General features: G+C 54.1%; 3 protein-coding genes across 4 annotated transcripts in view; all 3 read left to right on the forward strand.

The window, feature by feature from the left end:
* TMEM128 (transmembrane protein 128) overlaps nucleotides 1-4900 on the forward strand; it is a 10214-nt gene extending 5314 nt beyond the window's left edge. The window contains exons 3-5 of one of the 2 annotated variants that reach the window (XM_054581936.1): nucleotides 1-63; nucleotides 2955-3063; nucleotides 3172-4900. The exon at nucleotides 1-63 is cut by the window's left edge and continues 96 nt beyond it. In XM_054581936.1, coding sequence (XP_054437911.1) covers nucleotides 1-63; nucleotides 2955-3054 — 163 coding nt within the window. In that variant the 3' untranslated portion in view covers nucleotides 3055-3063; nucleotides 3172-4900. The remainder of the gene's footprint in view (nucleotides 64-2954; nucleotides 3064-3171) is intronic. The other variant, XM_054581935.1, reaches the window with a different exon arrangement.
* A 7417-nt stretch (nucleotides 4901-12317) lies between these two features.
* Nucleotides 12318-37887, forward strand: OTOP1 (otopetrin 1). The gene is made up of 6 exons (XM_054582233.1): nucleotides 12318-12711; nucleotides 21321-21457; nucleotides 23432-23490; nucleotides 29265-29395; nucleotides 31888-32819; nucleotides 37717-37887. Exons 1-6 carry the CDS (start codon nucleotides 12318-12320, stop codon nucleotides 37885-37887), a joined length of 1824 nt encoding a protein of 607 aa, XP_054438208.1.
* Nucleotides 37888-50327: 12440 nt separating this feature from the next.
* On the forward strand, nucleotides 50328-51743 carry DRD5 (dopamine receptor D5). The gene has a single exon (XM_054582236.1). It carries the CDS (start codon nucleotides 50328-50330, stop codon nucleotides 51741-51743), a length of 1416 nt encoding a protein of 471 aa, XP_054438211.1.
* The last annotated feature ends 9205 nt before the right edge of the window (nucleotides 51744-60948 follow it).

Raw genomic sequence — 60948 nt, forward strand, 5'->3', positions numbered from 1 at the left:
CGACGTCAAGTACCCAGCCTTGATACCCATTACAACTGCCACCTTTATTGTGGCGGGGGTTTGGTAAGTTAGCTTTGAAATGACTGATAGGAGTAAAAATTTTCCTGATCAGGACTGTTGTACATCTTACAAATTTCAGAGGAGAAAAAGGAATAACAGGAAAATAGTCTCCCTGTCATTTCTAGTCTCCAGTTCCCTTTCCAGCAGTATCTTTCTTTATGTATTTATTTAAAACACAAATGCTGACAAGCTATATACTCCCCGACTCTGCAGTTTTCTTTTTAAATCATTTTCACTGTGAGGCATAATACATACAGAAAGTAGAAAAGACGAAATCGCGCAGCTGAGCGAATCAGGGAGGGAGCGCTGCGGGGAGCCCCGCCCAGGACCAGAAGGGGACCAGCTGCGCCGGCCAAGCCCTCCCTCGCCTCCTGCGGTCGCCACACGCCACGCACGCCACGCACGCCACATGCCACATGCCACACACCACATGCTGGCCTGCCCGGGAATGTGTCTGGTCTTTACGCTCACCGCTTCCTTTTGCATCTCTTCAATACTCCATTTTTGTTTTGTCTGTTTTTGAACTTTATAAAAATGTATTCTTACATATTCTTTACGTTTGCTTTTTCTGATACGTTATGTATGATTTTTCCATCTTGTGCATGACAATTACTTACCACGGTTTAAAAGTCCAGCCTCTAGCCGAATCCCAGGTTATTTTTCCTACTGTTGACAGCACTTGGATTGTTTCCAGCCTGGCGGTGGCGTTAATGATGTTATCAAGAACATTGTAGGATATGTCTCATGCATCGCTGCACGTTCCTGTTCTATACACACGCATGCGCGCGCGTATATACTTACCTCTAGGAGTGAAATTTTTGGCTCACAGGATGTGCATACCTCCAGCTTCTGCAAATAATGCCAGACTGTTTTACGAGATTTTTTTTTTTTTTTTTTTTTTTGGTAATGAGCCCTGAATAGTTTGTAGTTCTTCCGTATCGGCGCGCGTAGGGGTACCTCACTGTTTTTAGTAGTTACATAGTTATCACCACATGGACATCCCATGGTTTATTTAACCAGCTCCCCGTTGTTGGGCTTACGGTTGTTTTTATTCTTTCACTGCTGTAATTTAAAAATACCAAAATCAGTATCCCCCTTTATTAATAGGCACTCAGTGAAATATTTATAAAAGTACACTTGCTCACTGAAGAAAAAATCTGTTAATTACAGGAAACACAAAGGAAATAAATCCCATGATCCTGCCAGTCAGGGAGAAAAGCTACTGTATGTACAGAAAGTTCTCACTTAACATCGTCCTTAGGTTCTGCGACTTTATGTGAAACAATATGTAACGGAACCAGTTTTTCCACAGGCTAGTAGATATAAACAAGAGTTAGATTCCTAATGAAATGATGTTATTCAAGGAACTGCCGTTGATTGTGGATAGCCCTGTAGGTTTTTTCCTTTCTTGATATTAAATGAATTTAGATTTTGGAAAAATATACTTTTGTACCTATTCATTTTAAATCTATTTTTTAAATTATTTTCCATTGTTGAAGTTTAAGGGTATTTAACATATTACATTGCGACATGGCTGTTACTAACTCTTCAGTAATATAGGTAAATAGGTGTGTTAATTTACATTTTCTTGTAAGGCTCCTATCACCCTCAGAAAAGTTATTTTTCAGAACAGCATAATTATAGTTATTTTAAAGTTCTACTTACTAAAACCTTGTATATTAAAATCAGTTACTCTCTGAAGGATTGAATTAACTATAGTTTTCCCTCTTTAACTTCTGCTTCTCTAAGTTCAGTCCGCAAAAATCAGTTGCACCTAGAAAGTGTTTTATTCTTCCCTTGGTAATGGGAATAGTGTTTTTCTCAGTGGAACATTAAATAGAAAGTAATAAATGGTTATTTTTTTCATTCTGTTTCTAACCGTAAAAGCTTTTAACCATCTTTTTACCATAGTCATTCAATAGTGTGCGAGATCGTGAGAGCCAGCTGCGGCCGCTTGGGTGCATGTCCCACTGGAGACACTAGCGCTCAGAGACTTAAGTTCCTATGGGGCCATGCCAGCTTTCAGCAGAGGACCTTTAGTGATTCCAGTTCCAAGTACTCTTAGCAGAGGTTGTGACATTTCCAATATTTCCTAAATCACATCTCTGAGGGGAAAAAAAAACATATAATGTTGCTGGCTGAGTGAACTTTCCCAAACTGAGGAAAAAAGTGAGTTCTTTAAATCTGGATTCTATAGTAGAATATGCATGGGGGGGGGGGATTTTTTTAATTCAGAAGGGAAGGGAGAGAGAAAGAGAAAGAAATAGCAATATGTGGTTGCCTCTTGTGTCCCCCACTGGGGACCTGGTCCGCAACCCAGGTATGTGCCCTGACTGGGAATTGAACCAGTGACTCTTTGGTTCACAGGCCAGCGCCCAATCTACTGAGCCAGGGCCAAAAACAGGTTTTGAACTTGTCAGTTTTGATGCCTTTTAGTGCTTCTGCCATTTTTTATTTCACCTCTTCCACACCAGTAAAATGTTTCCCTTTGAGGACTTTTTTCATCTGGGAAGCAAAAAAGAAAAAAAACTCGCTTAGGGCGAGCCCAGGTGAATAGGGAGGGTAGGGCACGGGAGTTAGGTCAGAAACTGCTGATTACTCAGTGCGGTGTAGAGAGGTGCGCTCATAAATCCCCATCAGGAAACGGGCAAACCTGTTGAAAGAGTCTTCAAAAAAAAATTCACCGAAGCCGAATGCAGCAGCCTCTCACAACAGTGCCAGCTGGCACATTGATACAGATGGGTTCCTAGAACACTCACGTAGCGGGGGAAGCGTGTACTACAAGGGGCCCACCCTCCAGAAAATAATTCGGGGTTTTTTTTTTGGTCTGCCCTCGTATTTGTGTAAAATATACCTAGAGTTGTCAACCATGTGTTTTTGTCTTTTTCTTTCAGCTTCAACATTGCTTTATGGCCTGTGTGGTCATTTTTCACTCCGCTGCTGTTGTTTACCCAGTTTATGGGAGTTGTAATGTTCATCTCCCTCCTGGGATGATTCCTAACGGTAAGCTCTCCAGGATGGTGTTGCTAATACTAACCCCACCCGAGACACGCCTTCCAGGGCAATTTTCAGGCGATGCAACAGTAATGGACGGCTTGTTGCTCATTTCAGTTGTGTTCACCCGGCAGCTGTTCACCCACTGAACTCAGGTGAAAGGGCCTGAGCCCCCTCCCTTCCGTCTGCTTTAGTCCTGACTAGCCCTGAGAGAGGGCGCCCTGCCCTGCAGAGACCTTGTGGAGACAGCACGTGCACCGTCTGATGTAAACGAGTTCATGCAGTAGGCCATTTTTTTTTAATTGACATCCACTTACATACAAGTGAATGTTGGCTAGATTGTTCTTAAGGATTGGAAATTTGGAGAAAATGAACAATGTTACCCATTTGGGGGGGAAAAATTCTGTCATTTTCTAACTATTCTGGCTCCCCCATAAAAATCTGCTGGCTGACACGTGACCTTTCCCTCGGGTTATTCATGGAGTCCCGGCCTCCCCACAGACGCCTGCGGCGCCCCCAGGGCCCGCTGCCCGACTCGGCGGTCTGTGTGTGGGCGCCACGTAGCTCATCTGTTAATGGCGTGTGGATCGAGAGCGCTCACCGTATGTGCTTAGGGACACGGTGAAAAACAGAGATAGTCTCTCCCTTCGTGCCACTAGCAACAGAACTTGGAGGAAGTTACTTCATATGTTAAGTCACAGGATGAAAACTGCGTCCAGAGCAGTAAAAATTAATACAATAAGAAAATTACTGGGGCTAAGGAAACCTGACCTTTCAGCTAACGGACAGCACGCTCTCCCTCTGGAGTCTTTAAGGAAAGTCACTGCAGCCACAAAAGAGGAAACGGACGTCACCTGGGTGTTCCCAGGCTGAAAAGAATCGCTGGCCCGTCCACGGCTGTGCTGATGTGCGGAGCCCCTCCACACAAGGGCCTGCGAGGGGTCCCGGGGACCCGGGGCGCCCTTTACCCCGGCGGCTGTGTGCCACCGCAGGAGCAGGCCCTCAGCGGCCGTGTCTCCTGCTTCCCCCGCTCTCCTGGCTGGACGTCTTTGCTCAGTGTTGAGTTTCCACATGCGCTGGGGAGCTTCCGGCTTACTGCCCACGTGAATTTGTGGTTAGTGAGGGCGAGCCAGCCAGTGCCGTAGGCTTGTACGCTGAGCCCTGCGTTCTGACATTGCATCCGACGGCACAGTGCGAATTGTCTCACTCGGGGCGTAAATGCTGGCTCTCTTTTAGGTGCAACGGCAGGGAGGTGTAAAGTGGGGTGATCAAGCATCCAGCCGGCCGAAAGTGCATCCCAAACGTGAAAAGGCCACAGTGTGTTTTTGCATCTTGAAGTGAGTGGTTTTCTGGGAAAAATTGTCACTTCATCGAACTGTGATTGAAATCAGAGTAAATTGTTTCATTTGCACATTCTTAAAGTCAAGTGATTATTGAATTTTTCAGATTCAGCATAAGAATATTCTCTTCAAAATAGGAATGGCTGATTTGCAATGTTAATCTGTTTGAATCATTGGAGAAAGGACTGGTGTAAAAATTTAAACGAAGGCTCACGACAGGTGCATCATGTGCCCCCGATACCGTAGGTGGCTTGCTCACTCGTTGCAGGAGCAGCCGTTCGTTGCGGAGGATGACGACGTGTCCATGTGCCTTTGACCCAACTTCAGCAGTTCCCTTAGATCCCATTTTTATAATCTTTTCCTTGACACTTTTCCTTGACAGGTGGGAGGACCAGCAGAACGTATTGTATGCATTCCCTTCACTTTAGATTTTATCATGTAAATTACGGGGTTTTTAGCATGTCTAACATAGGAGCTTTTAATGATTTTTAGGTATGTATAATCTTCCCTGAACATTTAAATAAAATATTTTTATAACTTTCTTCTGGGTTTTGTTAACACAAACTCTGGAGTAGTTTCCGTGTTTAGCTATTTGCAATCCAGGTTAGTAGTAGTGATAAGGCCTCTGGTCAAAGAAGGCTCCTCCGCCCTTCAGAGGCCCCATGAGGACACTGTTCACACTTCCAAGGGCAGATGTGTTCCCCTGGAACCCAAGCACCGTAAGCCCGTGGCATAGAAAGTCCCTGGTGTTGATCTTTTCCCCGTACAGGGACTTGCAGAGATGACCTGATTCAGTCCCCACTTGTGTCCGACTCGGGTCACACCCTGTACCTCCAGCTCCGAAGTGGGGACAACATCTGTCTTGTAGGGTTGTGCGCAGGAGGGATGATGTTGATAAGGTGCTGTTACAGGCCTGGCAGACAGTGGGCGCCCACTCAGCACATGGTGATGGAGAGGGAAGGCGAGGCAGAGCGGACCCCGGAGCGGGAGAGGGCAGGCCCGCTCAGCAGGCAGGAGCCCGGCCTGTGTGTGCCTGGCGTGAGGGTGCGGGGAGAGTCACACTTAAAGCGAAGAGTGGGGGCGGGCAGGCGTCAGCCAGGGATGCGGGGCTCCAGTCCGAGGCCGAGGCTGCGGACCCTGCCAGGGAGCGTTCCAGAGCGCCGGTTCCGACCCACTGCAGGCGCAGGCTGGAGCCAAAGGTCAGTGCCCTGGTGCTAACGCCCACAAACTCTGTACCTGTCTGCCTGGATAGACTGTGCAGAGGCATAGTTACCTATCTTTGGATAGAGCCTGCAATGGAATAAACTATGCATCCATCTACCTGCCTATATCTATCTATCCATCTACCTCTATCTTTTCCTACAGAATAGATTCACTACTTGGATAGAAATCTAAGGCTGAGATTTTCTGATGAATACAGTTTGTTAGGATCCAGTTAGCCAAACGCCAATACTGCGGTCAACTAGGATGGTAAGATTTCCCTGTTCCTTAAAAAGAGACATTTTAATAAACTTGTCTAAACAGGATCATGCCTGGTCCTTATTTCTGTTAAATAACTAGTATACAAGTTATTTATGAGCCTTTTCCTATTATAACTATTAAATAAGTGTCAACCAATAATGCTATTGCTTCTAAACAAGCACCCCCTCTTAAGAATAATGAGTAACAGTTACTAGTAAATCAGGTGAAAATCTTCCCCACGAAAGGCAGGGAGACGGCAGAAGGTGTGTACTCTCAAAACCACCCCTGGCTTTGACAGTCCCAGGTGTCAAGACCAAGTCTCCAGCCCGGCCCGCACACCAGTTGCTCAGGCCTCCCACTCAGAGGGCAGGGCTGTTCTGGAAGAATTCTGCCGATTTGTGCGCACAGCCCGCGCAGGGTTGAGGCCTCTCCCGCTCTGGCGTCTGGGGTTCAGGCATCTCTGCAGAAGCTGGAACATTTAACTGTCAGGGCACATGACGGTGACGAAATCTAACCGTGCACTAGGACAAATACGCGGCTGGGGAGGCGGCGATCTTTCTAGGAGGCTCTCGCAGGATGTGAGGCCCCTGCTGGTTACTGTGCAACGAGGGCCCCTGGCTTCACTGAAGCAAAAGGAAGACGCATCGGAAAGAAATTGGGGGTGGGGGGGCCCTGGAGAGCCACACGTTCGGAAGGGGGACAGTGTGGGGAGGGGCCAGGGCTCTAGGCAACGGGGGCCCTTACCTGCCTCCTCAGCAGCCGCAGTGAGGATGGGTGCCTTCCCTCAAAATGATTTTCTCGAAAGACTGACTCAGCTCAGTATTCCTGAGGAGGGAAAGTTTGGTGGTTTCTAGGGACTGTTTACATGCAATCCCTGGAGGTAATTCAATGCAGTAGCAGTTAGTAGCGTTTGCGTAAACTAAGGAGTAACCATAAAGAAGCAGAATTGGAGGTTCTGGGTCAAGGGAAGGTGGGGAGTTGAAGAGAAGAGTAACTGGTTCCCAAAAGGGCTGTGAAAATCTCTCCGTCCCACTCACGTGCTTGGCAGTAACATTATTGAGTGGAAACGGCATGTAAGCCTTGAACTTGAGCAGGGTTGGGAGCCCCGAGTGAGCGGCTTGTGCAGGTGACGCAGGCTCCTGTGAGTCCTGCTCCTGCCGCGCCGTCTCCTCCACACCTGCGGACCCTGGGGGTTTCTCATGACCGAGGACAGAAAAGCGCAGGCTTCGTTCAGAGCTGGTTCTGCACCATGTGACGGCACCGACCACGGCATGCCCAGCCACGCGGACAGCGGCCGCGGGTGGCCCTGGGGGGGCGGCGGGGGCAAACCGTCCCCGGGGGTGCATGCCGGCTGCCCACTTGGGATTGGGAGGCGTCCCGGGTACTCACCTACACAAAGTCACGGGCGGCTGCTGACAGGCTCCCGGTGCGGCTGGACCGTCGGTGGCTTGGAAGGAAAAGAACCGGAAGATTGGTGACAAGGAGGTTTGGGAAAGAGGTACGTGGGGGGACCTCTCGGGACAGACTCCGGTGTGATGGGTGTCCCGTGTGGGCGCTCACCAGCAGCCTCGCCCGAAGAGCCGGAGGGCAGAAAGCCGAGTCCCGCGGGCGCCGTCAGCCTCGTTGCCCATCACCCCAGGGCTTGCTCGCGGGCCCACGTACAGGGTCACGGGGGCAGGGATGGCAGCTGTGGCGCGCTCAGCAACCGAGGAGGCCCGTCGCCAAGGCCGACCTGGTTAACGCTGGTACTGAGCGCAGGACCTGCTGTGAATATTTGAGAAGCAGGCCCCGAATATTCTGGCACCTCTGCCACTCAGAGGAGGACCGTTATCCCCTTCCCTAGAACCTGGGTGGGCTCCTGACGGCCCTCACCAGGCGAGCACGCAGGACGATGCCGCTGGCTTCTAGGGCGACGTCATAAAGGCCACGCGGCTTGCCGTGCCTGCTCTGTGGGTGGGCCCTCCCGGGGGCCGCTCCCCCGCAGGCCCAGGCGCGAGGCTGTGGGGGGCTCGGGGCATGTAAAGCGGGCCCACGGGAGCTCGGGGCGGCAGTCGGCTGAGCCCGGCCTGGGGGTTTGCTTTTGCCAGGCACCAGGACGTGAGTGGCGACACCAGGCGATGCCAGCCCTGGCCGTGGAGCCACCCCCAGCTGGGACTGCGACACAGTAAATGCCTGCTGTTGTGGCCGCCCCGGGGAACGCGCACACTGCCCAGCTTTTATTCTTAGACACACGGGGGTTGTGTAACCAGGACCAAAGGCAACCAGGGGGAAGATCTAATTGCCCCGGGGGTCCTGCTGCCCTTCAGGGCAACCGTGCCCGTGTCATCTGTGGCATTGACGCACCGCCCGCTGTCATCCTCCATGAAATGGGGGAGTGCCTGTCTTGGGGACAGCACGTCTCACTGTCATCCGGGTGGCACTGAGCTGTCACTGGAAAGCGGCTGCCTGGTCAGGGGTGTCCAGCCCCTGACCTGAGATGAGCCACGTGTCAGCCCTCACAGCGGGACGTGGGCAGAGTAAACACGCTCCTGCAGAGGGGGACAAGGGGCCTGGGTGCCATCGGAGGCCACCGTCTCTGCCCACGACTCAGCCGGGGGCACTCCTAAGAAACTGAGGGCCCTGTGGGGCTCAGACCTGTCACCAGTCTCAGTGGCAGGAGGCACAGTGGGTAAACGCACTGTCAGTCGGCCGCGGCACTGTCTGGAGCAGAGAATGAAGTCTCATGTCCACAACTTGCACTTCGTTGCTTATTGAAAGAGTGGAGGGAGCCTGGGGAGGGAGCCCGGGCGGGGGCCCACCCGACGTTCCGACAGGGGTCGCGTGTTATCTGTGCATCACAGTAGGTAAAGGTGAGGCTGGCTGGCAGGTTTCAGAGCTGTGGTGGCTTCCCACGTTTCTCATCCACGTAAGGTCCTGCTCTGGTGGGGAGGACCTGCCTCCCCCCACTGGGGGACTCCGGCTGGCAGGCCCTGCCGGTTTCGGCGCAGGGGCCCCCGTGTTGCTGTCGCCTCCAGCGGGGGGAGGGTCTGTAGGAGGTTTTCATGGGCGCCGTCCTGGAAGCGCCCACATCCCCTCTGCCTGCACCCCACTAACCAGAACTTAGTCACCTGGCCTCCGCCAGCTGCAGGGGGCCCTGGGCATCACAGTCCCCGGCTGCGGAGCCACTTTCCTGGGAGGACAGTTCTGCAGGTGTTTCTCCTAAGTTCCGCTCAGTGTCTGACACATGGTGGGTGCTCTGTAAATAACCAAGTGTCTTAGGTACATTGTATTTGGCAGGCACTTCCCAAAGTGCATCGTATGTATCCACTCACTCCATCCTCACAGAAACCTGTTCAAATGGTTACTATTAAAAGCTCCATTTTACAGATGACAATGTGGAGGCCCAGTGGGGATTAGTAACTTGTCCAGGGCCACACAGCAGTAAGGGGTGGAGGCGGGAATCAAACCCCCAGCCTGGCTTTAGAACGCACCCACCTAACCACTGGTTGACATTGCCGCCCCCTAGAAATCCACGTTGGCTCGAGCTGATTTCTGAAAAAGAGATACCGGGTGTGAATGTGCTTTGTAAATCTCTTGAGCAGGCTAAATGCAGAGGAGGTTTTGACGGGAGTCTGGGCGTTCAGGGAGCCCCTGCAGCATCTGCCGGACCTGGAGCGCCCCAACCCTTCCCTCCCAGGTTCCTGTGGCCTCGGGCACAAACTGTGAGCTTCCTCCTGCCCCCAGGTCTGACCCCATACCTGGAACGTGGGCAGTGCTCAGGACACGTTTCTCAGTGGATTTAAAACAAACAAACAAACAAACAACAACAAAAAACGCTGGATGCTAGACAGCAGAATGAATCAGACACAATTCTTGCCTTTAAGGAGCTAAGAATTGAGAAAACAGTTAAAAATTGATTATGGTAACAGAGGGATGGAGAGGTGGACAAGTCCATGGGGAACCACAGAATGACTAGGTGCCCGGGGCTGCCATAACAAAGGCCTCAAACCACAGAAAGGTGTGGTCTCACAGCTGTCGAGACGAGAAGTCCAAGGTCAAGCTGTCGGCCGGGTTGGCTCCTTCTGGGGACCGTGGGGGGGGGGGGGGGGGGCTCTGCTTCAGGCCTTGCTCCCATTCCTGGTGGCCTCAGATGTCCCCAGGTTACAGATGGCAGTCTTTCTGAGCCTGTCTTCAGATGCCCCCCCTTTTAAAGGACACAGTCATATTGGATCTGGTCCCACCCTAATGGCCTCCACCTGATCATTTGCAAAGACCTTATTTCCCAATAATGGCACACTCACTGGTACTGGGGGGGGGGGGGGGGTGGAGCACAGTTCACATTGAGCACCTACCACGTGCTGGTGACCACTGCTCTGTGTCCTGGACAGTACGGCAGCGGGCAGGGCCGGCTGCGCCCTCCTCACAGGGCTCTCGTCGCCGGCGGAGAGCCGGGCCACAGGCAGGCAGACGGCCCAGGAGAGGAGGGCGTGTGCTGACAAGGAGCACAAACCAGGCAGGGGGCTAAGCACAGCGGCGAGGACGCGCCCCTAGTCCCGCGCCTCCACTGACCCGACGGGGAGGTGAGGCCACATGCTCGCTCCCGCAGCAGCTGTCCCCCTGCGCGTTCCGTCACCAGCCCCCCGGTGGACGTGCTGAGTGCCCACCTGGCGTGGCTCGGGGGACCTCAAGGCGACGCGCGCGTTCCCTGGTCACCACCCGCCTGCCGCCCCCGTTGCTGCGCATGCACGAGCTACCTGCTCTCTCCGGAACACCCCCTCCTGGCCGCCCTGCCCCACAGCACCTGGCCAGCTCCTACTCCAGGCTACAGAGACACCGCGCCGGCGTTGCCTCCTCGGGGAAGTCCCCACCCTTCCTGGCAGACTCGTCTCCCCCAGCCTCTGGTCCAGGCAGCCCCGCTCACAGCGGTGGCCTGCTGATCTCACCGGCGCTCCGAGCTCCTAAGGCGGGCGGAGCCTCACACTCTGCTCCCCCAGCCTCCCAGGGAGGTCCCCCCACACACGGCCTGCTGAGTGTGTGTCCCCGAGTGTCAGTGCATCATCCAGGGCCCAGGGCCTAGAACCTGGCAAACAACTCAGAGTTGAAGAAGCGCTGACCGGACGCAGGAATGGATGAAGTGAAAAAATAACTGAGGCCAGGCAGGTCCCGGTGCCCGGCCCGGCCGCCCAGCACCTCTGGCCGTCAGCACTGGCTAGGCGGTTTGCTGGATCCACTGCAAACTGAAAACGTGGATTTCTGTCCTGTTCAAAAACTAAGAATTTCAGGACAGCAACCAAGGACCGTTAAGCCAGCGGAGAGGGCGTCTTCTGGGCGCCGAGGCCGGCCTTCCTGCCCAGGCGGCTGCCCACGAGGCTGCCTGCTCCTCCCTCCCGGCGCCCCCCTCCGACGCGCCCTCCGCCGGGCCAGCCCGTAGGACACTCTTGCAGAAACCTCCCAGGACCTCCCTCCCCTTAGCGGCGTCTTAGCGGGCACTCGGGCGGACGGGGTCTGCCTTGGGCGGGCTGGGGGTCCGTGGGAAGGGCTCTGGCGTCCGCGGTATCGCGGAGCGCCCCGGCACCCCCCTCCCCAGCGCCTCGCCTCCAGAAGCAGCTCCCATTCCCTCGAAGGAGGGAGAGAGGATCTCTGTTCCTGGGAAGTGGCTCTTGCCTTATCCGCACCGGGGCGTCTCCCAGCAGACACACAGGTACAGCAGACAGACAAACATAGACACACAAAGACACGCCCTTCCCCTATTCATATAGATCCAGGGGCAAGTGATGAGCCTCGAAACGGCCGGCCAGAGACCCGAGCAGAGAACGCAGACCGCGGAAATCAGCAGGGACAAGGGCAGACAGACTGACAGGCAGAGCCACGCACACGGCCACTTCCAGGCGCACCTGGGTCTCTGCGGGACGCAGCGCAGACGCTCGGGGACGCAGGGGAGACCTCACGCCCCCGCGGAGCGCGGGGTGCTCGGCTGGGCCACGGCCCCGCCCCCGCGCCCACTCCCGGGCCGGCTCAGAGCGACCCCGCGCCGCCCCCAGCCCGGGAGCCGACGGGAGGCACCCGTCGCTGCCCAGGGCTTCCGGGGATCCCGGGCCAGGCGCCCTGGGTCGGGAGCGGGAGGACGCGCGGGCGTCGGGCTGGCTGTAGTCCGAGGCCGCAGGCGCGGGGAGCGGCCCGAGTGGGTCGCGGGGGGCGTGGGAAGGCTGCCCGGGGCACCACAAGGCGAGGGGAAAGCGGGCAGTGCTTATGGGGAGCTCCGAGTAGCCGGGGCCAGGCCGGGTCAGCCGGGTGGGGGACGGTAGTAAGCGGACCGTGTGGGTCCCTTGACCGAGGGCAGACAGACAGGAGAGGGGAAAGCAGGGGTCGGAGGGCGATCCAGAGAGGGATTGGGAGGGGGCGTCGGGGCAAGGCCGAGGCAGGGGCAGCAGGTGCGGCGGGGCTGCAGCCACCGGGGCTAGACTCCCTGCGGGCCACGCAGCGATGCCCGAGGACCACGGGGCGCCTGCCTCTCCCGGGGCGGCGCGGAGCGCCCCGGACAGAGGGTCGTCGGCGCCCGCGCCCAGCCCGCAGCCCCAGATTCCGAACCCGGGGTCCCCGGTTCCCCGGCGGCGCGCCGTCCGCGCCAGCGTCCCGCAGAAGCTGGCCGAGGCGCTGAGCAGCCAGTACGGGCTGATCGTGTTCGTGGCGGGGCTGCTGCTCCTGCTGGCCTGGGCCGTGCACGCCTCGGGCGTGGGCAAGAGCGACCTGCTCTGCGTCCTGACGGCGCTCATGCTGTTGCAGCTGCTCTGGATGCTGTGGTACGTGGGCCGAAGCGCGGCACACCGCCGCCTCATCCGGCTCAAGGACACGCACGCCAGCGCGCGCTGGCTCCGCGGTGAGTCCCGAGGGGCCGGGCTGGGCGGGCGCGCGGGCCGCCGAGAGCGCCGGGCCGGCCTGCGCACCCACCCGCAGCTCCGTGCCCTCTAGGTCTCTCGGCTACATCCCTCCAGGCTCTCCCCTCCTGCCCTCGGTTCTCTCTCTTTCTTCCGTGACGGCAGGAGCCTCCGCTGTCCGGCTCCGGCCGCCGGTGTCGGAGCCGCGGGGACGCAGACCTGTCCACACCTGGCCTTGGCTCAGGGCCCTGCGGGGGTTGCGCCGACCTGCACGGAGGCCACATTCTCTGCCCCAGCACCCCGGGCCCTCTGAGATGTGGCCCCAGGTGGCCTCTTCCAAGTTACCCCCCTCCTTCTGTGCTCCAGTCTCAAAGGCTTTCCGTTCCTGTCAGTATTTTGTGTTTCGGTGACTTGGCATATTCTGTCCTAGCCCTGCTTTCCAAGACTGGGCTTGGCCCCTCCCCCCAATCTCTCCCCCATCCTCCTGGAGGATGGTGTTTTTGGCCAGGGTAGACACTGTTCTACTTGTTGATGCTTCTGTCCCCTCTACCAAGGGGATCTATGATGATGGCGCCTTAGGGCCTGGCTCAGAGTAGGTGCTCAGAACTTGCGGCTGAGACGAGTGAAGCGATGAATGAGCAAGGGAATGTTCGGGTGCGGTGGGGAGGCAGTCACACCTGCTAGGCCCTCACAACACAGTGATTGAGAAACAGTGTCCGGACAGGAGCCCACCTGACCCCCTACCCACCCCCTCAAGGAGCTTTCACCCTTGAGAGGGAGATGGCCGCGGTGCAGGTCAAGGGGAGGGGGCCGCGGGCGTCTGCACAGAAGGCCACTGTCTGGGAAACCTCCATGGGGGAGGCCGGGTACAGACACGTCACGCACCTGCCTGAATGCTCTTGTTTGGATCTGAATTTAAAATCTCGCTTTCAGAGCGTGGCTTTCAGGTTCGTGGCATGACCTTGAGCAAGCTCCTTAGCCTGCCCACCCGCTAGTTTCAGCGCGCGTGGACCGGGAATCACGCTTGGTAGGGCCCCTGGCGGCCGCCGGGTACAGGGGGTGCCCAGCAGGCCGCTGTCCTCCTTCCCACCCACCTTCCCGCCGATGTCTGCCCCCACGCCACCGGTGCCCCCCGCTCCCTCCCAGGGGCCATCCCGGCTCTCTGTGGAGAGCTCTCTTGGTCCTTGTCCGTGTCTGCCTTGTGTTATGGCTTGTTGGATGGGAGCCTTGTCACCCGGGTGGTATCTTAGATTTCTTAGGCTCAGGGCCTGTGTCTGGTTCATCTCAACTTTGGAAATCACTGGACACAACTCCAGGATGGCCCAGAGTTCTGTTCTGAAAAGGCTGTCTTAGGGAGGCTCATGTGAGTGGCGGACATCCCGTCCCATATCAAACACACGGAAAGGAAATGTTATTTTGAGGATAGTGACTTACATGGGCTGAAGAAATGTTACAAACACGGGCTTTTGACCGAAGCTTTCCGGAGTGGAAGGGCCTTTTCTCTGTCCCTCCCTCCCTTGCTGCGTCCTCCCTCCTCCTGTTCCTCTTCCCTTTTTCCCTTCTTCCTCCCTCCTCAGCCATTCCTTCCTCTCTCTGTCAGCCTTCCCCGGCCTAACCCCCGCTTCCTTCCTCTCTCCCGTGTTTCCTCACTCTCGCCCTCCTTCCTGTGAGGCCCCAAGCACAGGCGGGGGGGTACGTGGGTGAGTGGGCGGCCATTCCTGAGGGCTGGAAGCCGGGGGAGGAGCAGAGTGAGGATGCAGTGTCCAGGTTGCCATCTGCGATGTCTGCTAGACACCGAGCAGTGGTAGAATACATGCGGCAACAGAGAGAGGGCACATAGTAGGCGTTCGCTAAATGGCGGCTGTTTAAGACACCCAGGAGGTTGCCCCATAAGAACATATCCATTCACGTGAGACATGTGGATGATGGAAATGGTGCTGGTCGTGGAAGGCGTGACTTGATGTCTCAGCTCTGTCACCATCACCTTTCTGAGTCCCAGTTTCTTCATCAGTAAAATAAGAATCTCAGGGAGGGGCTGGGAGATGTCGTGTGAACACGGTTTGCAAAGCACTGTCCATCCCTCTAAATAAGCTGTGGCTCATCAAAGAAGCAAGGGGCCACTTATCCCCAAAGAATGCCAGGACGCCGCGGTGCTAAGGGAAGTGCCTCCACCCTGGCCGAGAGACCGAGGTTTTCCCGGGGATCCTGGCTGGAAAGACCAGTTTCACCCAACTGTGCCCTGGCTCCAGCGACAGTCTCAGAAGTCTGCGGCTCTGGGGGAGCCGCCCTGTGGGATCCTGGGCACTGCGGTGTTTGGAGAAAATGTTTCGGTCTTGGTGGGGGTTGTGAGGCTTTGCTTTGAGCAGGAACTATTCTGTTCCACCCACTGGGTGTGAGAAAGCGAAGACTTCTGTTGGCTGGACGCAAAGAGTCAGGAGGCTTTGGCCGGAAATAAATCGTAAAGATTGACTCAAGGGTCTTAGAGTTTGCAAACTTAGAACACAGGTAGGCGAAAATCCAGAGGTGTTCCAAAGGAGGAAGAAAGGGCCAGAGCTCTCAAAGTGAAAGTTGTATCCTTGAGGATAATCATCCCTGCACGGGGTGCCCGTGAATTGGCACAGGACGGCTGTCAGATGTCAGCAGGCGGGGGGTGGGGGGGTGGGTGCCAGGCGGTTTGGAGAACAGGTGGCGGGAGGTCTGGACGCATCCTGAGTCCTTCATGGGGGGCTTTCTGAAGGTTAAATGTATGTCCTGACGTCGACACACACTGGGCACTGGCCAGGGAGTTCAGTTGGTTGGAGTGTCGTCCTCATAGGCCGGGGTTGTGGGTTCGATCCCCGGTCAGGGCACATACAGGACTCAGCCAGTGAACACATAGATAAGTAAAACGATGCCCGGCAGACTGGTGTACATCTAGAAATTAATGCAACACTGGAAAGTCCAAAAGTTTAAGTTCTCACGCTATGTAAGACAAGAAAAAGAATTGTTTCTTCATACCTCAACGTTCGTATTAATATTTTAGCAGCTTGACTAAAATGACTCCATTTTCTATTTGCCCTATCTTCACTCTTTCCACACTTCCTTTGGAACAGAAAAATGTTGACCCGTTTTTAGAAGTGTGGTAGGCACGCTGGGTTATGAGCCCAGCGCCTTTACTTGCTAAAGGAAGGAAAAACAGCAGCCGGGGCACCTCCTGCCAGCCCGGCGTTTGTGGCGAAAGACACCCAGTACAGAGCTGCTCTATCCCATTGATGGCCAGGCCCTGCTTCTCCCTGCTTCCAGCATCTCAAACGACGGCAGTGGTTAAAGGTCGCTTTTTCTTTTTACTCATTTCTGTCCTGTCTCAAACCCACAGAAGTGTTATGAGCACAAAGTTATGGGAATGACAACAATAAGAACAACAGCTACATTCAGTGTGTGTGTTTGGAACGCCGCTACATTAGAAGCGTTGGCCCGGTCCTATGTCACAGCCATTCTTTTTTGTGTGAGGTCAGCTATTCGCACAGTGCTTTCTTCTTCAAAGGAGGCACACCCGTGTCTGCGGCACAGTGCCCTCTGTTCAGCGTGCAGCCCCGGCGTGGGCTGCGCAGGGCACTCTGCTCACTGCCGCTTAGGGCCGGAAGCGAGGGGGCAGAGTGCACTGCTTCTGTTGGTCAGCCCGCGGTGGTGGCCTCGTGAGCTGTGGCGACAGGGGCGGAGGACCCAGTGTCCGCCCCGTGTGCGAGGAGGCGAAGGTCGCTGCAGAGATGTGTCTCGTACACGTGGGAAGAGGTGGCAGAGACAGGGTGGAGGCACGGGCGGCGGACAAAGGCTGCGGGACACAGAGATGCTCCAGTCCCCGCGCTCAGGGAACCGCAGCCTGGCAGTGCGGCCAGGACGCCCGGGAAACCGCCCTGCAGGCTTCAGCACGGATCCGGCAAGCTCCTGATCTCGGGCCTGGGCTCCCCTCCTCGGAGCTGTGCTCATCTCAATGGGACAGCTCTCTCTGCCCCGCCCCCGCCTCCAGACACCCTTTGTTTCTTGTTCTGTCCCTGCTCAGCCGCAGCGAGCCCCACATCAGTGCGTCCCCACAGCGACCAGTTCTCACAAAATAGCTTCATTGAGATCTAGTCCGTACAGACTCTCTGATTCACCCATTAAAAGTGCACAACTCAATGGCTTTTCGTTTGTTCACAGATCTGGGCAACCGTGACCACAGCCAATTTCAGAACATTCCCGTCATTTCAGAAAGGGGCCCGGCACCCCTTAGCCGGCCCCCCCGATGCTGCTGCTCCCCACCAGCCCCAGGCAACCACGGCTCCACGTTTGTTCCCTGGAGTTGCCTCGCCTGGGCATTTCCTGTAAATGGAGTCATATAATATGCCGTCTTTGTGACTAGCATCATGTTTTCAGGCTCCTGGCAGTTCTTGAGGAGGGTGTCGTCACCCCCATTTCCCAGACCGGGAAGCTGAAAGGGCTTCAGAAGGCGGGTTGAGCCCCTCTTGCTGGCAACATTCGGACAGAGTGAGAAAGGGGCAGATGGCGTGATATTAGCATGTGACAGAGAAGGCACAGTCCCCTACTTTCACCTTGCTCTGTCTTCTCTGCCGCACAGAAGGCTCTTGGAACTGGCAGAGAGCAGCAGAGAAGGGAGCCGAGCCTGCGGCCCAGAGATAACTTTTGTGGTGGCCAAGCGGAAACCTGGGTCTGGTGGGCTGACCAGGCACTGCTCCGGCCCTGCACGAAAGAGAGGGCAAGAGGGCAAGGGCAGCCTGCGCCGTGGCTCTGACCATGCCCCCTCCCCCACCAGGCAGGGCTTGGAAGACACTGGCTTCCTGTTCTGGGGTCCTCCCACTTCCTCTCTAGTCCAATGAGACAAGACCTTTAGAAATCATTTGCATCCTTCCTTTTGCTCCTCTTATCCCCTAGTACCCATCCCTTTACCAAGAGACATTTGAAAGGTTTTGCATCTCTGCTTTCCACCCAGCCGGACCCCAGTGTACTCTGTATCACAAGTCTTTATAGAGCATGTAAATTACACATTTCCAGTTTATCTTCATCCGTTGGGATTTAATGTCTCCTACCTTGTTTTCTCTTCCATTCCTTTTTTATCTATCTACTGGACTATCCATCCATCCACTTTCCTCCCTCCCTCATTCCTTCCTTCCTGCTCTCCCTCCATTACCTATCCGTCTATCTCTACAGTCTTTTGCCAAGTTGGGTGCTCACTCTCGTCCCCTCTCCTCTTCATCCTCCCTCACTATGAGGACTGGTTGTTTGGTTAAAGCCCTCTGTCAGGGGAGTTATGTGGGTGAGATCCTTCTCCAATGCTCAGAGGGTCCTTTGCTGGCCGTCCGTCGTCCACCTCGATCCTCTTCCTTGCTCTGCCGTTCTTCACGCACTTAGCGCTTGCTGACTCTGCTCTGGTAATTTATTTCTTCATTTTCTGTCTTCCCCACCGGAATGTGAAACTCGCTGAAGGCAGATACTTTCTTTTACGGACTTTTTTAATCCCCAGCGCTCGTGCCAGTGCTTGGACCATAGTTGGTCCTCGACAAATAGTTGTTGAACGAATTATATGTTGCAGCTCGTCAAATATCTTTCCATCTTCTGCCCCGACAAGTAGGTGGCACCTGGGCTGGAAATGGGTCCTTGAGCGGCAGTCCTTTCCTTGCTGGGGACTGGCCACTCCTCCCCCGGCTTCTGGTTTCCCAGGCTGCCAACCACAAGTCCGCCACCAGCCCATCCCTCCCTGCTTTGCGCACACCCTGATTGCTGCAATGTGATACCTGCATACATTTGTTTCCCCACCCGTCTTGTTGGTTTCCCTTTGAGGCCCTGGCCAATGCCTCCTGCACAAAGGGGAGCCCCCAAAATACAGATCTGATGTATCAACATGTGGATGAATGAGTCCATGGATGGTGGGTGGATGAAGGAAGAAAGGACTTCAAGAGTATGAGAGGGCACCTGATGTATTCATCGCAACTCTTGAAATGTCATTAACAGAGATGTGGTCTCGGGGTGGGCTCCTGGACCAACAGCATCAGCCCCACCTGGCAACTTGTTAGAGACGCAAATTTGGGAGCCTCACCCCACGCTGGGGGTGGAGCCCAGCTCTCTCTGTTCTAATAAGCCCTGTGGCTGATTCTGCTGTGTGATCCAGTTTGAGAGCTGCTGCTGTGGACCGATCTCGTTCTATAGATGGGAAAACTGAGGGTGGGAGCAGGGAAGTGACTTGTCTGAGCTCCCTGGACTGGTGCCCAGGTCCCCGTAGCGCCATCCTGTCACCCTGCCACCGCAAGCACCTGCTCACATCTTGCTCTGTCTCTTTGCCATCAGCGGAAACCAGGCATTTGTTCAGCTATTTCAAAGCGCTGGGATTGAATCTCCACTCTTACAAAGTTTCTGCTTTCGCTGGGGGTTTTCCAGGACTAAAAAAAAAGTGACTTAGAGCTGTTTCTATAAGGCTTTGGGCAAAGGCCAGGAGCCAGGCGATCGCATTACCGCGCAGCAGCGGCTTCTCGCGCTGGGCTGTAACGTTATAGCTCGTGCAACGGCCCCGCCTTCGCTCTCTCGCGCCAGGAAGCACGTCACTCCCGGACCAGTTTCCTCCGGTTCGTGGGAAAGAACGCGTGAATGGTGGCCAGTGCTGGCCCAGAAGAGGGATTAGGAACTTCGACGTATCAAGTCTCCATTCTTGCTTATTTTTTTGTTTGTTACAAGTTTCTAGTTAATGTATTTTGTACATTCCTTTCTAGCCTTTTTCTTAGGTGCATATTTTTGGTTTGTGTTTACTTTTTGGCTAAAACCATGTGGATAGACCATCAAAGAAAGTCTCCTTTCCTCATGTCATGCATTATAGCCCTTCTCCACAACACTGAGATAGAGCCCTAAACTATGTTTAAAAAATAAACTTTCAGTTTTAGAACCTTTTTAGATTTACAGAAGAGTTGCGAAGATAGCATCGTGAGTTCCCGCATACCTATAAACCCTTTGTGTTTATTCTTTAGAGGACAGGATTTTAGGATTAGAGAACTGAGATTTTTTTTTGCAGATCAGTGACTCTTACTTTGATCTTTTTTTTGAGGGGCAGGGGAGGAGTGTCTGGAGGCCCTGTGTTGAATCAGCCCGTCTGCTGAGTTTGTACCATTTCTCAGACCCTGGGACATGCATGGGGTAGGCGCAGTGACAAACGGGACACAATGCAGCCTCCGAGCTTCCACTTAATAGACGAAGAGTAGAATTTATGATATGTATTATTTTTAATTATGGGATATGCATAACAAAATTATACAAATATATACATAACAAAATATATACATACAAATATATACATAACAAAATATACATAACAAAATTTACCAACTGAGTCATTTTTAAGTGTACGTTCAGAAGGGTTAGGCATGCTCACGTTGTGCAATTAATCTCCAGAACTCCTCCATCTTGCCAAACCCTGTACCCCCTGAACATCAGCTCCTCCTCCCTCCTTGCCCCGGCCCCTGGCGACCACCATTCTACTTCCTGCCTCTGTGAATTTAACTACTCTAAGGAGCCTCATATCAGTGGACTCACACGGCAGCTGTGGTTGTGCCTGGCTTATTTCACAAGGCATAATGTCCTCGAGGGTCGTCCATGGTGTTGCCTGTGTCAGAATGTCCTTCCTCCTTAAGGATGGACCTACCATACGGATGGGCCATGTTTGGTCTATCCATTCATCTGTTGCCGGGCACTTGGCTTGTTCCCACCTTTTGGCTGTTGTGAATAATGCCGCATGCATACGACTGTAGAAACGTCCCTTGGTATCTTTGCTTTCAGTCCTTTTAGGGATACACCCAGATGTGGAATTGCTGGATCACCTAGCAATGCCATTTTTACATGTTTTCCACAGTGTCGGTGCCATTTTATATTCACTTCAAAAGTGCACAAGGGTTCCAATGTCTCCACATCGTTGCCAATGTCGTCAGTCTCTCCCCACCTCCCCGCAGCAGCCGCCCTGGGTGTGAGCGGGTTTTCATTTCCGGTTCCCTGCTGATTAGTGATGTTGAGCCTCTTTTCATGTGTTAACTGGCCACTTGTTTTCTTTGGAGAAACATCTACTCAAGTCCTTTGCTCATTTTTTAATTGGGTTGTATTTTGAACTGTATTTTAAAAATAGATTCTGGATACTAATGCTTTATTAGATATGATTTATAAATATTTCATGGCATCCTCTGATGTACAAATTTTTTTCATTTTGATATAGTTCAATTGATCTATTTTTATTTTGGTTGCCTGTGCTTTTGGTGTCATAATCAATAAATGATTGCCAAGCCCACCATGGTAAAGATTTCCCCCCATGCTTTCTCCTAAGAGTTTTATAGCTTTAGGTTTTGCATTGAAGTCTTTGATTCCTTTTGAGTTAATTTTTGTGCATAGTGAAAGGTAAGGGACCCGCTTTGTTCTTCTGCAAGTGGAGATCCAGTTTCCCCAAAACCAGTTGTTGAAATGACTGTCCTTCCTCCATCAAATGGTCTTGTCACCCTCGTGGAAAATCATTTGACCACATATGTGAGGAGTTAAAAATAATTTATTTTGAAATGAGATCAGTGAACAGTAATACTTATATGTTTATTTCTACCCCCCTCCCATTTAGGAAGTATCACACTATTTGCCTTCATCACCGTCATCCTGGGATGCCTTAAAATTGGGTACTTCGTTGGATTTTCCGAGTGTCTCTCAGCCACTGAAGGGGTGTTCCCCGTCACACACGCGGTGCACACGCTGCTGCAGGTAGACCACGCGCTGTTTGCTTGCGTTGCCTGGTGCCCGGGGACCCCAGGCGGGATTGGCGGGGCAGCGCAGGGAGCCTCGGCCCACTCCGGGGCTCCGCCCTTGGGAAGCGGCCCTTTGCCAATGGCCCCTTGGCTGACTTCGTGGAAATCCCGTGAGGCAGAACTTGGACTGATGAAGAGTCAGAAACTCTACCAGGCCAGACTCCACCAGGAGAGGCTGGGGGCAATTTTAACCTTAGAGTTTCATTGAGCTGTACGATAATTCAGAGCCACACAAGTGAGCCGTTGAAAGCGCACCACCTCGTGGTTCGGTATGTTCCTGGGGTTGTGCGGGCAACACCGCACTCTACTTTTGAACAGTTTCATAGCCCCCGAAAGAAACCCTGTGCTGTCACAGTCACGCCTCTGGGTCATCGAAACCCTTTTATTTTGTTTGCTTCCCTGTGGATTAAAAGCTTTTAGAAATGTGTGAGGTTCTTCCTCCGCCTTGGTCAACTTGGTGTGGCTAAGAAGTACAGGTTTGACGTGTGCCGTTTAAACGTGCAGCTTAGAATCAGGAGAACCTCGCGCTGGAGCCGGGCTCCGACAGGCTCCAGCGCGCCTCCCTCCCGAGCAGAAATCCCTGGGAGCGGCTGTCAGTGGCGAGGTCCCTGTGACTCAGATAATAGAAGCTGTAATTAGTATTTCTGTAGAACTTCCGGGTTTGCAAAGTGCCTCTCCTCTGTCGCTTCCTGCTGCGCTTCCACATGTCCCCAAGACCAGGTGTTGGCTCGTCCTGCTCGTTTCCAAGGAAGGGGCTGGGGGCACAGAGGACCAGTGACTTGCCCAAAGTCACGGCCGAGTCACGGGGATGATGCTCCTCCTCCACACCAGCTACCCTGCGAGACGCTGAGCTCGGCCCAGGGACGCTGCCATTGCTCACAAGATTTCTTGACTCCCTTCTTCCTTCCTTCCTTCCCTCCCTCCTTCCTTACCTCTTCCCTCCCTCCCTCCCTCCCTCTTCCCCGCCCCGCCTTATAAAAGCAGCCGTTAAGTTGCTAACTTAGAGTTTATTAATAATTACAAATTTACTTAACAGTTTCCCTGTTGTTTCTGAGTGTCAGATGTTTTAGGAATCCTGCCCTGAACATGTTTTCTTAAGCAAGATAGTAAGTCTGAGGCAAAACAATGCAGAAGAGAGAGTACGCAGAAGCGCGTTTTTTTCTTTCGTGCTGTCTGATTATCTTTTTATAGCACTTCACTGCAAGATGAAGATTACAAAGACAAATTTATAAAGTGCCCACCCGTTTGTGGCACAAAACAGGCGCTCGGTATGTGCTTGTTTCTAAAACCAGGCCCAGGCCATTCCGGGGGCTCACCCAGCGCCGGGCCCGTGGGCACCAATGAGCCGCTGACAGCGGACAGCGCCCACGGAAAACGCACCCGCTGCGGCGGCTGCTCCGAGCAGTTGTCACGTCCGTCTTACTCATTGCTCACAGCACCCTCCTAGGGAGGTTCTGTCGTCACCCCCGTTTCGCAGGTGGGGAGGCAGGTGCAGAAAGGCTCCCGGACTTGCCAAGGCCAGGGGTTCGTGCACAGGCCCAGCTGCCCCGCTCAGCCCGTCCCCTGTGCTCTGCCAGGGGCCGCGGGGCCAGGGGGCTGGGCAGCAGATGGACTGGAGTGAAATGACCGGCCCGGCCGAGTCTGCCCTGCATTTGCAGTCTCAGCCTTCAGTGTCTGGTCGCCGGCAGGGGACGGGGGCAGGTTAACAGGGGCGATGACAGGCAGGCTGCCGGTCCCCAGACATCCCGACGGCGAATGGCCCTGCCAGCCGAGATGAGCGCAGCGACTTGCCATTCTTGGGGTGGGAGGCCGCGGATGTCCCCAGCATCCACCACGCCTTTTCCCTAAGTTTCACCGCTTTGGGAGTGTGCAGATACAATGGCGGTTTCCCCCTGATGTGTCTTTCTCTTCTTCCTTTATTTCCGTCCAGGTGTATTTTCTTTGGGGCCACGCAAAGGATATCATCCAGTCTTTCAAAACACTGGAAAGGTAAGGACCGCGGCTCCTTGCATTACGTGCTGAATTTGGCGTTCCTTTGGAATGAACAAAACTCGTCAGTGCCTTCTTGCTTGGGTTGCAAATACGAGACCAGCGCTCACCTGCATCCCGACAAGCGGAGCCTCCACGCGTGGCCGGGGAGGAGGCCCTTCCTGAGGACGGCCCCGGAAGGAGGGTGACGTGGGCTTGAGTTCCGACTCCACTCCTTAGACACTTCCCCCTCACGACCCTCGGGTGTCCTCGTCTGTAAAATGGAGACGCGAGCACAGCTGCCTCTCAGGACTGGGGGAGGTAGCTGGTGTAGCGCCGGCGCCTGGCACGGACCGGGAAGTGCCCGTTAGGGTCGGGTCTGTTAGCCTCCCTGTCCTCTGTTCTCTCGAGGGAGAGTCCACCAGAGGATGGGGCGGATAAAGCAAGGTATTCGTGTCATGTAAGGAAGCCTGTGGGCACACACCCAGGTGGATCCAGGGAACGGCATTTGCTTTGCAGGGAGACCCCTCCTCACGGACAGGGTCAGTAAGGGACAGGACACTCCCCAGCCCCGCAGGCTGAAAAAGTTGATGTATGTGTGACCGCTGGATAGAGCTACTTTAATAGACTGTTGAAAGAGAAGTAACTTACAGCCACCTCATTAAGCACAGAGCGTCAGCTTCCACAGGCTGCCAGGCACTTACTGAGCCCCTACGGTGCGCAGGGCCTGCTGCCAGCCCCGCTGGGGTGCGCAGCGATAACGGCGGGGACACCGCAGCGGAGCCCCCAGAGCCCACACTGACTGGCAGCCTGTGTTGTCCCCTGTGCAGCCCCATGCGGTGGCCGGGGCAGCGATCTTTAACCCCAGCCTTCGCACAAGAGGCCACGCCTCCTGCTGGGGGCAGAGCAAGGGAGGGAGAGGCAGGGCGAGGGGCAGAAGTGGGAGGGGAATGGACAAATGAGGTCACATGGACCAATTAGGGACCAATGAGGTCCAGGCGCCAAGGACCCAGAGAAGATGGCTTTAGTGGTCCCTTCAAGCAGGACAAAGACTCCCTCACCCATCCTCACATTTAATCTCCTTGAGGTTCTGTGAAGGTAACTATGGTAACTACAGGTGAGGCAGAAGGTTCCCGCAGGTGAGGGGACTTCCCCCTGGTCAGCGTCCCAGTCCCAGGTCGCCCTGTCTCTTCTGCTGGGAGGGAGGACAGCGCGTGTGTCCCCAGCTGTCCCTTCCGTCGGCAGGCTGGGCCCTGCTCACAGCCTGAGACCACTTGGTATTCTTGTTCCATGCCATGGGTTTAACTTTATCTGCTCCACAGTCATTCTTCAAAAATTGTACTTTCCCCCCCCCCAATAAAACGTGGAAGGATAGAGTAGCCTTTAAACTCTCCCTGTGCCACTGTTACGGACGGAGTGTGTGTGTCCCTCAAATGCGTGTGTCGAAGCCCTAAACCCCAGTGCGCAGCGCCTGGAGGTGGGGCTCGTGGGAGGGAATTAGGTTCAGATGAGGCCGCAGGAGGGGAGCCCCTACGAAGGAACTAGTGTCGTTATAAGGAGGGGAGGGGACACCAAAGCTCGCTCTCCGTCCATGTGCATCCCGAGGACAGGCCTTGCCAGGACATGGGGAGAAGGCGGCCAGCGGCAAATGAGGAATAGAGCCCTCACAGGGAACGAACCCTGCCCGCACCTTGATCCTGGACTTCCAGCCTCTAGAACTGTGAGAAAGAAACTCCTGTTGTTTTGTTATAGCAGCGGGAGCTGCCTAAAACAGCCACTACCAGAGATTATTAATCAGTTCCATTTCAGTCTTTTTTTTCCATGAAGAGATACATTTTGTTCCTCTCTCCTTTTTACAACCCTGGCCCTGCTCCCCTTGCTCTGCTTCTTTGTTTCATGCTGCTGTTAACCTCCCCCGCCCCAGTCTCTACACCATGATCTTTATTGATTGCATAGCAGCGGCTGCCATAGTTCATCTAACCAATATCCGGCTGTGCTGGGCAGCTCGGTCGGAATAGTATCACAGATAGGGAGCTCCAGCAATCATCTCACAGTTCTGGAGGCTGGAAGTCCAAGATCAAGGTGCCAACAGGGCTGGTTTCTGGTGAGAACTCTCTTCTTGGCTGGCAGACGGCCGCCTTCTCGCTGTGTCTTCACACAGCTTTTCCTGTGGGCAGGGAGCGAGAAGGAGGGGGCGGGTCACTGGTGGCTCTTCTTCTTCGAAGGACACCGGTCCTATTGAATTAGGGCCCCATCCTTATGACCCCATTTAACTGTAATGACCTCCTTAGAGGCCTCATCTCCAAATACAGTCCCATGAGGGCTTCACCATGTGAATTTTGAGGGGACACCATCCATACCACCTATTGCCGCTCAAGTAATCTTTCTGAATGTTTGGTCATTATTATAAATAGGAACAGGATGAACATCTTCAATCAGAAATATTTCTGAACGTCTCAGATTGTTTGCTTGAGTTAAATCCCTGGAGGTAGAATTGTTGGGGAGTAGGGTGAGGTGTTTTCCACAAATGCGTGCTGAGCCCCTGTCTGTCCCCAGGAACTTCTGGCTGGACAGAGTGAGCTGCCGCACTTACCAAGCCGTTTCTTTTACGTGTGTTACGTATGAGGTCCTCTCTCGCCATAGCCCTGTCGGTCACCGACAATAGGTTTGAGCATGATCCCATGTAACAGACGAGGAAACTGAGGCTCAGAAAGCGAAAGAGAAGTCCCAGGTCAGGCAGCCCGCCTGTGCCTGGCTGGGTGGGACCTGAATGTTGGCTGCCACTTCCATGGCATCCCGGAGACTTTAGTGGCAGCTGGTTTGCTGCGTGAAGCCTTTCTCTTCGTTTTAGTCATTTACTTAAGCACGGCCTCAGGACATTTGGGACCGATCCCCTCCAAGCAGAACGGGGTCTTTGTATTTTCTTTCTAGACCTGCGCTGACCCGTACAGCAGCCGCCAGCTGCCAGCCAGCCGCACGTGGCGACGGAGCGCTTGAATTGCAGCTAGTTCAAACCGGATGTGCTGGGACCGTAAACCACACACCCAATTCAGAGACTAGAATGGCACACAGAATGTAAAATACCCCGATCAGATTTTTTTTTGGTATTAATTATGTGTCGACATCATAGCATCTTAGATATATTATGTTTAACAAAAATGTTATTAAAATTATTTTCACTTGTTCCTTTTTACTGTTTATTAAAACGTGGCTACTAGAAAATGGAAGGGTACACATACGTGTTGTGCACGATGTGTTTTGGGACCGTGCTGCGCTGGGCCATGTGCCTGGGCACTGACCGCCAGGGGCTTCCGTCTGAGGGGACCCTGAGGGGCAGGACACAGTCCTGCCTGGCCTTGCTCGTTGAGTGACTGGAAACAGTCTATGCCTGTCTCTGGGCCTGGTTCCTAAACCGGACAGTGCGCGGTCTGAACCAGGGACGCATACGGCTTGATGCGCCCCTTTTTGCTTCAAGGGCCGAGTGTGAAACATTTTTGAGTTCCTTACCACCTTTCGGGTTAGGTTTAGACTTTCCTGGAGACAGCGGAAGATTTGGCAATCCCCCGTGTGCATGGAGACAAAGAGCCAGAGCTGAGAGGGAGTTGTGCCTCCAGACGGGGCCTGTCCCCTCAGTTTGCCACAGCCTCCGCCACTCCCTGATGCCGCCTGACACCGGCTTTCTCCATTGACATTTCCGGTCAATCCCCGAAGGCTCAGGAACTTGCCCGCCCGGGTTTACCGCTTCCTTCTAGTCTTTGAGACAGTATCCCACTACCCCATACTCTTAGTACATTTAGGGACTCTGTCCTGATCCAAGAACTGCTCATACGAGTTGGAGTTTTTTTTCTTTTCCCAAGGGTGAGGCTTAATGGAACAGTAATTGTGAAAGTGGAGCTGAAAACATAAACTGAGATCAGAAATGGCTCCTCGAAGCCTTCTCTTTGTTGTGGTCTGGGGTGATTGGCTCCAAGCATGAGAAAGCAGCCTGCCATGAGGAAATGCCGTCCTCCCTGAGTTGGGAGGACAATTTCCAGATCAAACCAATAGGAGGCTGCCAGCTCGCAGGGAGCCCGTGGGCAGAACAGTCTGCGGCTCCGGGTGGCCTCCTGATCACCTCCTTGGGCTCAGTGGGTCGGGACTTGGAGAGCCGCCATTCGGACCAGGAAAGAGGAGAAGAAAGGGGAGCTGTGTGCATTGTAAGTAAAAGAAAGCCTGCGGGCCTGAGGCAAACAGCATTGTCTGCATTTGGGACAGACTGTGCAACGTCTCCCCGCACTCCCGGGAAGGCTGGCCACCATCTATAGCAACTTGGCAAGTGAGGGGCCAACAGGTGGGCGAACACCTGGCTTGGACCCCCCACCCCGGGGAGGCTGCTTCCTTCCCCAGTGATGCCTGGGCATCACGCAGCTGGCAAAGGAAGCAGGGTTTTGCCTGCAGGGGAGTCGGCTGGGGTTAAAACTCAGAGGAGAGACAAGGTCAGGGTTGAGGACCCGTTTGCACCATTTTCCTGCAGGCTGATCTTGGACCAGCATGTTTTCGGTTAGACAGGGAGGAGGCGTGTTTCCCCTGGGCCTCTGCTCTCCAGCTAAGGAGCTATCAGTTACCCATCAGTTTCAAGGAATGTCCCTCCAATCAGGCTTATTTGCTGCACTTGCTACATGCAAGGCCCCCGTTGTTAACTACTCTGGAAGCTACCAATGTGTGTATCCTTAAGCCGGCAGGCACGGGGGGACTTCGGAGGTTTTGAAGCATGAGGTGACCCCCTTGGAGCTGTATTCCCGACACACCTCTCCTCTGTTCCCCAGAGTCCAGCGGCCACCTTCCACGTCACCGCTTTACTTCTTCCTTAGGAGGCCACAGGGCATAGAGACAAAGGCAGGACTCTGGGGTCAGACTCAGACAGCCCTGCCGCTTACTAACTCTTCAAACGCCATCACTACTCACTCTATTTGTGACCGTGGCCTCATTGCTGAACCTACTGGAGACTCCAGAAGCTCAACAATAGGCGTTTTATGTTTTCACTCTGCCCTCCTTGGCGGTTTAGGGTTTCATCCCATGCTGGTTGCTTCATAGTCACATTCAAGCTGTCAACACTCCAGCCTTCATGCCTACATCCAAGGCTGGAAAAAAAGGAAGAACGACAGTAGAAAAGCCAATAGAAAAGACAGTAGAAAAGCCAAGGCTGGCTTTTCTTTTTCTTATCCCATTCATTACAAAAGCAAAAGCTTTTCAGTACCTCACATCCCGCTGGCCACAGTGGCCATGCCTAGCTGCAAGGGATGCCAAACAGCAAGTCTCTGGCTTGATCCAGTGTCTTTCAAGGTAAATGGCAAGACAGAGGGGATGATGACAATTGTTGGATTGGCCAACCAACAGTAAGGGCGTACCCAACTCTCCAGATTTCCAGTGGAGCCCTTTCCTCATTCCTTCACTGATCTCTCCTCTTCCCTTCTAGACGAAGAGGTTTGGGGTATGGTACGGTTGGTCGTGTACTCTAAACAAATTTCCATCCTTGTGTTCCTAATTTCGAGATCCAGTTTCTTTTTGTCCCACGGACAGTGAATTGAATACTGGCATGCTCAAGACTAAGGCAGAATGCCAAGGCTGTGGTTTTGACAGTTCCTGTGGAACTGTTCCTCCCAGGCCGAGGACCCACCCAGAGAACTGAACTGCCAGGTGAAACCAGAGCCATGGCTGAGAAGGAGGCCTTTGTGTGTGTGCAATGTCTCCATCTCACCTCATGGGGCTTGGAGCTTCCCAGGGTTGCTCAAGAACTGAGACCTTGTGTTTTTCAGGTTTGGAGTCATCCACTCGGTGTTCACCAACCTGCTTCTGTGGGCCAACAGCGTCCTGAATGAGTCCAAGCACCAACTGAACGAGCACAAGGAACGGCTCATCACCCTGGGCTTCGGGAACATAACGATAGGTGAGGGGTGGGAGGTGCCCCGCCGCCATGTCGGAACATCCTGGAAACCTGCAGGGACCAGAGCAGTCAGAGGAGGCCCAGGTTCCAAGGAACCGCAGAGGCCACCTGGCTCAGCATGGACCAGACAATCCTCTGTTGTTGAAAATCTTTGAAAACCTCCTGAGCCTTCCCCCTGGTTCCATAAGTAGAGTGTGCCGGACATAATTAAAGGTTTCTTCAGTGACTCAGGGGCTTGTCAGACCCAAGGGTTATCATCAGGATCGCCATTTACATGGTCCAGGTTAGCACGGAAACAAATGTCTTTGTTTACAACTGTGCAAGATTGACGGTTCTTTCTGGCTGTGTTTAATTAAGCCCATATTACCAGCTCTTTCCACTAAAAGTATAGCTTTTAAAAATCCTTAGACATCTAATGGTAGGTTTTGTTTAATTGGTTTTAGCTCATTTGAAGTTTTCCTTTAAGTCTACTCTGTTTATAATGTTGGCCCGTCCTTACGGCTCCTTGTTCCTATGTGAGCGACTTTAGCACTCATCTTCCCATTTTCTTCCAAAGGCCTTTGGCCTTTGTGCCCTAGCCCTTCTCCTTGGGGACACGGGGGTTGGGGGAAGTGTTGGGTAGAGGACAGCACAACGCCCTGGGAACTGGATGTCTCGGGTTTGTGTGTTCTTCCCACACTGGCTGTGTGGCCTTCGGAAGCCACTCAACCTCTCTGAACCTGCCTTGCCCCATTTGTAAAGCGAGGGCACCTGCACCGCGCACTGCCAAAGAGCCCTCCCAGCCGCGCTGCGCTGCGCGTCTCCACTAGCCGGGGGGTGCGCTGGCGACGCTCGGGCCCCTGCTCATCCCCTCACCGCCCGCCGCCAGCAGCCCCTCTCGGGAGCATCCTGCTCTCTTTGGGCTCCGTTGCCTCACTGGTGTGAAGAACAGAACCAGCAATGACAACGATCACAAAAACCAGCTTTTGTTAAGCATTTGCTAAGTGCCCGGCACCGTTCTGGTCCCTGGACGTTGCTCCTTAATTCTTGTCCCCACACTCCGAGGCAGGCAGTGGGGACCTCGTGATGTGAACAAAGCCATTCAGTCGCAGAGAGGCTGATGATCACACAGCGTGTAAATGATCAAGCCAGAGTTTGAACCCTAGCAATCTGGCTCTAGACACCTCCGTGAAAGAGGGGATTCGAGTAGTTTTTTAGAAAGGACTCTGTCAGCTCTAACGCTCTGTTAATCCGAACCTTTCCTCCTGGTTTCTTCCCTTTCTTTTGCATTGTACTGTATTGGTTACGGGGAAGTGTAGTGTTCTGCGAAAGCAAGGGGAGTGACTGCTACCACAGAGCTTCTCCATCGGAGTTTATAAGTAATATGTGCACGTCATAAACCACAACAATGATAAGGTGCATAGAAATAAATCCACAATGATACCTACCTAGAAATTCGGTTAAATGCAGTTATCATTTGGCTATTTCTTTGTAGTGTGCTATTTATTTATTTATTTATAGTTGAGATTGCACTGCATATATTTAATCTTTATTTGACTACAACCTATGGTAAGAAACAAACTTTACATCACAAACCAAATGCTCCGCACTTGTATGTACATACACAGATATTATGAAGTAATAATCAATATATCAGAGACACTCTCACATTTCTAACATATTTAATTCCATTCATTCTGTCTTATTCTGTTCCATTACAATTCTATTCTGTTAAAAAGCTTGTTTCTACTTTCTAAGTGGACTTTTCAACTGAATACTGGGTTACGATATGCATTAAAAATATTGGATATAGAATTTGTTCTTACTTTTTTCCCACTGTTTTTATAACATGATTATTTTCTTGTATCATTGAAACACTACTTAACTATCTCCTACTCCATTTTATGGAGGTACCAAAATCCACTTAATTTCTAAATTGTAGCACATTGAGGAATCTCTCTCTCTTGCACACACATACACACGTGTTACCAACTCACACAATATTAAGTGTTAACTATATCTCAGTAAAGCCGGGGAAAATGTACACACAAAAGTGCCTTTTACTGAAAAAATAGAAAAGAAAAATGAGCTGCCGCTTTTCCTCCCAGAGGTAACCATTGTTAACATTTTCATTTATGTCTTCCCAGATTTTTCTATGTCTGTCTGTCTGTCTCTCCATCATCTATAGATCTATAATTTACTAAAAGTCCCTTTGGCAAGCTGCTTTAGTTCAACAATAGCTTGGTAATGTTTTCGTATGTTGATAAGTAAATTTCCGCCTACCCTACCCTTTATAATAGCGGCATGACGTCATACTCCAATGTATGGATAAAATGTGATTCATGTAATTAATTCTCTTTGGGGGATATTCATGGCTGTCAATTGAGCCATGATATCAAATATGATAATAGCCATGAAATAAAGCTTTTAATTTGATGGGAAAAGCCAAGCGTGGACCCACCGTGAAAATGTGTCTTTGTGCTTTTCCATGTCCCCGTGGCCGCCTCCTTCCCCAGAGCTGGACGACCACTCGCCTCCGTGTAACTGCAGCCCTGCGACGCTCTGCTCGGCCCTCTCCCACGGCATCTACTACCTCTACCCTTTCAACATCGAGTACCAGATCCTGGCTTCCACGATGCTCTACGTCCTGTGGAAAAACATCGGCCGCAGAGTCGACGGCCGTCAGCACCCGAAGATACAGTTCAGGTTTCGCGGGGTGACGGCGGGCTCGGCCCTGGGCCTGGCCGCGCTGGCCGCCACGATAGCGGTGGTGGTGGTGTACCTCATTCAGATCGGGCGCTCCAAGACCAAGAGCGAGTCGGCGCTCATCATGTTCTACCTGTACGCCACCACCTTGCTGATGCTCATGGGGGCCGCGGGCCTGGCCGGGATCTGGATCTACAGGCTCGATGAGCAGTCGCTAGATGAGTCCAAAAACCCGGCGCGCAAACTGGACGCGGACCTCCTGGTGGCCACTGCCTCCGGCTCCTGGCTGCTCTCCTGGGGCTCCATCTTGGCCATCGTCTGTGCCAAGGCCCGCCCCGCGTACACCTGGTACAACCTGCCCTACTCCATCCTGGTCATTGTCGAGAAATACATCCAGAACCTTTTCATCATCGAGTCCACTCACCGAGAGCCCGGGAAGCTCTCCGATGACATCAGGACCCTGCGGGTGGTCACCGTCTGCAATGGCAGTGACACATCCCTGGCTTCTTCCGGCCTCAAGAGCAGAGCTGCAGTCGGGGATGATGTGGCTTCCCAGGACGGCCAGATGCCACCTGCCGTCAATGGAAATATGTGCCTGAGAGAAGGCAGTGGCAAAGGGGATGCAGGGCTGAGCTGGGAAGGGGCCCGGGGCCCGGTCAGGCACCCCCATTTCTTGCAGGGCAACGCCAAGAGGAGCGTCCTGAGGAATATTGCAGCCTTTTTGTTCCTCTGCAATATTTCGGTAATCCGCATCAAGTTATTTATTTATTTTTTTACAAATCAGCAAACTTACTTCTTTTGCCCTTTTCCAGTAAGGAATGGAGGCAGGTTGTAGTCAAAATAATTTGGTGTAAGGTTAACAAATGGAGGCTGGAATGTCAGTCTATAGTCTACAGGCTCACTTCCTGAGTATCTGCCATGCGCCAGGAGCTGGCGGGGGAGCTAAAGATTAGAGGTGAGAAGCGACAACCTCTTTCCTCAAAACAGTCACTGTATGGTGGGGTAGGGAGACAAGGAAAAAACATAATACGGTAAGTGTGGCGAGTGCTGGGGCAAGGTATGTGCGAGGTGTAATAGGAGCAGGAATCCAGGGAGGGACTTGAATGAGTAGGGGGTGCTTGAGGTGAGGCCGTTTTAATTAGAGGTGCTTCTTGCTGCAAATTATAGAAAGCTTGACCAGCAGTATCCTTAGGCTGACAGACAAGAATTCTGGAGGTTGGCTCCTGGGGTTGGCCTGGTCATCTGGGATCCAGGCACTGTTCGCCTTTCCACTCAACCCTGCTTGGTATGGTGCTTTTTGCCACATGGCCATAAGATGGCTGCAGCAGCACCAGACATCACGTCTGGTCTCAAGACAGAAAGAAGGAGGAAATAACTGGTGCCAGGCAGTGTCTTTCCCTTGGCCACTCTGAGCTGCAAGGGAGCCTGGGGAACTGGATGGTGTGCTTTCCAGCCTCTATGATGAAAGGTAGCAAGGTGACGAAGAGGTACGGTCAGTCACTTGGTATTGTCTGTTTTAGCCGCAAGGAGTGGTTGGAAGGTTTCCAGGTAGTTAAGGCAGAGAGCTTTTGGGGCAGAGAGCACAGAATGTGCAAAGCCACAGAGACCAAAGAAAGCGTGGCCCATCAGAGGAGCACCAAAGAGTTCAGCATGAACTCATACTCGTTCAGCAGACCAGCAGGGTGAGAGGTAGGATGGGGGTCCAGTCAGATGGGTCGGCTTGAGCAGAGCTTCGCAGGCCCGGCCGAGTCCGGTCTGCATGCTGAGGGCCCTTTCGTTTTGTGCTCTGGGGTGATCCGCTTAGCAGGACGGGGAGAGGTAAGACCAAAGGCGGGAGCCCGGGCCAGAGGCCTCCGCCGCTGCCCAGATAGAAGATAATGAGAACTCGAAACAGGGCAGAGGCGGCAGGGATGGAGAGAAGAGAGAGGGGCCCAAAGCATCGTGCGCGGTCGGGATTTGTTCTAGAGAACGTGGAGGGGTGGCAGGGCTTGAGATAAGGAGGGGAAGCTGCCGCTGGCGCCCACAGGCGGCCGCGGCGATGGGCTGCCGGGCTCGTGGGGAGGCCCAGTCCGCGGAGCCTGCTCTCCTGATGGTCAGCGCTCCGCAGCCAGGGGGGAAGCAGACCGTCGCCGCCATCCTCCTCTACCCTTTTCTGATCCTGCAAAACTGAAGTGCTGTCTCCAACAACTCTGTTCCCCCCACCCCAGCCACTGTCCTTCTGCCTCTGAGTTCGGCGACTCCCTGTAGCTCACGTCAGTGGGATCCCACAGGACTTGTCTCTGTGACTGGCTCACCTGCTGAGGGTCATGCCCGGCAGCGTCACCCACGTCGGAGAGCGTGAAGGGAGGGAGATGTTGAGAATGACGCCCCGGTTCTGACTTGGCTTCCTGGGTAGCTGGTGATGCCGATGATGGAGCCTGGGGACTCTGAGGGGGCAGCAAGCTCAGGAGGGGCTCCGAGCAGAAGGAAGCCTGAGAGTTTAGTCCTGGACGCGTTCAGTCGTGTGACATCCAATGGGCGTTGCCAACAGGCAGCTGTTTTGGTTTTCTGCTGCTGAGTTAGATAATCCCAAAGGTAGGAACAAACAGTAACCATTTCATCGTGTCTTGTGACCTCGTGGCTTGGAAATCCTGGCAGGGCTTGGCTGGGAAATGCTCCTGTTCCTCCCGGTAGCCACTGAAGCTGGCGGGACATCTGCGTGAGAGGTCCAAGATCTGGTGCCTCGGGTGGGGGTGGCCGAAAGACTGGGCTCAGCCGGGACTCCAGGCTATGGCATCTGCATGTAGACTCTCCAGCGTGGCGGTCTCAGGGCAGGTAGACTTCTTGTGCGGCGGTCCACGTCCCCAGGGCCAACCCTCTAAGAGGCGCGAGTGCCAGTCGCTCCAGGCTGGGTGTGGGAATCGCCCCGCATCAGCTCTGCCATATTGGACGGGTCAGGCGGTGACAGGGCGCGCCACATTCGAGGGGAGGATGGAGCTCCGTTTCCCACTGGGGTCAGTAGCAAGAACTACAGCCCGCGTGACAGCACAGGGAGAGATCTGGTTCCAGGAATGAGGTCCAGTGGCCTCTCCTTCCTTTCTTCTCGTCGTCCCTCTGCTTGTCCCTCCCTGCCTTCCTCCCTCCGAGTGCCTGGTGACGGCCAGGCACAGACGTGGCTGGTTGTGTGGGACATCACCGAGGCCTCTGGTCTTCCTCCTGTACGGCTTCCAAACCAGATGGCAAGACCGGCGATAAACAATCACACAGGGAAAGACCTTTAGGGACACATACGCTGCAGAGAATAAGGAAGGAGGGTGAGCGAGACAGCGCCTGGGCGGCCATTGCAGTCAGACGGTCTGGCCTGGCCAGATGGCTCTCTCAGGTGGTGGCATGAGAGCCGGGAGCTGGCCGGCAGGGGACAGCTGGTCACGAGTGTCCCAGGCAGGGGGAACAGCCAGTGCAAAGCCTCGGTGGGAGTGAGCCTGTCTCACCTGAGGAAGAGGAAGATGGGCCACATGACTGGGGCTGGGTAGGTGGGGGACCAGTCGGGGGGCCGGGCTGGGGGGTCAGTAAGGAAGGGATCTGCTAACAGAGGGTTTTGCAGTCCCACGTAGGGGCAGATGTTGAGTATGCTGTGACGACTTTGGGGGTTTCATCAGGGAAAAGACACCATCTTATTTACATTAAAACTCACTTGGCCGCGGGGTGGCAAGTGGATTGTCGGGCAAGCGTGGGAGCAGGGAGACCCGTCAGGCAGCCGCTGCAGCCGTGCGCATGAGGGAGGAGCGTGGCGGCCTGGGCGGGCGGGCGGGCGGGCGCGGAGAGGGGCGGGGACTGCGGGTGGCGTTCTGGAGACGCGGTCGTCAGGACTCACTGATGGACTGGGTGGCAGGGAGGTGGCCATGAGAGTCACAGGGAAAACGAGGTGATGCCTGGAGTTTTGGCCGAGCAACCGGGAGGAAGACGCGATGGGGGGGCGCGATGGGGGGCGCGATGGGGGAAGGGGGCAGGAATGCTGCATTTGAGATGGATTTAGACACCCGAGTAGCCAGTGGGATCCACGAGCCTGGGGTGTTGGAGGGTGGGCCAGGCTGGGGACGTAGAGTGGGACGTTATGGTCTGTACACCGGCATATTGTGTGTAATAACTGGGGGCTTTGTGGACAGAGAAGAGGACCCAGGAAGGAGCCCGGGGACCAGCCAACATTAAGAGGCTGAGCCAAGGAGACAGGGAAGAGCCAGTGGGGTGGCAGGAGGACCCTACACGTCACAGAACTCGGGTAACACAATGGGACAAAGATATGAAGGAGCAGGAGTTCCAGAGGGAGATGCTAACGAAAGCCACGTGTATCAGTTACCTAGTGCCGCATAAGAAATTACCCCCCGCACTTGACAACTTGAAATCATGCACGTTTCTTATTTCACTGTTTCTCTGGGTCGGGAATCCGGTCCCGGCGGGGTGCCTCTGCTCAGAGCGTCTCCCTGGCCGCAAATGGCCGGTCGGGGTCGCCATCCTTTCAAGGCTTGACTCTTGGGTGGGGAGGGTGTCTGTTTCCAAACCCGCTGTTGAGTCTGTTGGCAGGACTCAGTTCCTTGCTGGCCGCTGCCCTGAGACCTCCCTCAGTTCCGACCCTGTGGCCTCTCCACAGGGCGGCTCACAACGTGGGCTTCTACTCTTGCAAGAGGCAACGAGTAAGGTGGATTCTAGGGTCCTTTGCAACCTAATCTCAGAGGTGACATCCATTGCTTTTGTCATATTCTGTTTGCTGGAACTGAGTCACCAGGTTCGGCCTAACTCGAGGGGACGGGGCTCCATGAGGATGTGACTCCCGGGAGGTGGGGGTCACAGGGGTCCCCTGGGAGTCTGCCTGCCGCAGCGTGGCGGGGAGAGGGCCACAGACGTGTGCAGTGCGAAAGAGAAGCTGACCGGGGGGCCTGACAGTTTGGGGGAAGGTGGAGGAACAGGGACAGGGAGACTGAGAAGGGGGGACCAGTGTGTAGATTCCATGAGCAACAAAAATAATAGGTTCTTGCTTTAGGTTTTGCAAATTAGTTGCCATTTTATTGTCCTCCAAGCCCTGAGACAGGCGTTAGTGTTCCCATCTTACAGATGAGGAAACTGAGGCTTGAACTCAGGTCTGGCTCCAAAGCATGGGCTCCGCCCCCTGACCAGGGGAATGGGGGCGGGGTCTGGGCTGCCTCTCTAGGCCAAGGACAAGCCAGAGAGGAGACCACAGAGCTCATAGCTCAGGCCTGCGTGGCGGGGCTCTCCAAGCACCAACGCTGGCTCGGCAAGGCAGGAGTGGCAGACAGGCGACCTCTCCTGTCGGCCAACACCGGGGGCCCTGGGAGCACAGAGGGAGTTCCTGCCCAGACTGGTTAGATCAAGGAGGGCTTCCTGGGAGGGGTGGTACCTCGGGACTTGAGGGAAGGTAGGGTTTGGCAGGGGGAAGCCAGGGAGTCCCTGTTAGAGGAAGAGGCAGGAGCGAAGCCCTGAAGACTCGGGAAAGAAAGGCACGTTTGGGGACTGTGCAAAAGCAGGTGCGGAGGCTGCCTGCTCTCACTGTGACAGGTGCGACTCCGTCTCCCTGTCCTGGTGGGCACCTGGGATTGGCTGGGGCCTCCCAGGCGGCAGCACAGACGACCCCCCTTCTCTTGCAGCTTTGGATCCCGCCAGCCTTCGGCTGCCGCCCCGAGTACGACAACGGGCTGGAGGAAATTGTCTTTGGCTTTGAACCCTGGATCATTGTGGTCAACCTCGCCATGCCCTTTTCCATTTTCTACCGCATGCACGCAGCTGCCTCCCTCTTTGAGGTCTATTGTAAGATATAGTCTGCATCTGGGGGGAGCGAGCTAACAAGCGCCCCGGGGCACGGGGGGGGGGGGGAGGAATGGCCAGGCTGGGCAAATACTGCCTTACAAAGCAGCGGCTCTGCCTTTTGTCTGCGGGGCTCGGGTTTCCTGCGCCTGGACCCATCCTCCGCCCGCCCCGCGGGGAAGCAGGTAAACAAGTTAGGTCAAAGTCAGCGGGCGGCTGAAAGCTCTCCCAGCTCGTGAGTTCTAACTGAACCCAAATTATTTTATCTCACAAAGGTGGGCCTCTGTTTTTGAAGAGTGTGATCCCAGTTTGGGAAAAGTTTTTATGCAGTTTGTTTCTCATAAAAAGCCTTTTCTGTTTATGATCGTTCGTGTTACTGCATTCCAGCTTTTACGGACCCTCGGTGTGGGCTGACTGCCCATAGGTTTTACCCCTCCTGGCGCTGGTGAACGTGGACACGGTCACATTTAGCGTATATAGTACTTTCTGAACATGTTTCATTTTTGAACGAAGTTATTTTTGTCATTCATATGGAAATTTGTGCATAGATCAATATAAGGACATATTTCTCACCTGAAATTTTGGCACATTTTTATTTGTGATCATTTTGAAGTTTTAAAAAATATATATTTTACTCTTTTTCTCTCTCTCTCTCACTGTAAGTACATACAGGCTTTTTATAGAAAACTTGGACATTCCAGAAGAGTAGAGAGAACAGACTCACCCAGGATGCCATTAGTAAATCGATCATCACACTTTGGTATCTTGGTGTTTCTTTTAGCTCCATGGCTGCAGACGATTATCTTCATTGTTGTCATAGCCACGCTTGCCAGGGATGATGAGACATCGTTGATTTTGTGTGCATTTTGCCCCACTTAACAATCTGGCAGAGCCTTTCTCCCATGCTGTTACAGGTTCTTTGTAAATATCGTTTTAATACTGTTGTATAGTCTACCAAGTGAATGTGTCATAATTAACTCGGTTTCCTATTGTTGGTTTTAGAGCACCTATAACTTTTCGCTTTTGTGAGTGACCTATAAAAATCAACCATATTTGTAGGGCATTTTCTATACTTAGAATTGCTTCTGTAAGACATATACTTAACCAGAATTCCCATGCCTAAGGTTATAAATATTTTAAAGCGTCGTAAGAATATTGACATCTGGGAGGCCTTTGTGTATGTTTTTCTATAATTACTATAACATCATAATAAAGTTAGTTTACTTACTATAAACTCTAATATCTTTTCATATGAGTGGTTTTTTTTACCCGAGAGCACAGTCAATGGGATAGTAAGAAACTTTTGAATTTTTACATGACTAAAGCACTTTATGTTCATTTTAGGGAAAAAACCTAAAAAGTGGGCAGATAGATAACAACGAAGTAAACCCACCTAACATCCCTCCGGTCTGGGGTAGTGGTGAGAAGGCTTGTTCCCCAGGAAACAGAGGGCCACGTTTACAGGCACTTTCCATTGTCACCACTAGGGGGCGCTACTGGAACGCGGCTAAAGATCTGCAATGCACAAGCGCGCCCTTACCAGAGAATTAATCTGGCCCCGAATGTTAACAGTGCCAAGATTGAGAAATGGCTGTTAATTCTGGGTAACTGGGTACCTGTTAGTGCGTGCGCACGCACACGAATGGATCGTTTTTATATACACTGAATTTGCGTGTAACTTGCCTTTTTTCTCCTAGCGTGCTCCTTAACCATTGTAGAGTCCCATGACATTGATTCTGAGACTTCTGTGTGCATGAGAGTCAAATAGGAAGCTCTTAGGATTGCCGCCCTCCCGCCCAGACGTTCAGCTTCCAAAGGGATGGAGTGAGGCCCGGGAACATCTGCACAGGAAACCCGCCCCCGATTTTTCTTCCCACAAGTCCTTCATCGAGGGGACCGATGCCCTGGGCACCCAGGTCATCGGGCAAACCTCGTACTCACCTGTTGCAGCCTCCCCAGAAGGGGGAGCCTGTGCATTTGGGAACCGAAGCTCATATTCCCCGGTCTGCCCTCACGCCAGGATTCACCTCGCGTTTTCCGGGCACCATAGCCCTGGGAGAGGCAGAGGGGAGGGGCAAGGGCTTTGGAGGTGGACACGCAGGGTCACCACCAGCCCTGGGGGCACCTGGGTGTGCATGAGAAAAGGCGTCCTTTCCGCAGAACATTTTACAGGCCCTCAAACTAAACCCCACCAGCATCCTCCTCGGGTCCGTGCCTGGCGTCCGACCAGGCTCCTCGTCTCCACCGCGGACAGCAGTCGCTACTCCCCGTTGGAGTAATTCCTGCCGCCCGACCTCAGTGCCTGACCCTCGCGCCCCAGTATCTGTCTCTCTGGAGGCCCTGCTCCGTGTTGACCTGGTTAGGTACACGTTCCTGCCCCGCTTGAGCCTTCAGAGTGCACTGTTAGGCATCCTTAAAACCCGTTGCCTTTCTTCTCTATTACCTTAAAAAGAAAGCTAATGCGGTAAAAATACTCATCAGACAATTACTTAAGGATATGTGTACAGGATAGTCCAACAGCTGACAGAGTATTTCACTTTTCCCCAATTGTAAAATGCTGCATGTGGGTTAAAATGAGGAAAACTGGAAGCTACCAGAAAACAGCTGGTTTTTCTGCCCTGAATGCACAAAGATTTGCTGTGGAAGAGCAGGACCAGCAGGGGGCGCTGGTGCCAGTCCTGCTGAGTCCTCACCTAGACTTTCAAGTCAACCGAGGCGGGGTCGCGGTGGACCTGAGGCTAACCAGGGAGGGATGGGCCCCCACGGCACTCAGGCCACGGCTCTGGACTCGGGTGGTGCGTGTCGGGGGTGGCTGCCCCCACCCCCATGTGAGGGCGGAGAGGGTTCTGAGTTCTCACAGGGAAGCTGAAATCAACTAAGGTGGTCCCGCCACCTGCCCCCAGCACCCCGCCCTCCTCGTGCGGCATCCTTGTCCCCCTCCGGAGGCTCTGGAAGGGCCTGGCGGTCGCAGGAGAGTCTCCCGCTGGAAGGTGGGGTGGAACTCGGTGCTGAAGCTGGGGCAGCTGGCGCAGAGGGCGCTTCCACGGGATCTGATGGGGAGTGACCGCGACTTTAGCTCCTCCTCAGAGCCACGGGCTGGGGACAGGATAAGGGTGCCTGCAGCCTTTTCACGCTGAAAAGGGATGGAGACTCTGGTGTGGTGTTCCAGCCACAACAAGGATAATAATGCTAATTGTCTAAAAAAACTGTAAATTTAATCAAGTCACCTGCTAAAAAGCCTTTAATGGCGTCCCATGGCTTTCAGAAAAAAGTGTTCTATCGGGATCTGCGTGATCTGGCCTCTGATATTTCGTCTTCTTCTCATGCCAACCTCTTCCTCTGCCTCCCCTCCCCCAGCGCCCTCCCCTGCCCCTCGCACCCCCCCCCTCTGCTGCAGCCACATATATCTCCCTTCACTTCCGCGGGTCTGCCAAACTCCTCTGTGCCCCAGGACCTTTGCATGTGCTGTTCTCACTGGAGTGTGTTTCCCTGGCTCCTTGAAATGGATCTGTCTCTTTTTCATCCTTTAGGCCATGGGTAGAGGTCCCTACCTAGCGAGGTGTGCCCTGGTCACTTACATAAACCTACTCGCTGTTATGCTTCACCTTGGCACCCTGTGCCACTAGTTGTGTATTTATCTGTGCTTGTCTCTGCCGGAGAGGACTCTACCTGTGAAGGTGGGGACTTTGCCTCTTTCTCTCCCCAGGCCTCACCACGTGGGTTGCGTGAACATGGGTGCTGAGCTCCCAACATGAGACTATTGCAGGGCCTGGGGGCGCTCCAGGCACACAGTAAGTGCCCCTGATTGGGGTGCTCCCTGGGGTGGTTCTGGAGACCTGGGTGGAGGCTCTGCCTGCTTCTGGTACATGCCCAGCCCTCCATTCCGCTCTAAGGCACCCGGTGGCACTTTAAAGCTGGCTGGTAACAGAGCTCAGAAGAGCCATGAATTAGGACGGGCGCCCCTCTGCTTGCTCTGGATCATGAGAGGAGCAGAGAGACCCAACTCTACAGAGGCTTGCAGGTGGGCTCTGCCCTCCCCACAGGTAGGGAAGAGCCAGCCGCCATTGGCTTCTCCCCACTGCGACAGAACGTGGAGACCTGACAGCCAAAAGTGCCGCCTACGTGCCTCTGGCAGATGTTTCTGGAACACCAGTTTTGGGTAATTGGTCTAAGCCAAGCGTAATAAACCCACTCCACCTTCACTGGAGGTTGTTTTAGAGGTGGGCATGGGAATAGTTCTATGCCAGGTGTTGAGAAACTATGGCCCGTGAGTCAGGAATGGTTTTTACATTATTAAAAAGTTGTAAAAGAAAAATCACAGTAGAAAGATAATACGCTGCAGAGACCATATATGGCCCATAAAACCTACATTATTTACTCTTTGGCTTTTTATAGAAAACGTTCGCTGCGCTTGACAATGAAAGGTGAGGAGGCCTCTGCTGAACAGCCCTGGGAAGGTTTTGAAAGAGACGAGGGCTGCCTTTCTTCCTGCCTGAATGTGGCCGTGGGAGGAAGCCGGGCCCAGGGAGCCTGCAGGAGGGCGGACAGCGTCTCCCAAGGGTGGCCACGTCCTGGTGCCTACAACCCGTGACTGTCACCTTCCAGGGCAAGAGGGCTTTGCGGGCATGATTAAGTGCAGGATCTTGAGGTGGAGAGATGCTCCTGGGTTATATGGGTGGGCCCAATGCCATCACCAGGGCCCCTGGAAAAGGGAGGCAGCGGGGCAGGTAGTGTGACCACGGAGGCCGAGGCTGGAGTGATGGGGCCGCAAGCCGAGGAGTGTGCGGAGCCGCCCGGAGCCAGCAGAGGCAAGGCTCAGGCTCTCCCCCGGGGCCTCGGCAGGTGGCCCTGCAAACACCTTGATTTCTTGATAAGTTCAGTAAGACTCATTTTGGACTTGGCACCTCCAGAACAGTAAGATAAATTTGTCATTTTAAGCCATTGAAACAAACTGCACAGACTTAATCTTGGCTCCAGCCGCTTTTCTCCACTGCTGCCCCCACCGCCCTACTTTTCAAGTCACTGTCATCGCCTGATGGGTCGCTTCTGCATTTCACCCCCTCCCCCTGCTACTCTGTCCTTCTTGCCGGGGCTAGGGCAGTATGTGAGAAAGGCAAACATGCCCGCGTTTCCTTCCCTGCTCTTCCTCCTCCAACGGCTTCTCGTTGCTGCTGAGATAGAGGACAAAACCCTCGCCTCGGCCCCTGGGGTCCCCCACGGTTCTCCTTGTCCCCCTCCCCAGCCTCATCTCGGGTCACCTTGTGCTTCGCTTTTCCCCTGGGCACCCTCACACTGACCAGTTTCTCAAAGAGTCTAATGTGCTCCGTCCCCTCTTGCCCCAGGACCTTTGCACTGGCGGCTTCTGCTTCCTTTCATTGAGTTCATCTCCATCTGAACAAGTTTCCCAGAGAAGCCACACCAGCCTAAAGGGCAGGCCTCTTGACCCCGCGATGAGCTCTCCCAACACCACCTTGCTCCCCCCCGCGGAGCCTGCGGTTCCTTTTCATCACGGAGAGATCTGTGACATTGTCTGAGGAGCAGTCATTTTCATTTTTATTTTATTTTTTACTGCCTAACTGGAAGCCTCAAGAGGGAGATACAATGTCTGCTTTGTTCCCCAAGAGTATCCTCAGTGCCAGCAGAGGAAGAGCTCCATGGTCATTGTTGTGTGACCGAATAAATGGGTGAGTAGTTAAAGGCCTATTGAGATTAAAAATAAGGGACTGAGAAATAATGTCAATACTATGAAAAGCTCAGTTAAAGAAAGCCACGTATTTGTTTACTATCGGCTGTGTAGGTTAAAAGTGACCTACTCATATTTAGCAGTGCATAATACGCATCCACGTGTTTGGCCCACACTTTCAGGGGAAAATAGCTTTTCTTTTAATTTTTTAATTCAATTATTTATTTATTTATTTATATTTAGATACCTGTTTTTTGTATTGTAAAGGAAGCTTAGCATTTATTTTTGAACACATTATGGTACAAGAAATTTTGTGTGATAAATTATTACAAAACACAAGAACAGATACGTGGTGCAAGAAATTTTATGTACCAGTAAAGAATGTACATTTACGCATCATAGAAGGCCCAGAACGCTTCGTCACTGTCAATATCAGAAGATACTGCTTTTAATGCATAAGTAAGAGAATTAAAAACATTTATATAGATACAAAATTAGTACTGCCCATGTACAATGCATATCCTTATTCTTCCCTCAAAAATTTGGGCAAAAAAACGTACACGTTATACACAGCAAAATACGGTATTTGTTTTTGGAAAAGCTCCGCTCGCTGAGGTCGCCTTTTCCCAGCACTCCATCCTAACTGTGCTCCGAAGGGACGAAGGGACGTCGTGGTCCGGACGGAGAGCTGACGGCAGAGTTGCGGGGACTGCCCGAGAACACAGACGGTGAGCTCTCGGGTGGGCGCTGAGTCTCCGCCCCTTGGATTCCGACCTTGAGCTCAGGGTCAGCCCGCGCAGGTATGAGCAGGTAACTCACACACTGTTACTTGCCTTTCTGGTTGCGACTCTTTCGCTTGCTCAGAAGTCTCTGATTTTAGTTGGAGACGAAGGTGCCCAGCCTCAGGCGATGAATCATGGTTTGTTTAAGCCAAGCCTGGGCGTTCTGTGCCCTTTTGCCTCGTACTCGAAACAGTTTACAGTCAGCTTTGTAGCGAGGGCCAGCCGTGTGATTCACTTCTGGCTCATGAGACATAGGTCCTTCTGAGGTTTTCTTCGCTGGTGACAGGCAAGACACACCTGAGGAAAAGTCCCCCTGACGTAGCTTCCCTGCATTTTGCTCCTGGAGTTTGAACTTCGTCATGGCGCCCGAAGCTGTTGACAGGCAGCCTGTGACCATGAGGCTCTAAGGGCACAAAGCCACAATGTTGGTAGACGCAGAGCATTTGGGTGAAAAGAAGACAAACTGAAAAGAACCTGGGTCTTCAGTTACATTGCTGAGTTTGCACACCCCCAGCCCTGCCCCCACCAGCTTCCTCTTGATTTCCTGTTATGTTAGAGAATTAAATGTCTTCATTGCGGAAGCCCTGAGCAAGCGGGTGTTCTGGTGCAGCCGAACGCATTCCTAATCAATCTATTTATGTATTTAGTTTTTATTTTGAAATAATTTCAAACTTAGAGAAGAGCTGTATGACAAAGAACTCTCGCCTCCCGCCCTGTGCCCCGGCAAGAGCAAGCCCAGGGGCCAGCTGGCCCAGGAGCGAGAAACGTGAGCAAAGGGGGCCTGACCCGCCACTCAGGGTGAGCGTCCTCAGCGGACCGCAGGCCAGGAGTGAGATGCCAGCGCTTGCTACCTCCCGCCACCGGGGTAGGAGGCTGCTTGCTACGCAGTGTTACGGTAACGAAACCTGTCCGATCCCAACGTACTGTTTCCCAAATACAGCATGTCACTTACTCATAGTATCTCTGGATAGGAAGTGCTAATGTTAGCACTTAAACGTTTTTCATTTTCAATTACAGTTGGCATTCAGTAGTATTTTATATTAGTTTTAGGTGTATGTATAGTGGTCAGGTAATTATGTAATTTACAGAGTGGTCCTCCCAATAAGTGAGGTCCCCACCTGGCACCAGACGTAATTATTACAATATCATTGCCTATATGCCCGGTGCCTTATTTTACATCCTTGTGGCTATTTCGTGGCCACCCAGCTGTACGTCTTCATCCCTTCACCTGTTTCACCCAGTTCTCCAGCCCCCCTCCCTTTGAGGTCACCATTTCAAAGACGAGGAAACTCCGGCTCAGAGAGGTGGTGACCTTGCTCACGGCCCCAGAGCTCGTGAGTCGGAGAGGAGGGACTCGCACCCCGGCCTGCCTGACTTGCAAGCCCATCCTCCTTCGTCTATCTACATGCGTGTGCCAACTTCTGGCGCAGCTACTGCCTGGAAGGGCTGCTTTCCGCTGCCTGTGTTTTTGTGTCTGGGGAGAAGGTGGGGACCCAGCCGCCGACCGTTGGGTTTGAGGAGGCCTCCAGGTCCTCGGCAGTGCCCGCAGGCGTGAGGCGGCGTCTCCGGCCCCGGGGAGGGATGCTGACAGTGGGGCATCACTGTCTGCCTGGGCCCCGAGGGGCCGAGCCAAGGGCGGCAGCGGAGCTGGCGCCTGGGGACCTCAGGTGTGTGCCTCGTCATGGGCGAACCAAGCCTGCCTGGCGTAAGGCGTGCGCTCTTTCGATAGCAGGTGGGGTAGCAAGCCCTGCCGTGGTCTGCGGACTTAACCCTTTGTCTCGGGGAAACAGATCCCATGAAAATATACCTTCAGATGAGAAAGGATCAAAGAGTTTACATGGGAGACTATTTGCCCACCGGATTAGGAAACCCAGCGCACTAAGATGTCGTGAGAAAATCCTCAGTGCTACTTGGCCAGAGCCAAACGTGTGTGAGGATCATTTCCTTGCTGTTGCCCTCGGAGGGCCAGGCTCAGCTGGGATCTGATAAGAGTTAAGGAGTTCAATATCTCAGGAGTTGTTATCTCGGGAGTTGATTAGCCGACCCGGAGTTGGCGAGAGTCCGCGTGACGAGGCCGGGCTCCGAGGCCGCCCGAAGGCACTCCTCATTCTTCAGCTGCTCGCCAGGCCCAGCTCTTTTGAAAAGTGTGGGAAAGAGCCTGGGTGAGAAAGGGCAGCCGCTGCTTCTGGGAAAGCCTTGCCCCAGCAGCCCTGCCGGGGAAGGGGAGGGGACGCGGGCGGCAGCTGCCTGTTACTGTCGCTCTGTGTGCCTAAGAGCTCAGTGACAGAACTTCGGAGAGCAGCGGAGAAGCCGTGGAGTCCTGAGGGCCTCGCCCTCCACACGGGGAGCGTCGTGCCTCTGAGCCATGGCGCGTGCTGTTGGCCGTCATGACTGTCCCCCGCCCCGGAATGAGTCTCCCTCTGGCTCCCCTGCACAGCCCACCCCCTGCCCCCGCCCCCCTGCACCGTCCCCACCCTGTCGTTCTCATGCCACCACCTGGCGAAAGCGCCTTTCTATGTTTGGTGCCAGGCAGGGCTTTTTCAGTTGCAGGTGACAACGGAAACTCCACTCAGACATGTGTGAGGAAAGGGGGGATGCACTGGCTTTTGTACCTGCAAAGACCCGGCTATGACTGGAGCCAGAGGCTCCAAGATGTCCTTTTCTCTCTGAATAAGACGCAGTCCTTGATTTAAGAAGTTTGGTGGTTAGAGGACTCAACAGCCAGGAAGAGCAGTGAATGGCAACAACACGGTGTCACAATTGCCGCAACAGTAGCCAACATGAGGTTCCCCGGGAGCACGGGAGCGCCTTAGTCCGGAGACTCAGGCGGGTTCCCGGGCGGGCACAGCTAAGCGCTCCTCACGGCCGACGGAGCCTTGGCCGCGCGGTCCAGTCTCCAGGCAGCGTCTGTCCAAGGTGTCCCCACACGCAAATCCTCCTGCCGCTCTTCAGCTCTGCGGAGGCAATAAATAGGCAGTCCTGCGAGATGCCCCCTTCTGCGCCTCGCGACCCTCCTGCAGACCCCGCCTCCCGCGCCTGCTCCACATCACTTCCACCCGGAGCTTTCAGTCTCTCTCCCGCTTGGCTCCCTCCGCTCCTTATTATGAAGATGAACATCCTCTCTGCCTCCTGGGACCATTCAGTCCTCCTCCAGCCTCTCAGGTCCAATGTCGCGCCCACTTTCTGACTCCCTGTCACAGAGCCAGGGCAGGGGCCTCCTTGGAGAGCCTCCCAGGCAAGGACGGGCACGGGGACAGTGGAGGAAAGAGGGGGACTCGGAGCCCCCCACAGAGGATGTGCTTGGGCCTCATCGCACTTGCCTTTTAAACGGCTGCGATCGACCCATTTCGAAGATGAGGAAACGGGGGCTCAAAGATCTCAAGTAACTTGCCCAAGATCCCACAGCTGGTAAATGCCTGTTCCTGCCAGCCGTGCCTTTCCTTCCCTCTGTCCTCCCTTTTGTCCACTTAGCTGTGATTTCAACCCAAAGGGGGACTTCCCCAGGGAAGCCTTCCTTAAATGTCTCGCCTAGGTCCCTCCCTCATAATGCTGTCACTTGGCACAGCTGGAGGTTTCTCCAGATGATCCTCAGGTTGAAGTCTGTCTCCAGCACTAGACTATAACCTTGAAGGGGGAAAAGGCAATGCGTACTTGCATACACTTTTGCATTTCCTGTGAATAAAACAGCCTTTGGGACATCATGAGTACTCAGTAAATATTTGCTGAATAAAAGAATAAGGAACTGAAATTCAAACCCCTGTCTGCAGGACCCGGGCTCTGCCCTGACCTCACGAGTCGGCCTCCGCGGGACACGAGGGGATGGCGCTTACCCAGCGTGGGGAACTCCCACAGGACCCCTCGAGAAATGGCCATCTGTGTCGGGGGCGGGCGGCCGGAAGGGGCTTGAGTCTAGGCTGCCTACGGACAAGGAGGAGGAACAGCGGAAGACGCAGGGGCAGTGAGCAAGGGCAAGATGAGGAAATGTTTCAGAGACTTCGCATGACTGTCCAAGGCTCGGGGATCACGGGGAGCTCCTGCGGGCTCTCCGTCGGGGGGCGAGGGGTGGCATGACTATGGTTACATTTGACAAGGACTGCTGTGCCTGCCATCGAGTGGAGGGTGGACAGAGGATCATAGCAGAACCTGGAGTGTACTAACGCAGCAGAGTGTCACCATAAAACAGGGTGGGGAAGCCCTGGACCGGGACATTGGTGGCGGACAGGAGTGGTCCCGCTCCAGGAGATGGGGAGAGACAGGTGGTAAGTGCGACTCCAGTTTCGGGCGTAGACATCCGGGCAGGTGGCCTTGCCAACTCCAATAGAGAGCAGGGCAGGGGGAGAAGGTCGGAAGGGGAAAGGCTGTTGAAAGCTGAGCGGGCTGAGTCTGAGGTGCTGGGATCGCTGGGTGTAGCTCCGGGGTGCAGGTGGGGCCGGGATGCATGGGGCAGGTGGTCCCAGTCGGAGGGATGAGAATGCACCCCCAGTTTCTCAGCCTCCCAAGAGGTCTCAGACTGAACCTTGCAGCTCTCTGATGCCTCGTCCATTTCCCTCCAGTTGCCTGCAGCTGAGCTTAACACCAGCGAGAGACCTGGCGCTTCGCAGGCAGAACTTGTCAGCGGGGGAGGCGTGGTAAGATCCTGGAACACCTTCCCGGAGTTTTCCCACCTTTTTTTTTTTTTTTAATTTTAGGCTTTGGGCCACCCATTCCAACCTGCTTCCTCTTCTGTTAAGAGCGGAGGTAGTACTAACGCATCCCGCTCACGACTGCGACCGCCCCGCTCAGAGGCGGCGCCCAACTGCTGGGGGCTCCCTTCCTCCTCCTTGTCTCCCCGGTTCCTCGCAATTATCCCCCAAAAGACAAATGGCTCCAGGACTGGGTGGGGGCGAGGGGGAAGGGAGCGGAGCGGACTCTCCCAATTGGTCCGGTAAGGCCCCGCATCTTAGAATGAGTGTGTGTGTGGCAGGGCAGTTTGGGAGAGGTGCCCAGGAGCCACGCCTCCGGTGCAGGTGGGGCCGGGGTGAAGGGGCAGGTGGGCCTTCTCCGGACGGCTTCCCAGAACCCTGCCACCAACCCTGCCACCGCACAGAGGAGCAGGCATCATCGCCTCATTTTGTGGATGAGGAAACCAAGGCCCAGGGTAGTTAAATTGCGCTCTCAAGGTCGCACAGCCAGAAATCCATTTCGAATTGGGACGCCTGTCGGTGAGGAATCCGAAGTCGCCCCCTTTACCCTGCAGACCACTCTCCCAGTCCAGCCGCCAGTGCCTCCCCCACTCCCCATCCCTACCCTTCCTTCCTGTTTCCCAAAGGCCGCCGGGGCAGGGGCCGGGCCGGGACCAGGGCAGCCGGGCACCAGGGCCGGGCCAGGCACCTCTTTATCTTACTGGGGCGTGTTCTCCCCGGCACGCGGCGACTATCTGGCACTGGACTGTCTCTAGGACCTGCATATTCGTCCCTAGGCTCCGGCGGGCAGAGCGCGGACAGGGAGAGCGCCCAGGCACCGGTGGGGCGGGTGCGCTGGAGAGCGGGGAGCGCGGAGGCGCGTGGGCGGGAGCGCCGGCCCCGGGAGCAGCCCGGGACCAAGGCTGCGCCGCAGCGCTCGCCCCGTGCCGGCCGCTCCCGGCCCCCGCCCCCCCGCCCCCTCGGTGGTGGCCAGCTCTTTGCTTCTCCGGCTGCGAACCCAACACAGTCGCCGCTGCCTCCTGGCGCCGCGCGTTGCGGGCTCCCAGAAACAGCTCGGCGGTTCCCGGCTGCTTCCTGTCCCCGGCGCCCGCACCGAAGGGGCGCAACGCGGCCACCAACCCGGAGGCGAGAAGGGTCCTCGCGCGATCCGGAGCCCCAGCGCAGCGCACGGTGAGAGTCCCCTAGGGCTCTAGGATCCCTTGGCCGCGGGTACCCTCGGCTACCCCCGGGTGCCCGATGGGGCCGCCCGCGGGGCACAGGGCTGAAGTTGGGAGCGCACGCAGCTCATCCCTGCCGCGGAGCCCGACATGCTGCTGCCGGGGCGCAATGGCACCGCGTGGTTCGGGCAGCAACAGCTGGCTCCCGGAGGCGCCCTGGGGGACTCGGGGGAGGCGGCACCTCTGAGGCCCTCGCAGGTGGTCACCGCCTGCCTCCTGACCCTGCTCATCATCTGGACCCTGCTGGGCAACGTGCTGGTGTGTGCGGCCATTGTGCACAGCCGCCACTTGCGCGCCAAGATGACCAATGTCTTCATCGTGTCTCTGGCCGTGTCCGACCTCTTCGTGGCTCTGCTGGTCATGCCCTGGAAAGCCGTCGCTGAGGTGGCCGGTTACTGGCCCTTTGGGGCCTTCTGCGACGTCTGGGTGGCCTTCGACATTATGTGCTCCACCGCTTCCATCCTGAACCTGTGCGTCATCAGCGTGGACCGCTACTGGGCCATCTCTAAGCCCTTCCACTACCAGCGCAAAATGACCCAGCGCGTGGCCTTGATCATGGTCGGCCTGGCCTGGACCCTGTCCATCCTCATCTCCTTCATCCCAGTCCAGCTCCATTGGCACAAGGACAAAGCAGGCTCCTGGGGCGACATGGACCCGCCATCCAACCTGACCAACGGGACGTCCTGGGAGGAAGCGAGGGAGCCAGAGGAGAGGGGGAAGAACTGTGATTCCAGCCTGAACCGAACTTACGCCATCTCCTCCTCGCTCATCAGCTTCTACATCCCGGTGGCCATCATGATCGTGACCTACACGCGCATCTACCGCATCGCGCAGGTGCAGATCCGCAGGATCTCCACCCTGGAGAGGGCCGCGGAGCATGCGCAGAACTGCCGGGGCCGCGCGGCCTGCGCGCCAGACGCCAGCCTGAGGGTCTCTATCAACGCAGAGACCAAGGTTCTCAAGACCCTGTCGGTGATCATGGGGGTCTTCGTGTGCTGCTGGCTGCCCTTCTTCATCCTGAACTGCCTTGTGCCCTTCTGCAGCGGGCACCCGGAGGACCTGCAGGAGGGCCTCCCCTGCGTCAGCGAGACCACCTTCGACGTCTTTGTCTGGTTTGGCTGGGCCAACTCCTCCCTCAACCCCATCATCTACGCCTTCAACGCGGACTTCCGGGAGGTGTTTGCCCAGCTTCTGGGGTGCAGCCCCCTCCGCTCCCGCACGCAGGTGGAGACGGTGAACCTCAGCATGGAGCTCATCTCCTCCACCCAGGACACCGCCTCCTGCAAGGAGATGGCGGCCGCCCACAGCCGCATGATCCCCAACGCCGTGAGCCTGGGGGACAGGGAGGCGGACAAGGACGCGGAGGGCCCTCTTGATTGTGTGGCCCAGATCTCACGGGCCCCCCCAGACGGTGACCCTGCCGCCGAGTCTATCTGGGAGCTGGACTGTGAGGGGGAGATTTCATTAGGCAAAATAACTACTTTCACCCCGAGTGGATTCCATTAAACTACATAAGAAATGCTCTTTGTGGATCTATAGAACGGCGCCGACAGTAAGGAGCCTGCGGAGCGCGGCCCTGGCCGGCGGCTCAGTTGGTTAGAGCGTCATCCTCGATGGACCGCGGCTGCAGGTTCCATGTCCAGTCAGGGCGCATCCAGGAAACAACCAATGAATGCGTAAATAAGTGGAGCAACAAAGCCGTGTTTCCCTCTCTTTCTCTCTCTCAAGTCAATTAAAAAAAAAAAAAACCTGTTAGAAAGAAGAAGCATGTGGAGTACACACGCGCATTTCCAGTGTTGCTCAGTTTGCTGTCTTTCCTGTCTCTGTGTAGTAGCCTTTGTGCTTAGAAACCTCACCTGGTTGGTTGGTTGTTCAAAGGATTGGCAGAAGCGGTTGGAACAAACTCAGTCACACACACCCCAGCCTGCCAGACAGGGACCAATGGTCCTTTTAGAGGTGGTGTTTGGTTCAAAAAAAAAAGAAAAAAGAAAGAAAGAAAGAAAAGTGGGCCTTGGTCTTTAAAAAATATACTCTCCCCTCCTCTTTTAATTGAATGGATGGTTCAGTGGCTCTTTCAGTGACAGGTTCAGCGAGCGTGTGGCGCTGATGGGGCATGTGGCTCTCCCCGCCTTGCTCCCCCGGCCTGTGTTTATGCAGCATCTGCTCTGTGTGTCTTGCCTACAGCTGAGGAAATCTTCTGACTTGTTGTGTGTCTAATGAACACAAATTATGCGTGCGGTGGGGTGATTATCTTTGCTGTGCCAGGCCGGTTTTTAGGCTGGCTCCTGGAGGAATTGTGAAGCATCCTTTCAAAGCAGGGAAGACGTCCGCTGGCCTGGGAAGCGTACGTTTATTTTCCTTACAGACAGCTTGGCCTTTAAGATGTATTCAGGGCCAAGGGACCTTGATGAGCTTCCAATGTTTCAGGATTTTTTTATTTTATTAGATACATACATCTTGATTCTCTGCTGAAAGCACCTTCAATGCCAGGGCATCAAATGTGAATGTGTCAAGCCTGGGCTTCTAATATGTTTTTTTTTTTTCGGGTTGGGCAGCTTCTTCTTAAAATAGCGTAACATAGAACAGTTCTCTGATTCCCACGCAGTTTCTATCAGTTCAGTGAGAAGATCATATGAAGTAATAACTAGACCTTTCTCAGCCTCGTCTGTAGAGTTTTTAAGTTATGTGGCTTTTGATTAACCATGCTTTCTGAAGGACTTTGACATGTGTGTGCTGATAAGCTTTAAAAAACAAATGCCATTTTTAAACAGGAAGTTTTATTTGTAGACAATGAGAAATGAGGGGATGCATTTTAGCTACAATGTAGGAACTAGTGGGAACATGGGAATGAACTGGAAATTGGAAAATCTGTTGCTTGAGGTGCTCTGCAAAGTGCCCAGTGAGTCCCAGTCACTTCCCGTCTCCTCTCTGCAGTCTGCACAGAGGGGGGCACTTGATTCCAGAACCAGGGCTGGTGAGAGCGGCTCTCGGCCGTTAGACCTACATGGGAGCGTTGTTAATGGGAGCAAATGAAATGTCAACCGCGGAATTTCTTCCAGTTGGCCCCTCCTTCAAGCAGGCTGACCAAGGACAGCGCGATCGATGTGGCTCTCTTTAGAGATAATTCTGTTGTCAGTGCACTGAGCAGCTGTGTCCTATTCGCTGTGCAATGTGCGGTGTGGGGCCCATAACACTTCCTAAGTGTTTGTTGAATGAATAACCGACTGTTCCTGGAATGGTGCGATTGAAAGCAAACCCTGTTTGGTACATTAGTTTTGGTAAATGATTCAGTCAAACCGACGCTGGAATCTGAGGGCTGTGTTCAGTGTTTCACCTCTTGTGAGCCGACAGCTAAGTGGGCCATTAGGGGAACGTGGCGGCAGTGACAAGCGCCCTGCTGCGTGTTTCAGGAGGTGGCGGTGTGAGCTGGGGTGACTCGGTTAGCTTCTCTGGGCCTCAGGCTCCGTCTGCCTTTGGGAACTGAAAGGCTGGCACTGCAGCATTTCCCCCAGTTGTGCTTCACGATGCCGACATTAATGGGCGGGGCCTCGGGGTACACGCCGGGCACAGTGTCCGTTCTCTCTGCAGGGCTTCTTGGGGCTTTCCTTACGCACCGTGAAACCACGGGCAGGAGCGCATTCTGCATTGTTTCCCAACGTCTGTGACCTTGTGAATCATTGCTGGAGGTGAACTTCCTTCTTCCTGGCTCTCAGGAGACCATAATGTCAGGGAACACAGTTTGAGAAATTCCCATCCATCAGGAAGTCTCTGAAATGCAGCTGTTCTAGAAAGGCTGCGAGAAGCAAAGTCTTTTGTGGCAAACTCTTTTTAGATCCCAGTTTAAGTGATGCCTGTGTCAGGAAAAATGGGTTACACGAGGACTTTGGAAACCCCTTCTGCAAAATATCATTCGTTATGGTTATTTACACCTACTATGTGCTAGGCACCGCCCTAGGAATATGGTTGGTCACCCATCAAGTGCTCTGGTGTCTCGGAACGCCTGTTTCAGTGGGAGAGCCAAGCAGTCATTCCCTGCTCTGCTGCGCCGCACTGCAGTGCGCTGTGCCGCACGGAGTCTGAAATGCCGTGTCAGAGGGTGGTGCCTGAGAGCTCCTGGCCCGGGAATGAATCCTGGGTTTGCACCTGAGTGAGGGCAGTGATGACACTGCTATCTCTTTAGGGTAGTCCAGGAAGGCCTCTCGGAAGAGGCATGATGAAGGGAGACCCAGATGAAGAAGCAAGGGTGGGAGCAATGCTAGTGTCCAGGCAGAGGGACTGGCACGTGCCAAGGCCTGCGATGGGGCTGGGCTTGGCACGCCAGGGAGACGACAGAGGTGGCCCAGGTGGCCGGACGGCTGCGCAAGGTCGGCGCTGAAACAGCAGGCACCCCCGAGACCCCTCCTGTGCTGGGCGCTGCTTGTGCGCGCTAAGTCGCTGAACGCTCACAGCCCTGGGGGCAGGCCCCGCAACCGCCCCACTGCGCAGGATAGGAAACCAGGGCCTCGGGAGGCTCGGTCACGAGCCCAGCGTCACGGAGGTCATGAGGGGCCGAGCTGGACGTGAACCTGGGCAGCCTGGCCGTGGAGCCCTTAAGCTGCCCAGCAGTGGTGAGAGGGGGTCTGCCAGGGCCCCCTCGGGCGGCAAGTGTCCTAGGGCCCGCACTGGAATGGGCCTCGTTCACGGGTGAGCAGGCTGGTTCCCACAGCGTTCCAGTGTCCACGCGGGAGCCCGCCCTCTCTGTGCGCCTGCGCCGAGCGGTCCTTGGTTGGGAGCGCAGGTAGCAGAGGGTTACGGGCTAGAGCTTGTGTCCTGAGCCCTTCCACGGGCGGCCGAGTGCTGTCCCAGTTCTTATTGGATCCTCACATTGACCTCACGTACCATTATTTTTCCATTTTACAGATGAGGACAGTGGGGTTCAGAGAGGGTAAGTGGCTTGTCCGATGTCATGTCACTAGGAGGTGGTGGAAGCAGGGTTTACACCTAGGCCCATGGTTCTCAGTTGGGGTGACTTTGTCCCCCCCGGGGACATTTGGCTATTTTGGGTTGTCACGACTGGGTGTGGGGTGCGCCTGCCCTCTAGTGAGCAGTAGCCGGGGGTGCTGCCAAACGTCCCACGGTGCCCTGCGAGGCCTGGACCCAGGCTGACGGGGTCTAGGTCCCAGCTGCCTGTCCACAAGCCGCACGCCCAGGCTCTGAAACTCCACAGCCCCGTAAAGGAGAATCACAATGGGATACCACCTCACACCTGTCAGAATGGCTCCCATCAATAGGCCAGCAAACAGCAGGTGCTGCGGAGGAGGGGGCCCTCGTGCGCCGCTGGCGGGAGGGCAGGAGGTGCGGCCCCTGTGGAAAGCAGTGCGGAGCGGCCTCAGAAAGTTAAAAAGGGAGCGGCCTCATGGCCCAGCAGTTTCATTTCTGGGAATATATATGAAGAAACCCCAAACACTAATTTGAAAGAATACGTGCACCCCTATGTTCATTGCAGCATTTACAAAGCCAAGATTTGGGAGCAGCCCAAGTGTCCATCGGTAGACGAGTAGATAAGAAGGCTGTGGTTCATTTATACAGTGGAATACTACTCAGCTATAAAAAGGAAGGAAACCTCACCCTTTTCATCAGCATGCACGGGCCTGGAGAGTATTATGGTCAGTGAAATAAGCCAGTCAGAGAAAGACGGATACCATATGATTTCACTCATATGTGGAATCTAATAAAGGAAATGAACTAACAAGCAAAATTGAGGCAGACCCATTGATAGAGAGCAAGCTGACGACTACTGGGGGGTGGCAGGGCGGAGGGATTGAGCAAAAAAGAAAACAAGGAGAAAGAATTCATGGACACGGACAACAGTGTAGTATTTGCCTGGGTGGATGGGGGCGGGGAGGAGGGTCGGGGGGTAAATGGTGATGGAAGGAGACTCGGCTTGAGGGGGTGAACACACAGTACAGTGTACAGAGGATGCGTGGTAGAATTGTGCGCCTGAAACCTGTATAATTTTGTTAACTAGTAAAGAAGAAACTCCGCAGCCCTGAGTTCCAATTTTAGCTCCCCGCTCCGTTTATTAGTTGTGTAGATTTGGGCACCTCTCCCAGCTTCAGTTTCTTTATCTGAGAAGTGCACACATCAACCCCAAGAGTTTGGGTAAGAATTAAAAATGTGTGTAACTCCGAGGTTATTTTTGTGGTGTTCTCTTTTTTCTTTTTCCTCCCCCCCCCTTTTAAAAGAACTCTATGGTTCGGCACATTTGAAGAAGGCTTTGGGGTCCCTAAGCTTGGGTAGAACTATATCACTCTGAAAGTTACCGGCTGTGACAGCTGAGACGTGTCCCGTCTCTGTTGTCTTCTCAGCCTTGAACAGCGGTGTCTGGCATGGAGTAGGTGCTCACTAAATGTCACTCTCTTCACCTTGGGTTTGGTGCGCGCACATGTCCGTGCACACACGCGCGCATACACGCACACACACAACCCTTTTAGGTGCTGCAACCGAGTGGGAGTTCTGGGGTGGTGCTGCCCATTGCAGGGGGTGGGGACTGGCCCTCACATTTTGGGCTGATCGAAGGCCTGCAGGGCTGAAGGCCACACAGGAGGTGTCGTCATCACACAACACTTGTGGATACTCTTTTATACCCAGCAAAGAGTGTCCACAGTCTTTCTGTGGAGCTCACAGTCTTTCTGTGGCTGGCTCATTAAAGAGAAGAGACAGTGGACCTGGGGAGGGATCCAGAGACTCATCCAAGTCTCTGGGCCAGAGAGAATGACACTGGATTCGGAGGTGGCCTTCGTCCCTGCGCCCTCTCCATCACACTGGGCGCAGAAGAGACAGGACAGCAGCGAAGCAGGGAGCACTTCCTTGAACTTGCGTCCCACTCTCCCTGCTCTATTCCTGGCTCTGTGCGATGGCAGGAATGACCCGTCCCCACTCGGGGACGGTCCCTGGCCTGGTTGGTGAGACACAAAGTGGCAACTGAAAAAATTACCCTGTGTCCCTCGGGAACAGCAAGGGCCCCTCAGCTGCGTCCACCTCTCGGGCGTCTCCCGCACGGTCCCTCCAGCATGGTGGCTTCAGGGTAGGTGGGCTCCTTACACAGTGGCTCAGGGCGCACAGGTGTGTGCCCCCAGATGCGGGGAGCCAGGTGGGCGCCGAGCCTCCTCTATGGCTTGGCCTCCACGAAACGCAGAAGTGAGTCCCCAGGTCTCGCTCAAGGGGAGGGGGAAGAAGACCTCACTTCCTGATGGGAAGAGTGTCAAGGAATGTGCAGAAGAGGTGTTTTACAGCTTTTGTTTATTAAAAAAATTATTTTGACACAATTTCAGAGTTACAGGAAAGTTGCAAAATATTACAAAAGAATTCCTAAATACCCTTGATTCAGGTCCCCCAAACATTAACTTGTTACTAAGTCATTTGCTCTCTCTCTCCATTTGAGGCCTGATGCCCATTTACCCCCAAATACTTCACACGTCAGAGCATTTTTTCCTACCAGGAATTTAATTTTCTAATCTATGGACCTCATTCAGTTTCCATGATAATGTCCCTTGTAACAAAATACTTGAAGATCGTGTGCTGCGTGTAGCTGTTACATCTCTTTAGAGCACCTTGATCTTGAAACAGTTCCTGCTTGTCTTTCATGGCATTGGCTTTTGTGAAGAACACCCAGCCAGGCACCAGGTAGAATGTCCTTATGTCTGGGTTTGTCTGGTGTTTCCCCGGGGAGATTCTGGCCTGTGCTTGGGCAGGACACCACAGAAGCGATCCTGAGTCCCTCTCTCCAGGCGCTGTACGAGCAGGTGCGTGCTGCCGATGAAGCCGCGGTTACCAGAGTTAACTCTGGCCTTGGGGTTATGGTGGTGTCCCTGAGAAAGTTACCATTTTACCCTGTCTAATGAACACATACCCTTTGGAGAGATGCTCTGAAGCTATGAAGATACCCTATTATCCCTCAAACCTTCTCTCATTGGTTTCAACATCTGTTAAGGATCCTTCCCTGGATCTACCTCCCTGTGGATGCCAAATGGTGTTTTTTAAAAACCCCATCATCTTTTTTATTGCTGGTTTTCTACTGTAAGGGGGGGTGTTTATTTTTAAATTTTTTTTTAGCAGCAGTGGAGACTCTTAGATTCCTCATTTTTTCAGCAGGTTGTAATCCTTTACTCTCCATATTTATTATGATGTCTAACGTGTTGCAGACCCGGCCAGCGGGGCGGGGGCTGGGGCGGGGGCGGCTCCAGTGTCCTCTGTGTGGTTTGCTATTTTTTGGTCACAAAACGCTCCAGACTCGCCTTGTGGATTGCCTGTCCAAGCCCTCTCCGCAGAGTGGTGTGGAGAAGCCCAGCCCTGGGTACGAGGGTGTCATCCCTACTGAGGTGACATGGCTTCTAGGCCCTCTCCAGGGACAGCCCTGGGGAACAGAGGCTTTCATGTGTGCATATGCATGTATCCTCCGCACCTACGCAGCCTTCTGTGCCTAGCTCTCTATGGCTATTAAGTCCTATGGGTTCCTTCTGATACTTCATGGACATATTTTAAAGTAATTACCCCTGGTTCAAATCCTAACTCCCTTAATGTCTTAGGTCATGAGACCTGGGAGTTAAAGAGAGTAAGTTACCAGCCAAGGTCCCCTCTAACCCCGCCATAATGTTAAAACAGGGTTAATAACCTGCTAACCTTGTAGTGTGTTGGCAGGGTCACGTGACAAGACACGTGTGAAATGAAGGCTTTGCACGCCATGAAACTCCCACGTCCCTAAGCTCTTTGATTGTGTCCCTAAGGCCTGAGAGCTTGGGCAGGGCCTCTGTGTACCCAGGTGGCCTAGGGACCAGGAAGAGCTCAGCAGCCAATGTGGGCTCTTAAATCAGCAGCAAACCAGACGTGGCCGCACTGGCACAGGAGGAAACAGGACAAGATGCCAAGGTCGAGGAGGAGGTGGAGCTTGAGAGCAGAGGAGGGGTGAGAGGTCAGGTGGGGCCCTGGAGCTCTAGGCCGACTTGAGAAGGACTCAGAGGATGTGAGTGACACATGTGGACAGAGCTGGCACCAAAGTGAGGGCGGCTTTTAGGGGTCTTGGGCGGGGACAAGTGTATTTTGCATGAAGGAGGGATGTGAATCTTTGGGGAGTGGAGGACAGACGGTGGGGCGGGGGGCGGCCTCCCGGTCTCCACCCCCTGCAATGGCCTCCACTCGAGTGTGGGCTGAACCTCTGATGAACGGAATAGGGACACCCCCTCTGGGTCCAGGCCACACAGGGACTGTTCCTTCCATCTTGCCTGCTCCATCTTACCCTCTCTCTCCTGTTCTGAGGAAGCCAGCGGCCACGTGGTGAGCCATCCTGCCGGGAGGGGCCCGTGGCAAGAAGCTCAGGGCCTGCCAGCAGCCACGGGGACGAGCTTGGAGGAGAAGCCTCCCTCGGTTGGGTCTTCGCGTGAGCCGGCAGCCCAGGCTGACACCCGATGGCGGCCTGGGAGCGACCTTGAACCAGAACGCCCAGCAAGCCTGCTGGGATGCCTGACCCACAGAAACAACATGATACACTTCTTGCTGTTTTAAGCTGAGTGTTGAGCTACTTTGTTACTGAGGAATAGGTTACTAACACAGAAGAAAAGGGAAGAAAAAGCTGCACACCTCTGAATTAAGGGGTAGAAAGGGGGTGCACCCTGTCCTTGGACACCCATCTCTAAAAGAGATGGCTGGCGCAAAAAAGTTCATAGCCCATTGTTCTTTCCATATAAATGGTGTTGATAACATCTATGCTTTCCCCACGGTATCTCCTGTTATGATAAAACATTGTTGACTTGCTTGTGGATTAAATATAGATGCTCAGGGATTCTGAGGACCTTGATTAGTCCTGACTGAAAGGAGTGGGGAGAACGATAATTTACAACTGACAACTGTTAGCTCTTAGGGGGACAACACAGCATTCCAAAGGCCCATTTTATGTTTGTTTTCGGCAGTTCATCAAAGAGAGCAGCCTTTTCCAGGAAGAGTGAAACGGGGAAAGGAGGATTTAAAAGGGAACTGAGAGCAAACCCAAGGGCACTGGGCCTTCATGACGGCAAACTCCTGCCGGGAGAGAGGCTGTGAAAATAAAATCAAGAATTTAAGCAACTTTGGTAAAATGGTTTGGACATTTGAGGCAACAAAGAAGGAGTGTTGGATCAGGAAACAAGAATTTGGCCTTGAGTCCCAGCTGTGTGGTTTTAAGTAAACAAATCACTGTTTCTGGGACTGGTCTCCGTACCTCCAAAGACGGAGACCACCATGCTTCCCTCGCAGGGTCGTTGCTAATGTGGAAAGTGCCTATTACTACAATTTACCCTGTACCAGGCGCCACACGTGGACCTCTACCTTGAGGCCAGAACAAATCACCCAAGTTACGCCTCTGTGGACCCGCTGTCATATTTTGTGATATTTGGCGGTGGTGGAAGGGGGGATGAAGCTTTTAGACCCAGCTTTGGACTCATGTTTAAGATGCATATGGGCCGTCCGGGTAGGTGTCCGAGGTGAGGACCAGAGCAGAGGCTGGATCTGGGACCACCTCCCCCATAGATAATAGCCGCCAACAACAGGCTGGGCTCTGGGCCAAAGGGTTCCCGGGTACGGACCCGTTCAGCCCTCACAGTGGCACCGTGACATCGCTGCTCCCCCTGTCCCTGCTGTGCAGAGCAGGGAGGGAAGCCGCTTCTCAGCCACGCGCCGGCAAAAGCGCGAGCCACAGCGG

This window comes from Pteronotus mesoamericanus, unplaced genomic scaffold, assembly GCF_021234165.1.
Source record: "Pteronotus mesoamericanus isolate MK-2021 breed Mesoamerican mustached bat unplaced genomic scaffold, CSHL_Meso_final contig_68, whole genome shotgun sequence".
NCBI classification, from domain to species: domain Eukaryota; kingdom Metazoa; phylum Chordata; class Mammalia; order Chiroptera; family Mormoopidae; genus Pteronotus; species Pteronotus mesoamericanus.

Excerpts from the sequence above, each read along its gene's own strand:
- OTOP1 (XM_054582233.1), top strand. The coding sequence starts at position 12,318 with ATGCCCGAGGACCACGGGGCGCCTGCCTCTCCCGGGGCGGCGCGGAGC. Across the intron at positions 23,491-29,264 it reads TCTTTCAAAACACTGGAAAG|GTTTGGAGTCATCCACTCGG; the intron begins GTAAGGACCGCG and ends TGTGTTTTTCAG. Across the intron at positions 29,396-31,887 it reads CTTCGGGAACATAACGATAG|AGCTGGACGACCACTCGCCT; the intron begins GTGAGGGGTGGG and ends CTCCTTCCCCAG.
- DRD5 (XM_054582236.1), top strand. The coding sequence starts at position 50,328 with ATGCTGCTGCCGGGGCGCAATGGCACCGCGTGGTTCGGGCAGCAACAG.